The sequence below is a fragment of the Acanthochromis polyacanthus genome, chromosome 2 (assembly GCF_021347895.1).
Source record: "Acanthochromis polyacanthus isolate Apoly-LR-REF ecotype Palm Island chromosome 2, KAUST_Apoly_ChrSc, whole genome shotgun sequence".
In the NCBI taxonomy this organism is placed as follows: Eukaryota; Metazoa; Chordata; class Actinopteri; family Pomacentridae; genus Acanthochromis; species Acanthochromis polyacanthus.
Window position 1 is genome coordinate 44352022 of NC_067114.1, and position 60948 is coordinate 44412969.

A 60948-nucleotide genomic window follows, 5' to 3' on the forward strand; every position below is an offset into this window, starting at 1 on the left:
ATGCATTAGTTCACAGCTGCAAGGGATAATGAGACAATGGATTATTTAATTTGGTAAATTTTTAGAGCAACAATATCACAAATTTGGCAGTTGTAGCTTCTCGTGGGTTAATATTTGCAGACTGGAAAAATCACATTATGCATTATTTTCATTTTTTTTTAATTAAATGAATAATTCATTGATAAAAGCTTCAAAAAATCCCCCTCCTGTTAGCTGCAGCGGCTTGTTTTTCCAGAACATCCCACACGTCTGTGTCAGATTCTGAGCCATCCAGGTCCTGCTGATCCTGGGAGCTTCAATAAAAAAGCACCTGGTTTGGTTAAAAAAAAAAGTGGTAAAAATTGGCAATAAAGCAGCTGGACTTCACTTACTGGAGAAGTTCAGCTGCTTTGCTGAAGCTCCCAGGATCCCACAGACGCTCAATCTGAGTGAAATCTGGAGGCCGAGTCGATGCCTTGAACTCCTTTTCATGGTTCCTACATCGTTCCTGAACAGTTTCTGCAGCGTGGCAGCGAGCATTGTCCTGCTGAAGGAGGTCGCTGCCGTCGGGATGCAGTCGTGTCGGGGTGAACGTGGTCTGCAGCCATGTTCACTTTGTGTCACGTTAACATCCACATGAATGCAGGGCCTGAGGTTTCCCCGTTGCTCGGAGAATCCCGCTGCCTCTGCCTGCTTTGTTCCCTTCTTTTTCTACATCCTGCTGCCATCTCCTCCTCAGGTAAACAGCACAACGTCCAGCTTTCTCCTCGACGCAGAGGAAAATGTGCTCCATCTTCCGGCTGTGACCCTCGTGTGGGCAGACTGACCACGCTGTGGGTACGCCACGAGCTGCCGTGAACCGCGTGTTCTCATGACTGACTACAGCCGGAAAGGAGCTTCGGAGAAGTCTGTGCTGCTGTGGCTTCTCGGAAACAAATCACACGGACAAGACTTCCCTCCCAGCATGCATCAGTGAGCTCTGGGCGACCGTGACCCCACTAACCACTGTATACCAGGAAAACCACAAAAGACGAGCCATGTGGGAGATATTCTGATGGTCAGGAGCCACTGCAACCGAACAGTCATGTTTTAAACACTCTGTAACCATTCATATCATATTTGATACATGAGTTTCTGAGACCTCTATCTCATCAACATGAAAAATAGTTTCTGCATTGAAAGAATGCATATTTACTAATTAATTTGACGTTTATATTTCAGTTAATTTGTGTTAAAATGTATCAAATTTGACACTCCAGGTTTATAACATGCATTTATCATCACAACACACATTATTTTGATGACTTAATGAATGAAATGTCGTCTTCAAATGTATTTTGAGTATTTTTACAATAACTATTCTTCTGAAATCACTATAGCAATACTATATCGACCAATTTTTGGACTAGAGGAAGAAGCCAGAAAGAGAAATGACATGGAAAATGTCATCAGCAAGATGCTAGATGGCAACACAAGTGACATGGAGCAGTTAGCAGAAGATGAGGGTGGGGAGGAGACATGTTCATGCAGCTGGGATTAGTACAGATGTTCAGTGTGAGAACCTACAGAGAGACGGAGACAAAGCTCCCTGAAGTTTGTTGTTTTGCTCTTAATTTTAATGGTATTAATAATTATATAGTTTTTTTTGTTATGAAGTGTGTCAGCTCACTCGGTGCTGATTAGCAAACTGGAGCAAGTGGAGTTTTGCTTTAGATTGTTTTGAGCAGAAAGTTCCCAAAACCAACGAATGCATCAAATTTGATACAAAAAACACGTCGTAAACAAAATGATATGGCAAAATTTTTCTTTTGCATTTTGTTAAAAGGAGTAATAAACATCTCAGTTCCAAAAAAATTGAATTTTCTGGCTATTCTGAGATTTCTCAGGCTTTATAGAGTTAACAGGTTTGAATGCTGGGGCTGAATGTTAGGATCCACAGAGAGCATGTGTCGTGTTGGGAGGTGTACTGAGGGAAGCAGAAGAGGGTAATTTGTCACTGAGGTACACGGAAAAAGAGAGAAACTGCGGCAAAAGAAAAAAAGAAGAAGAAAAACAAAACTGTGGCTTTTGTCCATGACAAGACAGACAGAAACCTGGCGAGCGAGCGAGCGTTTGAACGGCGATACAGTTTGTTTACTGTGCTCACAAAATCACACGATCAATAGATATCCTCTGTAGGGATTATTCTAATCTATCTGAAAACACAAGCTGCACAGAAACACACCATCTCACCATCTTTTGCCACTTGCTTGACACAAATATTCATTTTTTTCATATCATAGTTGGTAAAACTGTTCTGCAATGACGAACATCAAGTTTTTACGTTGATTATAAGAACCAGATCATTTCGAGTGGACTGAAAAAAATTGCATTTTACATTACAAAATGATTTGAAAGCTTAAATAATTCCTTTTTTTACATTTGTGTTCATTTTATTTCAAATCAGAGTTTATAAAACTGTCCAGCAATGATGAATATCAAGCATTTATGTTGATTATGAGCAATAAAGTGAAAAAAATACTGATAGATTTTGCAGGAAGTGGATTGAAAACAATGAGATTTTACATTATAAATTATTAGAAATCATAAATTAACCTTTCATAGTGGAAAAAAAACTCAAAACTGTCATCTTTTGCCACTTACCTTACACAAATATTTATTTCATATCATCATAGATAGTAAAACTGTTTAGCAATGACAAAAATGAAGGTTTCAGGAAGGACCAAATCATTCGAGTGGAGCAAAGAAAAATTGCATTTTACATCATAAAATTAATTAGAAACCCTGAATAAATGTGTTTTTAACACAGGTATTTATTTAATTTCATATCAGAGTTTATAAAACTGCCCAGCAAAACGAATATCAAGCATTTATGTTGATTATGAGCAATAAAGTGAATAAAATACTGACAGATTTTGCAGGAAGTGGATTGAAAAAAATGGCATTTTACACTATAAATGATTTTAAATTAGAAATTAACCTTTTGTTGTGGGGGGGGGGGGGGGGGGGGGGGGGGAGAGAGCCCAAAATTGTCATATTTTTCAACTTGCTTTACACAAATATTCATTTTACTTCATATCATAGTTAGTAAAACTGATCAGTGATAATGAACATCAAGTGTTTAAATTGACTATAAGGACCAAATCATTTAAGTTTTGCAGAAAGTGGACTGAAAAAGTAGGATTTTATGATATAAAATGATTTGAAACCTTAAATAAATGAATTTTTAACACAGGTTGTCGTTTTATTTCAGGTCATAGTCAGCAAAACTGTTCAGCAATGATGAATATTGAGTTTTTTACATTGATTATGAGGACCAAATCATTCGAGTGGACTAAAAAATATAGTATTTTAAATTGTAAAAAAAAAAAATAGAAACCGTGAATGAATCATTTTTTTTACACAGGTGTTCATTTTATTTCATATCATAGTTAGTAAAACTACCAAGCAATGACAAACATCAAGTTTTAGGTTTATAATAAGGGCCAAATCATTCAAGTTTTGCAGGAAGTGGACGAAAAAGTAGTATTTTACCTTATAAAATGATTAGGAACCTTAAATAAATCAGTTTTTTAACACAGTTGTTCATCAGGGTTTATGAAACTGTCAGCAGTGATGACTATTAAGTACTTTTGTAACCAGATAATCATGTTTTTAACTGGTTTTTAACAGGTTTAAATGCTGGGGCTGAATGTTAGGATCCACAGCCAGCATGTGTTGTGTTGGGAGGTGTACTGAGGGAAGCAGAAGAGGGTAATTTGTCACTGAGGTACACGGAAAAAGAGAGAAATTGCACAAAAAAAAGAGGAGAATAAAAACAAAACTGTGGCTTTTGTCCATGACAACAAATGTTCCCTCTTCAGAGACAAACCTGGCGAGCGGCTGCAGTTTGTTTACTGTACTCGTACAATCACACTATCAATAGATATCCTTTGTAGGTATTATTCTAATCTATCCGAAAACACAAGCCGTACAGAAACACACCACGTCTGATGAATAGACCGCTGTCACGCCGACACAAAGAGCTCTCACACTCTGTAGGGTAAACGTGGGTTTTTAATGTGACGGCAGGACAATCCGCGCTGTCACACGACGCATAAAGCAGCCGAAAGGGGGAAATGTGTAAGATGAACACATTTTAACGTTTACAAGACGGCTACACAACGCAGAGGAGATTAAAAATAACACCTCGGGTCCGGGACCGCTCTTTAAAGACAGGTTTCAAAGTTAGAAAAGTAGCTGGAATGAAGAGAATGTGCAGCTCAGGTTAAAAATAGAAACCTAATTGTCCCAAGAGAAGGAAAAAAAATAAACTAAAATGGGACAAAAAAGCACCCACAGCAATAAAACAAACACTAAAGACAGCTTTATCCAGGAAGGACGCTAAACTTTAAAGTGACCTCCTGCAGAAAGATCTTTTTGTCTCCTCAATGTTGAAATATATTCAAATTATGCAGATTATCTTTGCTTCCAAAATTTAAAAAAGCAGCTGTTGTGCATTTTCTTGCCCAGTCTCCGGCATGTCGTGTGATTCATATTAATTTGGCAGGTGGACAGTTTCCTCTCCTCTGCGGCATTTCTTTATGTAATCTCTACAATCCTGGAGCTTACGTAAATGTAACTGCACCGTAATGCACAGTAGTCAACAGATATTTCTCCCCTCGAAGGAGAAAAATTACAGCGTTTACTGTTTGCTCCGACGCCTAAAACAATCTATTTACCTGTCAAGAACCCCGCGACTCTGCGCTGTCGAAAACAAAAGCAGAAACAGCGCATTGTTGTCAGTCCCTCAACAACTCTTACGCTCTTTCAGTGTTTTTTTTTTTTTTCCCCAGAACAATCCAGCAAATTGCTCGATGGAATTGGACGAATCTGCCAAAACAACACAGACAAACGTTTATTTCTTTACTCGGTCTGTGCACTGCGTCTATATGACTCAGCAGAAGACATTTAATGTGACTCAAATGCAGAGCGTTTTGGCCAAACTTTGCTCTAATAGTCAATAAAAGTGTCCGGCAGTGACAAATATGAAGCATTTATGTTGATTGTGAGCATCAAATCAAGTAAACAGAGACAGATTTTGCAAAGTGAACTGAAAAAGTGGCACCATAAATGATTTGAAAGCATAAATTAACCTTTTGTTGAGGAAAGAAGTTAAAAATTGACGTCTTTTGGCATTTGCTTATCACAGGTATTTATTTAGTTTCATATCATCGATAGTAAAACTGTCAGCAATGACAAATATTAAGTATTTCTGTCAATTATGAGCATAAAATGAAGTCAATACGGCCTCATTTTAAAGGAAGTGGATTGAAAACACTTATTTATGAGCAACACAGTGATGTCAGTAGGGGCTCATTTTGCAGGAAAAACTGGCATTTAACATTAGAAATGACTAAAATCCATAAATTCATCTTTGGTACCAGAAAAAAACTTCTAAATTATCCTCTTTTGCCACTTTCCTTTCACAAATTGGTCAGCAATGACGGACATCATGTTTTTAATTTGATAATACGAACCAAATCATTCGATTGGACTTTAAAAAAAAAGTGGCATTTTAAATGATAAAATGATTAGAAACCTTAAATAAATCATTTTAAACACAGGTATTCATTTTACTTCAAATCAGAGTTAGCGAAAGTGTCAGCAATGAGGAATATTAAGTATTTCTGTCAATTGTGAGCATAAAATGAAGTCATTACAATTACATTTGACAGGCAGTGGACCGAAAAAAAATGGCATTTTACGTTATAAAAATGATTAGAAACCTTAAATAATCCCTGAAATCTGAGGGGAAAACATTAAAAATTGCCATCTTTTGCCAAAATCAAGCAGAATAATGTAGATTGAAGTAGGACTGAGGTGTTAATCTCATAAGGATGTGTGAGAAAGTTATCAAACTATGTGAGTTAAACACAAGACGCTGCCATCTGCTTAACATTTCCATTAAAGAATAAACATAATTTAACCTGGATTACAATCCTCACCTAACCTTTAACAACTACTTTCACCAAACTTTGTTCAATATACGTTAGTAAAATTGCCCAGCAATGATGAATATGACGTATTTGTGTCAAAACTGAGCATTAAATCTGGTCAACACTAAAAGATTTTGCATGGACTGGACTGAAAAACTGGCATTTTCCATAATAAATGATTAGAAACTGGAAGTTAACCTTGAAAACTGGAAAAAAATGGACATCTCTTGCCAAAATCAAGCAAACTAATGTGGTTAAAAGTGGGACTCGTGTTAAAGTTGCCATTTGTTTTTACCATTTCCCTTAAAGAACCAACATATTTCTTATTTAACCTTGATTGCAACCCTCTCCTAACCTTCAATAAGTCCTTTTTAAAGCCATAATCACAACTGTTCCTTAATCCTAATGAAGTAATGTTTGTGTCTGAGCCTAAGCTAACCTCATTTGACAGGAAACACTCCTGCGGATTGTGCTGCAAAGCAAAACGTATTTTTCTCATTTTGTTTGCAGGTCAAACAGCCCAAGGACGGAGGCCCGAGTGTCCCAATTCCAAGCTTTTAAAAATGAACAAGCGAGCTACCATTTGTCTGGCCAATGAGCTGAGACTACTTTACCTTGGGTGGCCCAGACAGGTGCTCACGGTGCTTTTAGCCGCACTGAGGCATACAGAAAACCCTCCACTGGGATGAGGCTGCAATTTGTTGCAACATCACTTTAAAACTGAGCAAACAGCTACTTTGCCGATGCCGTCCATTTATTTTCTATCCTAACCAGACCTCCCACTTCTCCAGCAGCTCCCGTAGTCCTTCCAGGGTTAAACTGAGGCGCTTCCAAGCCGACCGAGAGACATAATCTCTGTAGATCTGCCCTGAGGTCTCCACTTTATGCAGGCATCATCAGAGAGGCTTCTTAGATTCCCAAACCACTTCAGCTGGCTCTCTTGGACGTGCAGCAGCAGCAGCAGTGATTCTACTCCAAAACCCTCCTAAAAGACTCAACTCTTATTCTTTCGCTCGCTGTTTACAGTTTGCAGCTATAAGTGGAGGTAGGACAAGGAGATTATTGTGATTTTAAACAATTAAATCAGGAATAATCCCAAATCCCACCTGTAAATCACCGGATGTACATATCCAATAATAAAAATGCTTACTTATGTTTCTACATCAGCTGAAAGGATCGATGGTGAGTCATTTCTTTTGTGGCTCCAGTGATGTTAAAATCATAATCTTCTTTAAAATCTCATCTTAAAACCCATTTTTGGAGGCTTGTTTTATGTAATTTTATATGATATTTGGATTACTATCAAATTCCAATTGATTTTGTAACTTTATTTTGTTTTATTTCTCATAAATTTCTCTTTTACCCTTTAATTCTTTAATTCCTTATGAAAGAATTTTATTTTTTCTATTACTATTAGCATTATTATTATTATTATTATTATTATCATCATTTTTGGCATTGTGTTTATGGTTTTAATGGTTTTGAATTTGTAATTTTACTATTTGATCTGTTGTGTTGATTTGTTTTGAAAACCTTTCACCATGTTTGACTATATTTCATCACCTCTGATTCTCTGGTGTTTCTGTCAACAAAGTACTGTAAGTAAATAGAAAATATAAACATTGTAGCAAAAATATATGAAAACGCATATAAGAGAACACTTGGATAAATATTTTTTTAAAGATACATATCTGGTACATGACAAAATATAAAAACAAACAGATGTTACACTTCTGAATATTGCACATGGCTGGAAATGTACAAAAAAGTAGTGTAAAAATTACATAAAAGGTGCAGTTGCATGTAAACATGTGCAAGCAACACATGTAGTTTCAGTAGACGAGACGAGACGAGACGAGACGAGATTGAGATGAAAAAGGTTAAGAAATGCAGTACAAAAACACAGATAATCCAAAATAAACATAAGCATTAGTTCTAGAAACAACAGTGTTGCACATATAAGTGGCATCGCACAGATTTTTGATGAACAAAAATAAAATAAAACAAAATAATTTCTAAAAAATAAAGAATAAAATAATAATAAATAGTGAAATAAGATAATGCATCGTGTTTTTAAAACTCCAAAACAATTATAATTCACAGAATGAAATAAATACAAGGTGCATGAAGTTGTAGGTGCAAAGATTTTGTGAGTGTATTAAATTAAATTGGGTTAATTGTATTTGTACTAAACTTTGGTTGACTTCCCTGTTTCTCTAAATTTGTGGTTGTCATGCTCTTTTACACATATTTATAGTTTCAGTGGTCTGCAAACACGTATTTTTCTTGTGTAATTTGTTTAAATGCACACATGTTTTATGCATTGTGAGCAGTTTTTCAGCAAATGTTGTAAAGGGAGAGGACTGGCAGTGGGATATTAGGGATGCAAATTGTGAATAATCATCAGGTTTATTGATCAGTTATCAATCAGGTGATGACACGATTCGAGCACAGTGGATTTTTGCTCTTTGCTATAACTCTATTTTAGTCAACAGACACATGAATTGGGCTCTAAAGTTGTCTCTGTTCCATCCCAGTGTGGTCCGAGGTCATTAACCACCACAGAAGTCTTTGTCATGGTGGCTCTTTAATAGGCTGATCAACTTTAACCTCAACCTGCTCTTTTATTTGCGTCCGCTGTCACACAGGTGTCATAAAGGGAGATCCTAATTTTAAGCAGGATGTTAGGGATGTGAATTTAGAATTATTTTCCTTGTACATGTTCACATTTTAGCCAACAAAGCCGATTCTGAAATCGACCAACAAATCGAAACACAACAGAAAGAAATAGCATCCGTATCACTGCAGACACCATTTTTGAAACTTCTCTACTTGTGACAACCACACAGAGCATTTCAACCAACATTCTCCCGCTAAAACCACGGTCTAAAACTCGGAGGGGCTCGTTTTGTTCTTCCCATTTGTCTGCGAACCTCCCAGTGGAGCTGGAGGTCGACGCTTGATCACATCACCCGCACAAATCAAAGGAAGAGTCCACTACACCGGTAACCCTCCACGTCTTAACGGAGCCAAGAAAGTCTGTCCACGAAAGTCATGAAGAGAACCGTTTGTCACTTTGATGATATAATATTTAATCAAAAAAGAGACTCCGACAGCTGAACAGAAACACATGCTGGGACACATCGGGACTGAAATACAGGCAAAGAGCAAAACAGTAATGAGGATTTCTACTGACCGTCATTTATCTGGGAGTGACAGGTTTGTTCAGCGTCAGTGACTCAACAGTTACTTTGCCAGAAGCTGATATTTCTGTCTTTTCCAATCTGTTCTGCCAGAAAGATAAAATAAAACTGCTTATCTCTGAGGGGATGCAGGCTGGTAAAGCTGCAGCTATTAGTGACTGCAGTCTTAGAAGTCACCTGATATTTGAGTTAAAGACCTCTTTTATGGCCAGAAATAAAGATGTATTATCTCTAAACAGGAACTCTTCTTTGTATTTTCTCTAAAATTCAGCTGCAGTTATTGTTTTTACAGCATCTTTGTGACTTGTATAAAGGAAATGTTTTAGTATGCAGACTGAAATCTTGCAATAATAAAGTTTCAGGAGCAGTAATGACATCTCGGAGGCGTTTAACAACATCAACTTAACTTTACAGATGCAAAAATAGCTTTCAAATACACAGCAAGAGAATAGCATTACTATTATTTATGTATTCATTTATTTTACATTCCCAAATCAGGGTTGTTCTACAAACTTAAAAGCCAATATTGGAACAAAAAACTCTCCATCTTTGACTGTTCAGAGATTCAAATGTGCAGCATCAAACCTTAAATTACCTTCAACTCGTCTCTTTTCAATCCGCCTTTAGCCTGATTTGTAAATCTATGAGGCTTTTTGCCTCCATTTCCTCTCTTTTCTCCTTTAGAAAGTCACCTGCTGAGCCGAATAAGGCAGAGGTGGAGTCTTTTACAAATCAATTTAACTATGCATGTTCCTCTGTAAATGCACATATGTTGTTTGCCGTGCCCGTTCAAGCAAAAGCCAGCTCCAATATTTGATTTTCAGGAAGCTACGGGCCTATTTTACATTATTACAAAAGAAAACATCACATGGGACTATTTCAAAAGGAAACGGGAGGGAGAGAAAATAAAAAAGATAGCGTTGCCGAGTAATATCTGGCTTCAAAGCTTTTTGAAGCTTGGAACATTGTTAAAACTTTGTTCCCTTAAAAATAAATTCCTTTTCAGTTTTTTGTTCCACTTACAAGCCTTATAGTCCTATTAGATTGCCTGCCTCTCTCTCATCTCATCCAACAAAAAAAAAGAATGGCTGATTGCTTTGGGGCAGCAAAGTCCCACAGAGTAGCTCAATTATTGACTTTGCTAATGCTAAGTCAACCTTTAGCGTACAAATCCTGCTCAGACTCTCGTCCTTGCGGTGGCCGAGGGCCCGCTGACGGCTCGCATTCAGCTCACAGTCCAGCAGACATTAATTCCTCTCAATCTTCACACTCAATTTAGTCTTGAATGTTCCTGCCAATATGGCTGAGCCTTGGAATTAGAAGTGGTAAATTATACAAATAACCCCTTAATAGCATGCCTTGGCCGAATGAAGTGAACCCGCCAACATGGCAGCGATTTGCAGCGCGGCAAGTGAAATTGAAGGGCAAGTCCAATCATGTACGTACATGTGCTCAGGCAGCCGACTACGGTGGGATAATGAGGATCGGTGGCCTGAACACCCGAGCATCCACACACTGTCTATTTGTTTGTCATTATTTTAGGCTCTTCACTCGCACAAAGCAACAAGCAGGAGGATTGTGTGCGAGAGAATTAACACCGAATGTGCCTGTGGCGGCAAAAATCAATTCTGCGCTTCTGTTTGACCCCCGAGACGGTGTCAGAGCACAAGTGAAGGCAGAAATATTTTTGTAAGAGAACAATACTCCTTCAAGGCGGATAAACTGTGGGTCGCAGTTAGACCAGAAGAGCATCTGAACACCAAAAAGGCCCTCGTGAATGAGGATTTTAAGCAGAAAAGGTAGGATTTATTCAGTTTTGCACTGTATTTCAGGTTCTGCAGCGACATGTTTCCAATATTTAAGATCTTTTGTTTGTTTTATCTCTGGTTTCCTGTTTTTTCTCCTCTTTACTTCACTCCGACTGGTCGATACAGACGTCTGCCCTCCCTGAGCCCATGGGCGTAACCACCATCTCAGAAGTGAGCGGGACAAATTTTTCAGAGCGATTTATCATTCTCTTACATTTAATTGCACCGTCCTTAGTGGCTAAAGAACCACATAATCCCTAACAGCCACAGTACAATACCAGGGGACCAACTAGGCTAGTTCTTTAAACTATAAAGTATAAAACTTTAAACTATAAAATCTAAAGTTTTAGTGGCCAAACTCTAGTTGAGTTGACAACAATGTCCCTTGAACATCTACTGGACGAGTAGCCAAAGGTGCCAAACACTGAACATGAAATGATCAGTACTGCCTGGTTTCTCCCTGCAATAGATATCTTATTTTCAGGAAGTTATAATCTCTCCTTACCTGTAAAGACCCTACATCCTTGTCCCTGCTGCTGGCCTCTGATCCATCTCCTCCCTGACTCTGCTCTTTCTGTTATGGCAATAAACATAAAAAATGTGGTAAGAAAAATTCTGAAATAGCATTAGGAAGAGTAAAAACTGCAGTAGAATTTAACCTCAAAATCACTTTAACCCATAGATACATATTTTTTTTCACCTCTGCAGACCCTGCATGGTCAACATTACTGCCGCCTCTGGTCCATCTCCTGCCTGACTCTGCTCTTTGTTATGGAAATAATCATTAAAAAAATCTGAAAATCAAAATTCTGAGATAGAATTAGAAAGAGAAGCAGTAAAAATAGTTGTAAATTTAACCACTTTTATGCCATAGATAGCCTATTCTTTTTTCTCCTCCCTGACTCTCCTCTTTTGGGACCAAAAGACTTAAATACATGGAGAGCAATTGTGAGCACATCTTCTGCCCAGAAATGAAAGAGGACTGGGTTTATTCCAAGAATAAACTAATTAGCAAGTAATATAACAGAGGCAACCACATTTGAATTATTGTTAACTAGCTTAACCCTTTAAGCTTCAGTCAATTCCAGCCGTTTTCAGTACAAAAAAATCGCTAATATTCTATTTTTAAATTTAAAAAAATTACAAAAAATACAGGGAATATTGGAAGCACATCGCGAGGTGCATTTCCTTGAAAACGACCGATCCGTGGATTTTACACCGACTTCAGGACATGTTTTGGACAAAATAGTTTACTGGCTTGTGTTGTCTGGATGTAAAAGGTTGGATTATGGCCGTTTTTTGTGGAATCTTTTTTTTGTGTGTAATAATAAACCCGGAAATGTGAGTCGCACTGTGTGCGTTGAAGCCGTGTATAGAGAACGGATGGATGAATATTTGTTTTTGTCGGACAAATGTGTTTTTCTCACCCGCTGTGGTAATCGCATCTGAAAGTGGTTTATACCGGCGGATTCATGAGAATCTAAGCTTTCCATCGGCGTATAGTGTTTGTATAATCAGGTTTGCAGCCGTCGGACATTCTTGAAATTCCTATGCAAATTAGTAGGTGTACCGCCGGCGGTACACCTACGACGCAGTGAAGCATAAAGGGTTAACATATTGATATATTGCCACGTTTTACCTTGTCATCATTTAGCTAACAAGTCTAACATTGTTTGCATCCAACAAGGTCACACAACTTACACGGTTTGTTTGGAAAGAACTGTGTAAAGTTTTTTGCTTCTTGCTAGCTCTGGCTGGTTTGCTAAACATTACTCCAGACGCACGTTCAGCACTGCTCAGCACAGCAGCACGTCTCCTGTAGAACACCTGCGTTAGCATCAGGCGTAAACTAACCGTGACGTCACCCGTTGGTTTCAACGGCGAGAAAATGAAGCGCGGATTTTGCTACTTCCTGGTCGCCGTTTTGGATTTTTTGGAGCCAGTGACGTAAAAAGTGTCATCAAACAGGCTGGACCGGAGAGCAGCTAGGGGCAGGATTGGCTGAGGACTCTCTTATCCCGCCCACATTTTACCGCAGAGGCTTCTGTTGCTGTCTATCAAGTATAGCCACGCCCCCTGGCTCCGCCAACTTTAACGATTTATTTAAAATTCAGTATTGATTTATTTTAAGATTGGCCACCTGATCTCTCATTTTGACCATGAAAACTAACGGGAAAAAATCCTGAGCTGTAGAAAATCAGTCTATCAAATTTTATTTTTTCCAAAAATGAATTGGGGTCTATGGAGCAAAAGCTTTTTGGAGCCAACCCTAGTGGACGGCGTGATATTGCAAGTTTTTGACACTTCCAGGTGGGCTTCAATTCTGGAGCCAGATGCTACGGCCATTATATATACAGTCTATGGTTAGCATGCGCTCATGGTGCATTCAAAGACGGCTGGGGAAAACACGTTACTGGATGCTAATAACGGGTTTAGCTGTTGTAACGGCTGAAAAAAGTGCGGGGGACAGAGGGGACAGATGTGGAAAGTGCGGGGGACATGTCCCATGCGTACCCCGCGTCCGTTACGCCCATGCCTGAGCCTGGTTCAGCTGAAGGTTTCTCTGAATTTGTTGGGTTTTCCATGTGTAATAGTTGCATGGTTTTAACCCTTAACTTTGAATTAAGTAGGTCATTTGGTCTTTAATTTAGTGGGTTCCTAGCCTAAATATTAAAGTTAGGTTAATAAGTTAAATAAATAAATATTAGAGATCATACTGTAAGGTCTTGAACTTAATATTCAAATTAATCAGCTGTATTTGTTTAGATTTTATAGAGTCTTAAACTTAATGTCTAATGGATGGATCAGGTAAATCTGTATTTAAGTGCATTTCAAAACTAAAAAGGAACTTTTGAATGAGGATTTTGAGCAGAAAAGCTCATATTTATTAAGATTTTCTTTGTATCTCAGGCTCTGCAGTTGCATGTTTCTGATCAGGTCCCACCAACAAATCCAGTATTTAAGATGTTTTTGTTTGTTTATTTCTGGTTTCCTGTTTTCTCTTCCCTTTACCTCACCCCAACTGGTCGATACAGACGTCTGCCCTCCATGAGCCTGGTTCTGCTGAAGGTTCTGCTTCAATATTTTGATTTGTTGGGATTTCCATGTAGAATTGAAGCAAAATCCTAACCTTAATTTTGAAATAATTTAGGTAATTTGGTATATAACATAGCAGGTTTCTAGTCTCAGTATTTAAGTTATGTAATATATATTTCATATAATATTGCAGGGTCATAACCTTAAGAGTTATTTAATATTTATAGGGTTTTAACCTCACTGTTGAATTTAGCTGGTTAAATTTGTATTTTAAATTATATAGGCTCTTCACTGTAATGTCTAAATTAGTCACTTAAATGAGCATTTTGTAAAACAATGTAGGGTCAATAAAATAACTGTGGATCATAGTTAGACCAGAAGTTGCAGCTGAACACCAAAAAGACCCGTAACAATCAGGATTTTGAGCATTTATTGTGCTCAGATGCAAATAAAAGGTGGTATTTATTCATTTCTCAGGAACTTTTTTCCCGTGCAGCCAACTCATGCAGAGCAGATTTACTGCATGAATAAAGATATATGTTGGGGGTTGATATCCGGTGTCATTCACCGCCAGCAAACACAAACCTCAGCACAGCAGCAACTGGGGAGTGACGATAACAAACTGCCCAGAGGGAATATTAAGCTCGGAGCCTGCAGCTGGATGCCGGGCCAAAGGTGGGGTTTATGAAATCCTTACAAGGAAGGCGACAAAAAGTTTTGAGCTGAACTTGGCCGGCAGCATCAACCTGTGGTCATCCCCCTCCTGGGCGCCCTGAAGCCACCGGGGGAAAACACCTCTCAGTAAAGTGAGGAGGAGGAATCTAAAGCCAGAAATCCACCTGATATGCAGCAGCGAGCTCAGACACAGCAGCTTTGCAGGAGATAATTATGAACTTATACATATTAAAATCAAAAGACCTCAGGCTTGGAGCACAAAATCTTCTTATGGAATACAGCGATAAGCAGCAGCAGCCCGCCAGAACACGGATATAAGGCTGACAATGAGCGCGTGTGAATAAAGCAGCAGCGGCAGAAGGTAGAACAGGACACAGCGGCTAAGATGTAATTAAGATACCAAGGTGTGGTATAGAAATGTATCATGTGAACCCATTTTAAATGAGTTTTTACACTGGTCACTGAATGTGAAGCATGTGGAGGAATTACAAATGTCTAATTTGTATGTATGAAAACCCTGGTTCAGTTTCACATGAAGTTAATATTAAAGGCGATAACAGTCTGTGTCCAAGACGACATTATGTCTGCAGCCCTGGAGCTAAAATATTACTCAGTCTGCACAAGTTTGCACCACAAAAAAGAGGAAGTCTTCCAAAAAACAAAGTCACTTCTGCACCAAACAGACTCTCAGTGGCTGGTATTTCAGCCAACTCATTCATATGCATCAGAATAGACTAAATATAAAGAACATCTCTCAATAAAACAAAGTGCAGGTCAACAGAAAGACAAACCACATCCTCCCAAATGAGCACTAAAATAAATGAACACCCTCCTGAAACAGATTCACTGACACCTGCCTGTTGCATAGATGCACATGATAAATTGGCAGGTGAGTGTAGGTCATTTATATTTAATTTCTAAGATAAATCAGCAGAATAAAAGCCTTCTGATGCACGACAGATAGCTATTCTAATTAAAATAAATACAACAAGTCTTGCAATTAGATGAAGTGTGAATATTTCACACAGGTGGCAAAAGAACACAATAAACCAACAGTTATGAAGCTCACAGCAGGCAAGTCTTGCAGGTTTACTAACAATTTTTTAAATAAATATTACAAACTATTTGCTTTTCTCGCTCTGCTCCTTTTTCATTAACTACTCAGCGTGCTTTATCTTCATGTGGTTGTCTTCATGTGAGTTGTTATTCAAGGTTTTTTTTTTATTTGTTTTACTTCTCCTCCTGTTAAAAGGAAGTTTTTTTCCTCTAAACTGTTGCCAATAAGCTACTTAAAGCAAATCTTTGGATTTATTTGGTTTTCTAAGTTCAACATAACCTTAATTTTTAATTAGTTTGGTAAACAATGAAGTAGGTTCCTAGCCTTAATGTATTGATCTATTGCAGAGTCTTAACCTTAATATTTAAAATAGTCTGTATTTTATATAATATTGTAGGGTCTTAACCTTAATCTTTCATATAATTTCATTTTGATATCTAAGATTTAAATGAGGAAAACTGAGATGGATGTGTGTATATATATACATGTACACACATTATTTTTTATTTTTTTACTGAGTCTTAGTTCAACTTGTCAGGTAAATTTCTAGAATACATAATCGTGTAGGGTCTCATCTTTAATATCTAAATTAGTTGGACAAATCAACACAATATATTTTGTTGTAGGATCTTAACTTTAATATTGAATTAGTTGGATAAATTTGTGTTTTATATAATAAATAATCGTAATTGTGACAATTCAATTAGTCATATAAATTAATATTTTATATAATCATTCAGTTTTGACATTGAAGTTAAGTAAGTCAGGTTTATTTTTTTATTTAGGGTCTAAACCCTCATGTTTAAATAATTTTTGTCAAAAAAAAATGATTGTAATAATACATGTCTTATAATTTCTCCACCTTAATATTCAACTTGTGAGGCAAAGTTGTAGAATAAATAAATGATCTTGTAGGGTCTCATCTTTAACATTTAGATTAGTCACATAAATTTGTACATTATATTTTGATGCAGGATTTTACCTTTAGTATTGCATTATTGGTCAGGTAAATGAGTATTTTACATAATATTACAGGGTTATGAACTTATAGTTATGTTTACTTAAACTTATTGTTAGTAAGCTCCATCTCATTTCTGTACCTAAACTCACTTTGATCAACGTAAACATTGTCTTGAATGTCCTATAAGACTGTTTCCAACAACATTAGAACTAGAATGAAGTCAAACTCACCTTGTTTCTGCTGATCTTAAATCCTCTGATGGACGTTAAACTGCTCGGAGCTTTAAAAGCCACATGAGGAACGTTTGGATCCGAAACATAAATAAAACTGTGAGGATGTCAATAAAGGAAGACAGTAAATCCATCCTGTGTGCAGGAAAACTGGAAAACTTGAGACTTAAGATGCTGAAAGTCCGCCATGGTGGAAAAGTTGCGATTGATTAACGATCCGATCAGCTGATTGGGTCACGTGTTCCTGGAGGTGCGTTTACTGACCATCTCTAAAATAATGATGTTGGATTTAAAGGCAGAAGTTAAATAATGACCCAGAAAGTTGTAGTTTCACAAAGAAAGTCTGGACTCAGACTGGCTTTGAAAGCTTTTATCATCTGGTGAAGACCTTAAAATAAAAAAATTAAAATAAAAAAAAACAACTCCAGAAAAAGTGAAACAAACCTGAATAATGTTTTTCTTGTCAAATAAGCATTTAATAAAACACATAAATATGAATGCAAAGATTAAATCTATGGAATGCAGTTTGATGAATACATCCATTTTTAAAATAAATATACATCTGAAATTAATTTTGCAAAGTGGAAATACATTCTGAAATAAATAAATGAACTGTGCAATAAATATATAAATGAACAGAATAATTAAATAAGCAGGTTTTTACTTTTCCAAAAGGACTTTCTTTTCTTAAAGGACTATTTTTATTTCCTCATGCCACATTTATTTCATGAGAATATTGAATCATTTATGCACTGACTGAGCTTATATAAAATTAAAGCTTTTATGTGAATTAATTTGTGAATGATTTTCAAACACTTTATTCCTCACATTCTTATGCACCAATTTTTACTTTGTCTGCGTCAATTTATGAAGCAAATAACTTTATGTAAAGGAAAACAATTTAAAATATGATGGAATATAAGACAGTAAGATGTATTTATTCTCCTGCACATCATCTTTTCTCTGTTGTTTTGATCCCTGCTGATACATGCTGGGTTCACTCCTCTGACCTCTTACATGCTTTTTGTTTGGAGAAGCAACTTCTTCAAATGTATGTTTTTCTTTATTTTTATTGCACATATTCTGAAAAAACAATAGTATGTGTCCCCTGTGACTCTCTCCTGAACTCTACAGCTATGACCTCCCAGAAAGACCTGTTGAAAATATTAATTATCATAATTATTATACAAGAAACTCAACAAGAAAATGCATGAAGAACACGACAGGACGCGTTCACCTCTTCACTGCTGACCTCTTGACTTTTACACAGCAGAAAAAGCACAAATGTTTTAATAATATCTGCAGAGAAGTTCCTGTTTTTTTCCACGTTGGTTCCAGACTCTTACTGTGAAGGATTACTGAGTCTTTTAATGGAGCAGAGGCATCATTAACACACCTTTTCCTTCTGTCCGAATGTCTGATATGAAGCAGATCGATGCACAAAACACAAAATATGACACAATAAAAGTGCCGTAAAACCAGAAGCTGCACGACTTCCTGACCTGATGCCTCTTTAAAAACTCCTAAAAACCGAGATCCTGTCCTTGTTTTGGTTTATCTGGTACTGTAGTGGACGACTCAAGAGACAGATTCATCTAAATAAGACTTTCATGCGTCAGTATTTGTAAAAGATGCTGCTGCAGGCCTTGTATATGTTAAGCATTCATCTAAACAGAAGGAAATAAATTAAAATTACTCTCCAGGCATTGATTAAACACCTAAAAACATTTTTTTTCCAATTAAAATGAGCCCTTATGACTTTAAATGGTTTGGATGAAGTTCTACACTGTTCAACACTCAGGTATCCTTTGTCTATAGCAGGACTGTCAAACTCACCCTAGTTCAGGTTCCACATTCAGCCCAGTTTGATCTCAAGGACCAATAAAATCAGAGCTTAATAACCTATAAATGACCACAACTCTAAATTTTTCCTCTGTTTTAGTGCAAAAATGTTCACGTTTGAGGACTTATCTTTTTACAAACACAGCGCTCGATTTGGACAGTCGCCGGGTCGCCATTTCCGACTAAAAACGTCGCAAATGGCGACCGTCCAAATCGACTGCTGGATCGAGCTGAACCACGTATCATGTTTTCTTCATGGAGGCAGCCACTTTGTATGATGTCATCAACCTCCTATCATTTCCGGCGCTCGCGGCGACCTGGTAAACGTCTAAATCGAGCGCTGAAACATCATGAACAATCTGAAATTTGTTCAGAAAAATAAATTCAATTCCGCAACATTCAGCCTCGGTTTATCATTTCCACATCACAACTTCCAGATCACAGAGTGTCGACAAAGGAACACAACATTTAGTCATCTGGAACTGATGATACAGTGTTTTAATTTATGATCAAAAAGACAAAAGTCAGACAAAAAAGACATTAAAAAAACAACTAAAACAAGACAAAATATTACAACAAGGAGATACAAAGCGGCAGAAGCGAGAAACAAAATGACAAGAAATGAGACAAACGACACGAAACAAAACAATAAAAGAGACAAAAGGCTTGACAAAAACAGTCACAAAGGGACAAAACAATAGACAAATGACACAAACGAGACAAAAAATGACAAAAGCGAGAAAGAAAATGGCAAAAATGAGACAAACCACATCAAACAAGACAAAAAAGAGACAAAAATTGACAAAAAAGTTGCAAAACGACAAAAAATTGGCAAATGACAAAAATGAGACAAAATATTACAAAAGCGAGAAATAAAACGACTAAAAATAGATTAACAACACAAAACAACAAAAATGATGCACAATTGTAAAAGTGTAAAATTCCTCTATGTATCAGTTTTCTAAAACCATTTTTTCATAAGGAAATGCTTGTTAAAACTTTTTAAAATCTGCACTGGAAAGACCTACATATAAAATCCATTGATTTTTACACCGCATTGATTTTTTAATATTTTTTTTTTTACATTTTGAATTTGTTCTTTTTTTGGAGTGATGATAAACAGACACATCTCCTGTTCATGGTGGGTATGCAAATAAGTGAAATGAACCATTTTCAAGCCAAGTAGAAGAAGTTTCATACCAAAAAAAAACATTTTAAACAATTCTATTTTCATTTCTTTCACCATCAAATGGGTCAGTTTGACCCACAACATGAATGAAGGAGAGGTGAAGCTTGCATTCACCCACATGGATCTCATATAGAAAGTCATAACCCACGGGAACACATGCGGAATACATGTGACTCCAGTTAAAGTCCAGTGAAGCTCACTTCCTACTGTGTTCCCATCATGCATCTCTCTCCGTCCTGCAGCAGGCTCCAGGTCTGGTGTGTTTTCCTTCCACCTGAGTTGTGTCTGGTGTTTTTTTCAGTGGTCAAAGTGTCACTCTGGTGACTGATAAGAAGTTCAGGGTTCAAAGCAAGCTTAACCTTATCAGCTCCAGGACATGCTGTACTGTGACCCTCCGCTCTAACCTCTGACTTCCTGCAAAAAGACGCTCATCTCCTCTTTCTTCTTCTTTTCCTTTCAGCTTTTCCCTCCAGGGGTCGCCACAGTGAATAGGATTGATTAGCCTACTTAATTTGGCTTCGGATGCCCTTCCTGCAAGCCTCAGGCACAAGGAGGACCCTGGCTTGTGGCCCTTGAGGCGGCATTCTGCAAAAAGACAGTTGTTTTTTTTTTCATTCAGCACACTGATAATAAAGTTGTTTTTATTTCCACGGGCTCTACGTGCACTTCAGTGGGTTTCTCACATAAACGTCATGGAAGCGTTCCAAAACTGCATTTTTACCAGATAAAAATCTCACCTCACATTTGTTCCACTTAAGTTGGCTTTGGAAAACACAAACTGTTTTTATTTATTCTTTTTAACACGAACCAAAAACTACAAGGATCAATATCACCCTTTAGAAATGACCTTTTCATTTAGCCACTGCAGAAACCAATATGGTGCCAATGATGTGCTTTAAGTTTGTGAAATAAAAACTGAGGGTTATTTTGCAGAATACAGGCAGTAAAATGACTGGGACACTTGGCCCTAACATAGACAGACAGATTGAAGTCGGCTTGGTTAAACCTGGAGAAAGAACTACAGAAACTTGATCTCTTTGGTCATACTGGCTATATGTGGAGAAATAAAGGGAAAAGACATCCCCATAGTGAAGCACGGTTGTGACAGCATCATGCAGTGGGAGGGCTTTCGTTCATGTGTGATATTTCCACGCATTAAATTCCACATGGGATAAAACATTTGTACATTTAATGCACATGTCACCAGACATGAAATTCATGTGATTTTTCTCTAAAGGATATTACAGTTTGTGGGTTTCATGCTTTAACAACTGCTTGTTTAAAGTAAATTACTGAGGGAAAAAAAACACACTTATAAACGTATATATCATAAACCTGTTACAAATAACAACTAAAACACAAACCTGTTTACTGTTAATTGATTTGAAGTAACAGATACAGACTGTAAACCTAATTAGTGTCTGTATATGTGATCAACACATCTTTGCTTCCTTTAGAATATACAGAGAAGTTTCTGTCTCCTCTAGCTCTGCTCAAACTCTGTGAAACTACAAATACTAGTTCAAACTGAAAAGAGATGCAGGAGAAGGAGAATAATACCGGAAACTCCACAATGAAAGCTGCATTTATGATGTAAAAAAAAAAAAAGCTCTAGAAGTCTCAACTCGGGTTTCTGAGACTGTCATCATTACACTGTAGTTTCAAGGTAGAAGCATTGAGTTGTTTTTCTCACTATAACTGCTTTGGAATAATAATAATAGGATGCAAAAATGTCCCTTTACAGAAAAATAAAGGTATTCCAAATATATTAAAGTGTCTTTTTCTCTGGTTATGATGGAAAACATAATAAAATCCATTGAATTTGGAGATTTTTTAAGCCTAAATAATCTATTTTCCAGCAGCAGTTTCCATTTCAAAACTGAAAGAAATCTCACAGCTAGAGTTAAATTAATGCAATATCTGAGTTTGTACATGATTAATCATCTCTTTAGATACACAAAATACAGTTAGAGGGAAATCATTAATCAAAAACAAGAACTTCCGGTAGCCTCATCCTGGAAACTCCAGCGGGACGGAAAGTTAAAACAAAGAAACTGGCAGCTTTGTATGTGAATACAATGTAGCATCAAAACATGTTCTTTTTCTTAGTGTATTTCCTTTGAAGTAATAGTAATATAATGTAAAATGTCTCTATACAGAAAAATCAGGGTGTATCAAATGTATTAAACTGCCTTTTTTCTTTGAAAGACAGAATAAAATCCACGTAATTTTAGGATTTTTTAAGCCTAAATAATCTATTTTCCAGCAGTAAATCCACTACATCACAGTGACAAATCTCACAGCTAGAGTTAAACTAATCTAATATCAGAGTTTGTACATGATTAATCATCTCTCTGGATACACAAAATACAGTAAGAGGAAAATCATTAATCAAAAACAAGAGCTTCCGGTAGCCTCATCATGGAAACTCCAGCGGGACAGTAAGTTTCAAAAACCCAGCAGCTTTTACAGTAAAACATGTTGTATGTAAATGCAATGCAGCATCAAAACATGTTGCTTTTCTCAATGTAATTCCTTTGAAATAACAATAATAGAATGCAAAAATGTCCCTATTCAGAAAAATAAGGGTATATCAACTATATTAAACTGCAGTTTGATCAAAAACGAGAGCTCTCAGTAGCCAAATCTTGGAAATTCCAGCAGGACAGAAAGTTAAAAAATGAAAAAGAAGAAAAACCATCAGCTTTAAAAGTAAAACATGATGTATGTAAATGGAGAAAAACTGCAAAACATGTTGTTTTCTCAGAGTATTTCCTTTAAAATAATAATAGCATAATGCAAAAATGTCTCTTTACAAAGATAAGGGTATATCAAGTGTCTTTGTCTCTGGCAATGATATGAAAGACAGACTAAAATCCATTTCATTTTCTGTTTCTTTCAGCTCAGATAACTTCCACTCTATTTTCCAGCAGCAGTGGCAGAAAAACGCAAGTTAAACTTGAACCAAAACAATATCTGAGTGTGTCCGTGATCAATCATCCCTCCGACTGCACAGACTACAGCTCGTCGTGTTTACAAAATGTCCCGTTTGAAACTGTGCATTAATTCCACTCAGCTCTGCAGTAAGAGGAAAATCCCTGATCAAAAAAACCCCCAAAAACACCAGAGCTTAGCACTTTTCTTCTTCCAGTAGCCTAATCTTGGAAATTCCAGCGGGACGGAAAAAGTTCAAAAAAGGCGGCAGCTTGCAGTGTAGGTTAGTGTGCTTCCAGCTGCGCTTGGTGGACGAGATTTAGGCTAGCAGGACGTCTCAGGACACTGAGCAGAAATATGTCAGAAAAGCTTTGATAAACTCAGTGTGTGCAGGAAGAACGACCCGAATCTGAGAGAAATGTGAGCAGAGTTTGCATGTGGAGGCCTGCACGCTGCTATGAGGGTTTCCGCCCTCCAGGGGCAGGTCAGGGGCTCGAAATTGCCTATAGATGTCGGTGTAAGTGCGGCTGTCTGTCTGCGTTAGCCTCCTAACAGACTGGTGGCTTATTCTGAGACAGACTCCAAGCAAATCCAGAGATGGATGTTCAGCAGTGGTGACAGATACCAGAAAAGAAAAACAAGACTGCATCTCTCAGGGTGACTTCAGAACGTCTCTTCAAACATCCAGGCTTCTACTTTGGGGTACATCTCAACCAAAACTCTGCTAAGTTTGAAAATATTAAGTCAAAAAAAGCAGGTTAATACAATTCCAATTAGCTTTTTAATGAATGATTAAACAAGGCAGGAAAACAGACTCCAGAGAGAGAAAGAGTTGTTTTCCTGCATGCAAAAAAAAAAAAAAACTCCCCAAAAGTGTTAAAAGAAAGCAGATATTTACATAACAAACCAAAAATTAAACCGGCTCCAGATGGCATACAGTAATCTGCGCTTGAATCCATTTATACGCCAGACATCTGCAGTTTTTCAAAAAAAACAACAAAAAAAAACACTTCCTCTGTCGTTTTCGAGAAAGTGCAGCTTAATGCATCCAAACAACTGCTTGCACATTTATTCATTCTGTAATAGCTGCTTTGTATTTGTTTGTTTTTGCCTCTCCAACTGAAAAGAATCGCTTTTCTGAGAGAAATGGAGCAAAAACTATCTTCATAATAATAATCATAGTGGGAATAATTTGGTTGCAGGAAGAAAAGAAATCCAAGCAAAGGGTGGATGTCATTTTTATTCCAAGGCTAACCAAGGAGGGCTCTGTCTAATAGCTGGAGGATGAATGTGTTGTGTGTTGTTTCCTTATAATTCACGGCCATCGTGTGGATGAATTAATGGCTGAATCATACCAGGAGCAGTCAGTGGTAATTTAAAGATTGCAGGTGTTAACGTGCAGCTAAGCTGGACCTGCTGCATGTGTGATGGAGTTGGTGCTATTTGGCTTCAGAAAAAGTGTATCAATAGTGCCACCACATGGAAGGAAAGGCCTGAAAAATCCCAATGACTTACTGCAAGTCAACATTTCCACCTTAAAGCACATCTATTATTAGATGCAGAGTTGTCCCTATGAGATGATTTTTAATGTGAGAAGAAAAAAACACCAAATGAATGTTAGAATATGAGCTTTATGTTTTGGGTTTATCATCTTTGCAACAGGAAATATGAGCACAGACAGGAAGAAATACAATTATTTGCATAAAACATCAATTTCACAATTTTAAAAGGAATGCTTTGCAGTAAATCACAGTAACAAAGCAAAATCACAGCTAAAATGTGCCAAACAGTGGATTTGCTGCCAGCCCCTTCTGACCGGCTCTCTGAATCCAATCCTCCACCACAGTTCTGAGTGCCTTGACTCATCCAATCGCCAGTGATGGCAGCTTCACCAAAAATATCACCACCCACAGAGGTCCAATGTCAGCACAGTCTGCATCCACACCGCCGTAGACATCTGCTGGGGTTTCCAAAGACCGGTTCCGGAGAAGCCAAATGGGTCAAACGAGTGGTGTGAGGACCGCAGCTCATCTGGTGCTCCTCCTCAGGCTCTCCACGGTCTGCAGGAAGGAGCGCAGGGCCTGGTCCTCCTCCAAGGTGGAGCAGTCCTCCTCCTCCTCCTCGATGATGCCACACTGCACGCAGCGGAGGCGGGGCTCGCGCTGGCCGGCCCTGCAGACGCACGCCGTGGCCAGAGGCTGGGGGAACTCCTCCATCACCAAAGGCAGCAGATGGGCAGGGAGCGTGTCCATGCTGGTCGCCATGGAGAAGCCCAACGTGAGGATGGGGAGCAGGAAGGAGGACGTTTGGGGCTCGAAACTCTTGGTGTGTGATGCCAGAGGAGATCAGTCAGGGGAGAGCTGTTTAACACGAGATCCTCCTTTTTCTCAATATCTGAGTGTGTTTGTGAGCGACGCCGTGCAGTCTGAGTGCTGCTGAGCTCCTCTCCTTCCTTATATACGTCCCCGCAACCCACTCGCCTCTTCCTTTGGGCATCCCTCCGCACACACGGCTCCTCTTCCCCTCCTACATCCTCGGCGATGACACATTTCCGCAGCTTCCATACCAGTGCACCGGAATAATCTCCCAGAAACTGTTGGCATGGGAACCGGACGGTGATGGGTTTTTTTGGGAGGGAAGAGGCAGAACAGAGCGAAAGCAACACATTCGTGTGTGGACTGTGAAAATGATTAATAACGGCGAGAAAGTTGCTCAAGCTCGACATAAAATACAACATTTTTACTCCACAGTGAAGTATCGACGCACAATACTGTTCAGAAGTTTGAAATGAATCAGAAATCCAGTCTAGATATTGTTAATGTGGTAAATGACTGTTCTAGCTGGAAACAGCTGATTTGTGAAGGAATATCTCCATAGGGGTACAGAGGAACATTTCCAGCAACCATCACTCCTGTGTTCTAATGCTACATTGTGTTAGCTAATGGTGCTGAAAGGCTCATTGATGATTAGAAAACCCTTGTACAGTTATGTTAGCACATGAATAAAAGTGGGACTTTTCGTGGAAAACATGAAATTGTCTGGGGGACCCCAAACTTTTCAATGGTAGTGTGTACAGGGGGTCCTTGACTTACGTTGGAGTTCCGTTCCTACGGCCCAATGTAAGTCGATTTTCGCCACAAGTTGGAACTCCATCAGAAGAGCCTGACTAATGCTTGGGAGCCATAATGAAGGGCAGAAAGTTAGTGAATGTAGCGCACAACCAGTGAATGTAACCAAAGTGCAGTGTGACGACGTGTTTGTCCACTCTACTTTTGTACAATTTCATCTGGTGTTCAGTCATGGCTCTGGGTTGATTATTCTGCTGCTACCGCTGTTCCTGGGCCGCCTCCACTGGCAGCTCTTTTCTTTTTTTTGCAGACGCACCGTGACGTAACACGTCCGTGCACACGGTCAGAGGTGTTTGAAAGATGGAAAACAGGAAGAGCAAAAGTGGCGCGAAGAAGGCAAGAATTAAAAAGAGGAAAGCTCTGGAAACAGACGCAGCCGAATGTGCAGAAATTGGAAACTTTTTCACTAAAGCTCGCGGTTTGAAACGACAAATGAGGCCGAGGAAACGGATACGGACTTTGTTGAACTTTGCAAACCACCGTTCAAGTTAATTATCAAATCAATTAGTCGTGTGTCATCGTGGCGTAAAACGTAACGTTATATAATTTAAATAATCGTATGATGCGACCACATAACTGGGAACCTTTGTCCTGTAGCCCCTCAGAGTCAGAAGAAAGATCCAGAACCAAGCAGCAGCCAAGAGCCACAAGTCCAGAGTGGGAGGTAGGATTGTTCAATGAGTGAATATTATTAGAATGAATCTAATGAGGAGTCTGGTGTAGACCTGCTCTATATGAGAAGATGATTCAGCTCTACATTAATGAAACTGACCTGACGGCTTTGTAAAAAGGGGAGATTTGTGCTGAGAATTTTGACCATTTTAAAAATGTGATTTAGTGTCAGAGGCAGAGCCAGTAGTGATGAGGGGATTACTGCTGTCAGTATGAAGGAACAGGTGAGCTGTTGGAACAGAGTGAACAAGCAAACATTAGTTCCAATACTTTCTATGCCCAAATGATTGTAGTGACCCATTTTAGTTTTTATCATTAAAGGATAGTAAATTCACAAAGACCACAACTGAAAGGGAACAGGATGAGATAAAAACATTTACTCTGATTACTGATGTTGTCCAGTTTTAATAAAGTTCATGCTGCTTTTATAAAATGATGAAAGTGAATAAAATGTATTTCTGTGATCTGTGTTTGATTTCTGTCTTTTCTCCTGTCATCCAGATGTTCAGAGGGAGCTGATGCCACATCTGATCCAGCCGATAGAAGGTCTTGAAGTTCTCTGACTGAAGATGGTCCTCTGACTGGATTTAAGGTTCAGATGCTCAGGAACAAACTCCACCAATGAGCCAACAGGGAAGCTTTAGGATTATTAAATGTTGCTATGAAGCAGGAAGATTAAACTCTCCACAATGATCCAAAATAAGTTGGACTTCTACATGACAGCTTTAATTATTCTTTATCTACTTCCTGAAAAGTTTGGTCAATAAAAAAGACAAAAACTAATATTTTCAGCTGAATAAAGACAGACTTTGTGATTTTTCTGCTCACATGTTGTGTTGTTGTAAACTTACTCTTTCAACCCCCTGGAAACCAGTGTTTGTCCTGTTTTTGCTCCTCGGTGACCCTAGACAGCCGGTTGTAATGTTTTTTGAGCAACACACCATACTATGACGTTTTTACAGTGAAGGTTCTACTATGGAACCAGTTTGACATGTTCAGGCGTTCTATGTGTAAAAACTCAGAGATTTCAGGTATCAGAAGGTGGTTTTCAACTTTATTCGTTAACTTTCTGCTTCAACTTTCAACTAAATTTCCTTCACTAAGCCAGCCCTCTGGACTTCCAGTAAGCTGTGTTCCTATTGGCTGTCCAGGTGGCTGCTTGGTGTAATCAGGAACACCTGAGCAGCTCAGTGTCTTCCTGCTTTATGTCTGCAGTCAAACATTTCCTCTGCTTCTCTTCACTGAACCGGGTTTGGTTCCGTTGCAGCTTCCAGCAATAAAATCACGTTTAATGTGTTTCTTGGTGTGTTTTAGGGCTTTGTACTGGATAGTTGTCTTGGTAAATGTGGTTCTTTAGCCACAGTTAGCACATGGTGCTAATGTGTGCAGCAGGGCCGGATTGGGAGTCAAATTCGGCCCGGGACTTTTTGGAGCAGACCAGCCCACCTGTGCAATCGCACAGGTGGGCTGCGAGTCTTATATACTAATTATAATTATTCTTTATTCATGAGGATTAGATATCTGTGAACACTAATTTGCTTGATATTTGATATTGCAAAAAAAGACATTGAGATGTTGTAAGGAATAATGTTGGAGATTAGCCCTTTAAGTGATGTTCTCATATTTGTGAAATTTGAGTTGTGATGGAACCGTTTCCTTGCAGAGGAAAAAGAGATGATCATGTTATTAGAAAGTGCAACACATTTTATCTTATTTTTTAAATTTAATTTTTTTTCTTCTTTTATTTCATTTTTAAGGTTAGGATATCCTTGAACCCTTATTTGAACAGAATATAGATTCTGATATTGTAAAGAATAATGTTGGAGATGTGCAGTCATGTTGAAATAGATCCTCATTGTGAAGCAACCCTTACTTGCACTGAATTGGAAATATTTTAGAAAAACACACTGAGTTACAAGACATGGCTAGAATTATATGATTTTAATAGTAATAGATTGTGATCTAAAGTGGGCCGGTCTGAGGCATGAAAGTCCAGGGCTGACAATGAGTCCCACTCCGGCCCTGGAAGGCCATATCAAAAGACAGGTTAAGGTCAGGGACAGGTTTGGGTTAGGGTTAAGGATTTCTATTCATGTGCACAGGCCTACTGATCTGGTTGGTGGATCGGTGAAAGGTGTGGGAGTGAATAAGGAGTTGGTTGTGGCTTTCAGTTATCATTGAGTCCTGAGGGTGTGGGGGTTCCCAGTTTTGTGGTCCAGATTTTTTCTGCTCTTTTTCTCTGTCCACAGGTCCAGCAGTCGTCGGCTTCCAACCCAGAGATGATGAGGTGACTGGAGGATGTTGCTGGAAGTGAGTAACCAGGTGAGTCTGTTTTCTACCTTCCCCAGTGGTGTTAAAGTCAGGTTTGTATGCTGAATTGTGTTTTCGCCCATCGAAAGATAGCGTTAGGGATGTGACTTTTTTGAGGCTAGCATGAATTTTAGCCATGATCAGTTCATTTTTGGTCATCCAGAGTGGGGTTTGTCCATGACACTGGCCGTTTCTTTAAACTTTTTTTTACCACCTTCACTACTGTGGAAAAGCCAAGTGCATTAAATTAATCTGCTATCTTTCAATATGTCCATCTTTCATGTCCACTGAGAAGTATCAGTTCAACTCTTTCTTCTTTCAACAAAGCCATATTTAATCTGTGGAGGCAAAAAAAACCTTACAAGATTTCCTCTGCATCCAGCCTTTAGGGTCACCCTGTATTCCTGATTTCCAATGAACTTAGTTGAAAATAAGCTCATATTTGCCCTCCAAAAATCAGTCACATGATTCAAAAGTGGCAAGAAAGGTGAAACTGAGCGTAAGACATCAGAACAAACAGATGGCCGGATCACGTTATTTGAAAAGCACATTTAATGACGGCCAGAAGGACGAGTGCAATGAAACTTCCTAGAGTCGGTACAACAGAATGACACGCCAACAACAAACTGCCCCTGAGAGGAGCTCGAAGTTTAGAACCTAAGCCAATCCCTCGACGCTACACTTTAGTCAAACGTCAACTACAAACTTCTCCAACATATGAAAACTTAAAGCTGATTTCTGACACACACAAAGTCCAAAAAAATGTCATTTTTCAGGAAGAGCGTCACAGAAAATGAGATCAGAGATTTCACATTTGTCTAGTTTTGTCTCATCTTTACATTTGGTTTAACAGTTAGTAAATCCAAAAAAAGCAGAAGTGAAAAAAATTCATGAAGGAAACACCGTCAAGCTGATTTGTAAGAAATCACTTTTAGCATGTAAACAAAAGACACATTTTAATATTCTACCACAACTTCTCCCTCTGTGCTGGTTATTCATCTGCAAACAACAACAAAAAAAGAAATGTAGTTTGGGTAAGCGGTCCCTTAATCAACACATGACTACTGATGAGAAAGCAGTAGCTCCGCAATTAGAAAAAGAAAAAAAGACAAAAAAAAAAAAGAGCTCTTGAATGATTTTGAAGAAAGACAGGTAAGTGTTTAGGAAAAAAAACCAAGTCAGATATTAATATCTCAATAGCAACCATTGACAAAATCCCACTTCTGCCTCATGAATCTTGATATTTCATTGTTTAAGTGCTTCCAGAAACAGTAAGTAGCACCTCCAGTGTTTCATTAAACAGCTTTAAGCTCATCCACACAGGAGGCTCAACACATGTCCAAATCCTCTCCCCGTCTCCTGCAGGCTTAAATTTTGATTTGCAGACAGATGGTTAGTTTTGGGAGTTACTTTCCATATTTCCCATTTTTTCAGTTTTTTTTTTTTTAAAGCTGTTTACTAAATAAGAAGCCTCATTTGGTCCAATATTAACTGTTTTGGGTTTGAATACATGCAATGTTTCCAGATGCTGCCTCACATCATCTAGGGAGGGGGTGAAAGGGAGACGATAAGCCCAGAAAGTGTCACGTCGAGCCGTCTAACCCTGCTTCTGCTTCTTGAGGTAGCGAGCGCGCTGGGACAGACCCATCCCCATCACGTAGCTGCTGAGGATCTTGGCTGGGAGCAGCGCTGTAGTCACCCAACCCTACGGAGGGAAATTACATGGTCAGCTGGTGGCATTTACAAATAACAGATTAGCATTCATTATTAATTTCCCAACCCACAGGAGCAACAACTGCGGCAGGCACGCTTCTGCAAAAGGGAAAATCCAAGTGACTGTGCCGTTTTAACACCTCCAATCAGGCCTGAGCTGCACAGGTCCAATAAAACTTTTTCTTTTTAAAACAGTCCCTCATCAATGCCATCAAAAGCGACAAAGACAATCCCATAGTTCTTTATAGTGGGCTGTAAAATATGCTCTGTCTCTCTGGGCTCCATGGATAAATTCAGCTAATCTATTTTTTATATATGGTGCATTAGTGGGCAGTTCAAATTACAGTAATAAAATCTTTTCTGCTTTAGCTATAAAGCCTCAGCTTTAACTTAACAGCCTCCCAGATGAAACTTCAGAGTTTGTAATCGTCTTTTTTTTTTTTTTAAACTAAAGGAGCAGCTTCATGTGAACATATTTTGTTTTTTGGGGGGCTTTTGTTGGCTTGTAGAGGATAGTAGAGGGGCAAACAGGAAAGTAGGGCAAAGAATGGGGGGGACAACTGCAGCAAAGGGCCATGAGCTGGAACTGACCACTGCACCGGGGACTATAGGCCTGTTTATGGGTCACCCACTCAACCAGTTGAGTTATCTGGATAGAAGCAGGAGTCCAGTCCACCCATCCATCCTCTATACACTGCTTTATCCTCACTAGGGTCATGGGGGGTGCTGCAGTCTATCCCAGCTGACTCGGTGAAGGCAGGGGACGCCCTGGACAGGTCAGAAGTCTAGTCCACTTTATGCAAATGAGCTGCGGCCCACTAAAGTTAAACAAACTGGATCTCAGCTGGAAATGCACCACAACTGGACCAGCATGCAACATGCAGTCATGTGACAATGTTGTGGCCCGCTAGTGACCCCCCTCCATGCGTGTGATTTTCAGATGTGGCGCGTTCACATGCGAGTAAATCGCATATAATGGACCTGCAGCTTTATAGTGCTGGATGACGACGTATTTGCCTGCTCTGCTCCGCTCACCAACTAGTTCCACGTCACCAGTTCCGACCAAACGCTGTAGATCGAGGAAGTCGTAAACTGAGGACTCCCTGTATATGATTACATCCAATGTAGCTGCAATAACTTGAATCCAGGCTACGGTTGAGGATGATAAACACTAAAAACAGCACTTTTTACTGCGGTTAGAAACTCAGAGACAAATTGATTAAGGTTTTGTTGGGTCAGACCGGTTAAATAAATAAAAAACACAAATCTGTTTAACTTCACCGCCTCGTTTTTATGTCGCCTGACATTTTCGTCGCAGACCAACGACAGGATCCGACGTAATTAACTTAAAACACATCTGCATTTGATTGAATTTAAACCCGCATGCATATTCAAAGGGGGACGTTTTATCAGCTGCTTGACCCCCTCATCCGTCTAGCTTCATGTCTTTTAGCGTCATTACTGAGCAGCTGGAGTGAATCTGACAGAGCATGCAGCAGATTGCAGCTCGGCAGCCGTCAAAATTAGACACCGCTTCTGAATTGCGGCTTATTACAGTGAAAAGCGCGTCGCCGTGCCACACAACCCGAGTGAGAGGGATTATCAGATAATCACGGCAACACTACTTGTCTGCCGCTTGTGGTTTTAGTGAAATACAGCGACAGATCTGTGCTGAATTTATGTTATCTGCACAAAAAAATGTCGAAAAAAAAAACCTGTGGACTGCAGAGCATTAACAAAAGCCTCTGATTTATTGACCACCTGTACGCGGTAATGGACGACGCCGTTATTTAGATGCATATCAATATATATTCAGGTCACATAGTTTGCCAGAGACGGCGTGTAGTAGCGGGTGAGGAGGGGGGAGGAAGACAAAATGACTGCCACGCTCGGTGACCTCTGCGAAAATGAAGACACCTCCTGAAAAATCGGAAACTAGATTTGTGTTTCCCATCTCATTTCTGATGCCCCCGTCTTCTGCTGAGTAATTACAGCGTTAGGATGCAGACAATACTGAAAGGTAGCGGAGCGTCCCACTCCATTATTTCTGAGGATGTTTACCTTCTGACAGATGCTTTAGCAACTGTTGACACAACATTAATTCAGCGAATGGAGATGAGCCGGTAGGAGGATGGTGGGGGTATTTTTGCCCTTTTTTTTTCTGATAAAGTGAAACTGCAGCCCCGGTCCTGTTGCCATGACACACCCAGCACTGTCACGATCATCAGATTTTAGCTCATGATCATTTGTCACACAAATAATCACAAGCAGGTGATTATGTAATCACCGTGGCAGGCCTACACCCACCACGACTCGCTTGTTTTTCAGTGTTATTCTGCAGCGGATCCATTACAGCGTCCTGTTAAAGTGCTTTTATGCGCTCCAGCTGTGCTTCCTCGCGTCTTTTACCGACATCCACGCTGCCAAACAGTGAAAAAGGTGCATTTCCATTGTTCTGTGCCGATTACATAAAACGGACGACAATATGCGGAGGAAGGATTTGGCCTGCAGTGGGATTTTAGGCTCCAACTCGCTGAAGCACTCTCAGCAGATCTTGAGTCACCGCTAGTGGTCAGTTTAGTGGAGATACAAATGGAAAAACACGGCGGACGTCCTCAGTTTGGGTTTCCGTGGCTCACAGAATGGGCACTTACAGCCGGCAATAAACTAAAAGTACAGAGATATATTGCATTTTTGTACTCCAAAGAGAAACGGTGCTTGTTATTTTTTGTGGTTTTGTGGCTCTTCAGCAGCCTGGAATGTGTTTTATCTCGTTCTACAGAGGCTAAATGTAAATTCAAATGAAGCTCAAAGCTGAATGAGCGACAAATTGGGAAAGATTGCATTGCGTTTACTTACTTCAGACTCCTTGTTTCTTGCTCTCATTTTTGCACACCCTAGTCTGAGGCACTGGAAGGAAACTTGACAAATCCCTTCAACTATGGGAAACAACAACCACCTCCGATCTGGACCTCTGTTTCTGACTAGTCACTTCACAAAACAGTCTGAATTCTTTTAAATGTCAACAGTTTCTGGTTTCTTCGACAGAAAACTAAATATTTTTGGTCAAAACAACACATTTCTCATCTAGGACTTGGGGAAACACCGATCTAATCTACATTTTAACCATTTTCTCCATCTTAGAGACCAAACAACTGATTGATTCAACCAGAAAACAATCATCTGCTGCAGCTCAGTTCACCTCTAGGTGGAATTTTAATGGGATTAGCTTGTGGTGCGACACAATTTTTAGCACAATTTCAAGCAAAACTACTTTTAAATCTACATTTTTGGCCCAACAACAAAGACTTATTATTGATCTTGACCATGCAATGAGGCGGCTCTATTGGAATTTTGTGTCGAATTTGCAATTTTAATGAAGGGGGCACCACCACTACATCCTGGGCTTTACACTGCCCAAAATGACAGTATTTGTTTAAACAAATCAACAAACAAGCCAGAAGTGTTTCCTCCTCTAGCACAATGATGAGGAGCAGTCAGATTCCATTCTCTAACGCTATGAAACGCTAAAACATCCAAGTTAACGGTTTCAACTGATTTTTTTAAAGAAATAATTTACTGTAATTTTACACATTTTTTCTCATTTTGTGAAACAATATAAAGAAAAAATATCAGTAAAATTAACTACTATTAGTTTTAACTAAAATAGCTAGTTTTTTTAACAAAAACAATAGTTAGTAAAATCACAAAAAATGGCATTATTTACACATTATTTACACAAATCAGTTTAATAGCAGTGTCTTGACTTACAATGTTTAACTGCAAGATTACTGTGTGTTACATGCATTTAAATCAACAGAAAATTATGCTTTCATGTACATTTGGTATCATTTGAAGGAAACTTATGCGTATTAAAGTTTTAAAGATGCTGTTATTTTACAGATTTTCCTCGGTTAACTGCAGATAATATGTAGTAAAATAACAGAAAAAATATGAATATACATGCTGATTGCAAACAAAAGAGGACAAAAATGGAAAATTATTCTCCACATCAAAAACGTTCTTTTGCAGAGTGTGATTGTAAAATTGCACCATTACACTGCAGTTAAAAATACTATTTTACAGACATTTTACAGAGTTTTTGCAGCTTTTTATTTATTTTACAGTATTCCGCCATTTTTTAAATGACTTTTTCTGGCACCACTGCTGCCAGACTGTCGGTTTTTTGACAGAATTGGTTTTCTTTACAGCGCAGACTTACCATTATAGCATGAGGCAGATAGCCGTTGGTCTGAGTCTGCAGCCCCACGGTGTTTAGCTCGGCGGCTACGTAGCGCTCTGGAGTGGGCTTGTCCAGAGTGGCTCGTCGGATTTTACTCAGCTTTGTGGCAACAAAAAACGGCAAAACGCTCTGGAAAAGAGAAGGAAACAGTGTCGGCACAACACTCAGAGATTTATTCGACCCTTAAACCTCAAGTCCTACAAAAGTTTGCATAGCATCCAACACGTGGGCTTGATTTACCTGGATGATGATCCCTTTGCTCTTGTATTCAGCTTGCAGCCCTCGAGAAAAAAAGTCCACAAATGCCTAAAGAAAGCAAAGGCAGGTCATTAAAAGTAAACCTACGATTCCGTACAGAAAAAGGGGGCGACGCCACACACCGACAAACCCATTAAAACCCACAGAATAAAAAACAAACAGTCAATATTGTGCAAAACCCCAGCAGTGTCCTTATCAGCGTTAATGGCAGCTGTAATAAAGCCAGATTATCATTAAACCGGGGCCATAAAATAAAGAGTCAGCATAGATTGATTTTAATTGCACATTTAAACTTGCACTGCGGAAACTGGGATTTAGGAGACAGACGTGGCCCAGTACTAAGACACCAGCAAATTAATCAGCTGAAACTGTGAACAGCAGGTTGGTTTCTTTTTAAGCTAGCACACACATGAGGCTGTTAGAAAACATTATGACGCCACATGCTCCTATAAACATTTTTAATTGGTGCTCTACCTCAGGACACGAGTTAGTCACCGGCTTATTTATACTCCACAATTAAAGCCGCAAAATTCTGAAGAAAGGATAATCGCTCCGTTTATTTCTACATCTGAATCAGGGGTGTCAAACATGCGGCCCACGGGCCAAAACCGGCCCTCCAGAGGGTCCAGTGTGGCTCGAGTTTGTAAAGTGTAAAAATCAGAGAGAAGACATTAACCGCAATCAGTAAATAAGTAAAACTATAAATTTAAAATAATTTCTAGACCATGACAAGTTCTGATTAAAAAGTTAAATACTTTTTTCTTTTGTCATTTTGTCTCATTTTGTCAGACTTCTGTCGTTTGTTTCATGTTTTTGTTGTTTTGTTTCCTATTTGTCTCTTATGTTTTTTTGTCTTATTTTTGTCATTTTGTGTTTTGCTTTATTCATTGTTTTGTATTGTTTTGTTTCATATTTGTCATTTTTTGTCTCGTGTTTGTCGTTTTGTTTCACATTTTTGTCTCATTTTATAACATTTTGTCTTGTTTTTTTGTCAGACTTCTGTCGTTTGTCTCATGTTTTTGTCGTTTCGTTTCTCATTTGTCGTTTTGTGCTTCCTTTTTGCCTTGCTTATGTTTGTTGTCTTATTTTTCTCATTTTGCGTTTTGCTTTATTCATTGTTTTGTTCGTTTTGTTTCATATTTGTCATTTTTTGTCTTGTTTTGTTTCATGTTTTTGTAATTTTGTCTCATTTGTGTGATTTTTGTGTCGTTTATCCATTTCTTTGTCGCTTTGTAACTTTTTTGTCAACTTATCTGCTTTGCCGTTTGTCTCATTTTGTTACTTGCTTTTGCCATTTTGTGTTTCATTTTTGTAATATTTTGTCTTGGTTTTTTTGTCTGATTTCTGTCGTATGGGTCATGTTTTAGTCATTTTGTTTCTCGTTTTTGTCCTTTTGTGTTTCCTTTTAATCTCGTTTTAGTTTTGTGTCTTTTTGTCATTTTGTGTTTCACTTAATTTATTGTTTTGTGTGTCGTTTCATCTTTTTGCTTCACGCTTTTGTCATTTTTTGTCTCCTCTGTCGTTTTTTGCGTTTTTGTAATTTTTTGTCTCGTTTTTGTCATTTGTTTGATTTTTTGTGTCGTTTGTCCATTTCCTTCTCGCTTTGTAACTTTGTCAACTTTTTCGCTCTTTTTTGCTTTGTTTCATGTCGTTTGTCTCATTTTTGTCATTTTGTTACCCGCTTTTGTTGTTTTGTCTCACTTCTGTCATTTTGTGTCTCACTTCTGTAATATTTTGTCTTGTTTTTGCTGTTTTTTTAAAGTAAAATATTATATCCTTTACCACATAGCTGTGACTAAATGTTATGTTCCTTTGTAGACACTCTGATCTGGAAGTTGTAATATATAAATGATAAACTGAGGCATAAAAGCAGGAAACACTCAATGGAAGGTCTTGAACCATGTGGAGGCTTTACCTTGGAGGCAGAATAGACGGTGAGGAGGGGAACGGGGTACATCCCACTGGCTGAGGAGATGTTCAGGATGGCCCCCTTCTTCCTGGAAACGGGAAAATAAGTACAAAAAAACGCTCTTATACACCAAAAAAGAAGCTGAAATTATGGGAGAAAAGAGGGGGGATGTGCAACAAACAGCCTGAAATCAATCCTTGGATGATAAAAGACGATGTGTACTTGCTCGCTGAGCCAAATCTGCTCTCGTTGTACATCAAAGTGGAGCTGGTAGATACTGATAAGATCAAAGATACAGTAACATCAAGACCTAAATGTTTACAATCCCATGATATTCTCTGCTCTGGCCTGTGGTGCCTTCACACAGCGTTTTATCTCAAGAAGATGGATGCTATTTTGAGAAAAAGTCAGTTTTATTATCGCGTCATCATCTCTCCTGGAATATTTCAGCCACGTTAGTCGCCACAACAACCTGCATACGAGTCTGTAACCCACCAGCCTCTAACAACAACACATTAACATCAGAGTTCACAGTCCCACAGGGCTCAACTACAAACACAGCTCAACAACGGCAGGATTTCTTTGCGTTAAGTGGCTCGACTAAACCTAAACTCCAATCGGAGATGATGGGTGGTTGTCAGCTTTCTTTGTAACCAGGTTTTCTTCATTAGATTCTGTGTGAGCTCCAAGAAAAAAAGCCCTTTGAGACCTCATTTGACTTTTCTTCTGCACAAAATGGACCGATGACATGTCGCCTCTTTGAGCCAAGAGCAGTAGGTTGTTATCATGGCAATCTGTGCAGAATTTAGGGAAATATTACAGTAAAAAGTGATGCTACTGCATATAAGGCAGGAAAGCAATGCTGCTCATTTTAATATATCTAGTGACTCTCAATATGCAGCTGCTTGTTTCTAATGCAAGAGCTGCAAAATAAAGCTTCGAAAATCTATTTTCTACATTTAAACATGATGCTAAAGCAGCGTATTCAGGTCTGATAGTGTTCCATATTAAGGACACGTGGAAATCGCTTCAGTTTTGTTGCGATACATACTAACAGAATAATCAATATTCTAATCTGTGTTCCATCAGCTGCAGTACCAGCAGAGTAAAAAGGGCCAAACGTATTTATGCACTTCTGGATCGCTAAATAAATGCATGCAGCGATGCCGTGCATACACTTAGTGCTGCTATAACTGCACAGTAGAGAATCTGTATCACTCATACAGACTATCGGGTAAAGAATTTGTGAAACAGTGCTGATTTAAATCCCAAACTCAAAACAGAAGCTCGTCCACAGCAGGTTGGCTGTGCATCATCAGATGATCCCACAGGTTAGAAGAAGAGCCACCTTTGTGACATAAATAATAAAATCTGACTTTAAGCTCAGCATAGCTCGTTAACACGTTAATCTTACTTTGTAGAACACCTCTCGGGACACATTCAGCGATGAAAATTTAACAAATATGTAAACAAAGTAGGGGCTGCTCAGTGGTGTAGTGGTTAGCACTTTTGCTTTGCAGCAAGAAGATCCCCGGTTCAAATCCCGGGGTGGGCCTGGGATCTTTCTGCATGGAGTTTGCATGTTCTCCCTGAGCATGCGTGGGTTTTTCTCCGGGTACTCCGGCTTCCTCCCACAGTCCAAAAATATGCTGAGGTTAATTGGTTACTCTAAATTGTCCGTAGGTGTGAATGCGAGTGTGATTGTGTGTCTGTATATGTAGCCCTGTGACAGACTGGTGACCTGTCCAGGGTGTCCCCTGCCTTCACCCGAGTCAGCTGGGATAGACTCCCGCGACCCTAGTGAGGACAAAGCGGTGTATAGAGGATGGATGGATGTAAACAAAGTCCCACAAGAACAAGACACAAAGTCTAAATTTGTGTTCATTTAAGTCAAGCCAAAACAGCATTATTTAAAAAGTACATTGTCCAAATCAAACTACAAGTTTAAAAAAATGCTGTACGGTCTTAAACAGTATTTAAATTTTGAGTTTCAAGATTTGCCATTTGTGCACAAACAGACAGTGTCTAGGCACAAAGGAATTCTAAAAGAAAAAAATAAAACACCAATCAAACTAGGAAGCACAAAAATTTCCAAAACAAAGCACTCTACAAGAGTAATAAAAGATAAAATACAAAAATATGATTAATAAATCTGATGCTACAAGGAATTAGCAATGTGCTAACAACTGTCCAGGAATACGTAGCGGTTTAAGTTTAAATTTCCCTAATTAACACGAATATTAGGGACAACTTGTGTAGTGGAGGAAATCATTTACTTGTGTTGATTTATCATGTTTCAATTCTATGTTTAATCATTCATAGTTTTCATACTATTTTACTCATTAGCACAACCACTAAAAGCAGTAATAGTCATAAAGGTAGCCATCTTCAGTTTCTAATGCGTCTGAGCTGTTATGTGTGCCTTAGAGAATTTAAACCTGAACGTTCCAACAGGAGCAAAACAATACCACAGAACACTGTACATTTGATTCAGTTCAGACACAACTACTGCGTGAATCAATAAGACGTAAAGAATGAGGGAGGACTGCATCCATCACCGTTACATCTTACTGTTCAACGCTTTAAAAACATCTTCAGACGAAGTGCAAACAAAGAGGTGTTCAATTTACATCCTCAATTCTAATCAGATCTACATCTGGAACATCATAAATCACGTGAAATGAAATGAGCTACGTTTCCGTCTCATTCAGTTCACAGATCTTTCATCTTCAATCACACCTCTGCATCTTCCAGCTTTAATACGCGGCGGAAACATACGACATCTTATCCGGACACGAGGTGATCTGCTGCTCTCAGACAAATTATTCCCCGACATATTCACATTTATAATCCGTCTTCAACAAACTTAGACAACTGTAGCTTTTGTACGTTTGACCAAACTGGGATTAGAACTTCAATCCACCAGCAACGATCTCAAAAATCTTGCAATACATGAAAAATTTCAGACGTCCGTTCACCTTGAATGAAATTAAATATTTCTCTGGCAAACCAGCTGCTTGGTAAACTCGACAGCCCGTTCCATAAGCGCCACTGCCAAAACAGAAGCATATTAATGAAGCTATGTGATGAATTTTAGGTGCTGCTCCCAAAAAAAGAGCGTTTACGCACAAAACACGACTCCCAGCGTTCTTCAGAGCATTGATAAGTATGTGCGGAGTTGTTTTATTCCAGTTCGTGGCATATTAATGAGCCTCTTATAGGTACATTATTATTAGGTACATTCTTATAGGTCCCTACAAATATTCTGCTGTTAATCATCAGTCGTGTGTTAACACATCAGCTTACCTCTCCACCATTCGAGGTAAAACAAGACGTGTCATCTGGAAAAAAAAAAAGAAAAAGTGTCAGAGACAGAAGGTGACAAGTGAGCAATGCAGACGGATAAAAAAGGCAACTGTTGGTGGATCGTGTGTGGAGTTTCTGAACGTGCACGCGTGTGGGTGGCGTGTGCGGAGGTGGTGACGGAGGCGAGACAGAGAGAGAGAGGAAATAACGATGATAGCGGAGGGAGCCCTTTAAAGAAATATTGAATAACATAAATTAAGTGGTAAGAGAGTGGGTGGACTTTAGCTGCTGCTCAGGGAACTGCTGAACACGGGGAACGGCGGCGGAGGTGACTTACGACGCTTTATGTCACTGTCGGGTGGGTGTAGGTGAGGAGTGTTTGTCTGTGGGACTATCCTCAGCTCGCTTAGACGTTCAAATCGACTCGGATGAAGTTAATTAAACAAAATCGGTCCAGAAACCTCAGCGTGACACGTCTTAGTCCATAATGTGTCCTGGGACTGAGCCACCATTTAGTCAAAGCCGTTGTCAATATCTCTACAAATGCACTTTCTCTCTCTCAGTGTACAAAAAAGACAAATAAAAGTACGTTTAAAGAACACAAATACAAATGATACGACAAAGTTTGGGGGTGTGTGCAAATGTAATGCCTAAACTTCCTGTTACCAATAGGTGGCGCTATGATTATGATTACATTTTTGATGTCTTCAGGCTGTTACTAGTGTCTAGCAGATGAAGTTTGGGGCAGATTGGACCGTGTGCAGCTGAGATATAAACACTTCAGTAGTCATGTCGAGACATCGAAATTCATCGCGCTGCCACAGACACGCTAGCCTAGCCGCGACAGACCCATGTTCTGAAGGCACAAGGGTCTAGGGCCGCTCGACAGGGAGGGAGCCGGGCTAAAAGGTTGTCTTTCAAATCACTCTGCAGCAATTGGGTAGGTATACAACCAATCAGTGCAACGAATAGGCTGACGTAGTTCCTAGAGCGCCGGATTGTGGCTAAGTCCCATTAGCTTCCCAACCAGCGGAGCCAACTGGTATATTAAGGATTTGCCATATCCCGTCGGCATAAGTCCAAATACGTCTTTCTTCTCAACGAAACACTTCAGTGCCGTCCTTTGTTTATCTTTCAAGTTGAATTTTAGCTTCAAATCTTTAAGGGCTGTGGCCAATGCCGAGTCAAAAGATAACTGTTTATTGTTTCCGGTTGTTTCTGTCAGAATCGTCGCGCCTCTGTCGTCACTTAGTTACGCCCGCCTTCTGACTCTACACTTCATGGTGATTGGTCCGGCCAATTTTAGGAGAATCCAGCCTCGAGCCTTATGGAGGGTAACTAGACCCACCCTGGCAGAGAATTAAATTTGTTGCCGTGGGTTGTCTAGCGCGGCTAGGCTACAGACACGCCATTTTCTGTACGAATCATCATCAAAATCTTTAGGCTTATGTCACCACATTTCAGGTGAATATGGGCTAACAGCAGCACATCAAAGAGCAAAAACATGAAATTTCTTGCTGCCAGTAGGTGTCACAGTGACTGTATTTCATCATATGGATGTGATCAGGGCAGGACTCTGATCAAATATGTAAAGTCTGAGGCAGACCGAAGCATTTACACAGCAGTTAATGTTTCACAGGCTGCGACCACCACGCACTTTAACTGTTGCAGAATATTTTAATAAATGTTATCACTAAGGCCTGCTTTATGTACTGGAAAAATTTGAGATGAACTGGAGTTAGCCCCTAGGAGGAGTTCGCTCTTGGAAATGACAGCCAAAATCTGACAGTCAACGGAACATGGCAGACTTCCTGTTGGGTTTAGGATATGGTCACCACTGACGTTTTTGTGCGTCCTGACATGCTGCATATGCATGTAGGTGAAACGCAGTACCCATAGTAATGTGCAGGGGGCACTATGGAGCCATTTTGACAGAAAATATCAAATTTTTCGCCAGTTCTAGTGTGTGTGAATTTTCATTAGATTTTAAACATTTTTAGGCCCTCAAAAATGCCCTTGTTCTGTCCAGAGATGAATGATAATTCCTTGCACTATTTGGTGATCGGACCCTAAATATAAATACGGTGCAAATTGTACAGAACCTGCTGCAGCATATTTGGAGAGACTAAAACAACTTTTTAGCAAATATGACCATTTTAAAGACTCTTTAAGATCATCTCTGCCAGGCGATCGTACAACAACAACCTCAAACACCTTAACAACACCTCCAGTTTGGCATTGTGTACTCATTTGTACTCTTTAAAGGACAACAGGTAGAAAATGAAGTCCTCAGCAGATCTTTCCTCACGGATTTTAATTACTGCTCAATGTGGCTCCGCTAAGTATCACCTTGAAAGTGGAAAAAATTCATGCAATCAAGATGTATGTTTCTAATTCACACTGGCGTTTGAAGAAGTTACATTTTTTCTCATTAAATTAAAGCAGCAACACTCACCTGGCACACTGACGTTATGTTGACGTTGACCATGGTGTCGATGAACTGCAACAAGAAGAACAGAAGCGTCACTACAGCTTTTGCCTTTGTGCATCTACTTGAATGATAGGGGCGTAATAGTACATGTTTATGTATTGAATGAATACAGCTGATTGACATGTGAAATTCAGTTTGAAACTCTGGGTTTCCATCTTGTCGTTTTAGCGAACACAGACCAACCGGAGCTTTGGGGTGGGTGGGTGGGGGGCGAATATTCGGATACCAAAATTAATATCCGGACAGTGCCATAGCGAAAGAATATTCGGATATTCGGGATATCCGGGTCCAGCCCTAAAATTTACGCAGCCTTTTGTTAACAAAGGGATAACAAACACCCTCAGTGTTTTTATAGCAGAGGATTTGCAGCTATTGGTGGAGAATGCGGGCATGAAACAGAACGTAATTGAGGTTCGTGACAAAGTTCTCTCTCATCCACATTTTATCCAGCAAGTCATAGCTACCCTTCATAAGAAATACAAGATACATCTCCCCACAGCTGACCCAACATCTGCATTTGCACTCTCAGGAACAGGTGGACATTTTGGGAGTTGTAATTGCATTGCAGTGTGAAACTCAAAGCTGAAAATGTGAATACAGCACAGAACTGGTAATCATCTAAATGCTGCATCTTAATGGATTGTTACTTTCTTATTTTATATGCATTCAAGGGCATATTTATCTTGCTTTACTTCTTTATTTGTAAGTTGCTGCAGCACAGATATTTTTAGGAAAGACCGTTATAATCTGATTTATAAAGAAAAAAAAAGCAGTTTCATTTTTTTGCATTTCTTGTTTTCACTGCGCCGAAAACATACCAAACTGATCTCAAAACAGAGGAATGTACCATACTTTTTGTGTACCATTACACACTAATTCCTGAGAAATTAAGATAATTTTCACCATTTTTGAATATAAAGGGCAGGTACTCTTGTTAATTTGTTCAGTCAGGATAATAGAAATTATATTCACAAAGGCCAAAAGGTTTAATTCACCCTAAAGCAACAGTTTAGAGGATAAGGAGGAGAAAGCAGACACGTCCTCTCATGAATGAAAAATTAAACTCCCACTTTAGACAGATATCGCCGCTAAATAGACTCTACGACTTACAAAGCTGAATGACTTCATGAATTATACTTTCAGGGTCCTTTTCTTCTATTCAACAGTTTTAAGAGGCAGAAAAGTGATCTAAGTGCAGAGCGGTCCACTTCTATTGATCGACTCTGTAGTGGAGCAGCATTGATCCAACCTGGACGGCTGTCGAACGTAAGTGAACTGAACTAATACATTAAACAGCAGAGAGGAATTTAGACGCTGGTGGATGTCAGAATGGCGAACAGGAGCGGAATAAAATGTGGCACCAAGTGCTGCGCGTGGAGCGGAATGTGTGATCGTTGCCCAGCTCATTTTGTACAGCCTTGTAAAATACAAACCTGCTATTCTTTATTTAAATGTTATGCACAGAAATCATGAAAGTTTGAACTCACCGTGTCCAGATTGGGAACGCTGAGGAAGAATTCAGGGTAAGAATAGGATATTCCAACATTGTTGACTGTTAAAAGAGAGGAATAACAGCACTGTCAAATTCAAAATGCAATATAATGTTGAAAAAACAGCTCATTTAAAGATTAAACTCAACATGAAAAAACGCAGAGTGTCATTCCTTTATTCGGTCTTAGGAGGGCAGCAAAGGGCTAATAAATTAACCTTTAGGAATACATGAAAAACTTGATCAAATTTATCACAGTGGATTATGCAGCAGCTCCTGCAGCCTGTGGGCCTTTATTCAGATTGATTTTGCCGTCTCATGTGACCAACTATTAAGTTTTATGAAAAACGAGGTGGCCTGAGCACCTGCTGCAGTCTTACCCAACACTCCGATCTCCAGTCCTGCGAGTCCATCTTCTATCTTGGAGTAGATATCACCGGCGCTGAAGTCTGCCGCGATTGTCTTGGTCTCGACGCCACATTTACTGACTGAGGACGCAAACATGCATTTTAATTACGCATTCACGAGAAAGAATGAAAACAAACACTACCCATTTATAGAAAGCACTCATGAATGACAATATTAACATAAAATTGTCACTTGGAGAGGGAAAGGGGAGGAAAAATGATTAAACGCTGAAATAATCATCAATGAGGATATCCCTCCCTTAAGAGGAGGCTTTCATTTAATTGGACAGATTCACTTTCTGCTCCAGCAGGAGGCTTTACTGCCTCATAACTGAAAGCATAAGAGTCCTGCTGAATCTCGAGTCAATAAAGGACCACTTGTGCAAAACTCATAACTCAGCGCGATACCATTCAGTCGCTGGACTATCATACCGTCCGATACGGAGACGACGTTTCAGGCTGAGGATAAACGAGGCCGTATCGCTGCACGGGTCATTTACACTCAGCCGCAGTCCGGCAGCTGTCATATTTAACACATGAACTGTATTAGTCTTGTGCCTTTGGAGCCCTGACAGTGCTGATTTCCCTCGACTCCGAGATGGTGGATTAGTTAGACTGATGGATTAAGCAGAGCAATATTCAGCTACATCCTGTAATTCATGGTGATGTCGGAAATAACATACGGGGATAAAACAAGCACGCATGTGTCTCACCGATCGACTTGGACACGTCATCCAGCTTCTCCTGAGAGCGGCTGATCAGCACGATGGAAAAGCCTCGGCGGGCGAGCTGCGACAAACGGAAAACACAAACAAAGGCAGCACAGCGATGTCAGCAATTAGTTTGGAAATTATCAACCTGTTACTCCTCTAAACTCTTACTGAAATAAATATTTCACCGCTGAGCCCCAAAACATGCCGACAGGTTTGAAATTCATTATTATAGGGGTTTTTTAAATTTATTATAGGCCTATCGCACCTTTGACTGCAAAATGTACAAATTTGTTCCCTCGTGTTTTGAACATGTCTGAATGGCAAAAAAATGAACTGAAAAGCATGTTATGTATGAAAAGAGAAATTAAATGATCTAAAATCGCCAAAATTATACAATTTATCAGACCCAGAAAATGCAAAAACTGAGAAAATTGATGGATTTTTCAGTTTTACAATTACCATTGAACTAAACATGTCTGAGCTGCAGAAAAAAATCATCAAATACAAGTTATAAATGGTCAAAATCCATCAAAATCACTTCATTCTCATTTTTTAAAAATGCCAAAAAATAAACCCTTTGCAATAGTGGGTTAGGCAGATCTACTATTTTTGGAGTCAGTTTGTAGATAACAGAGCGGAAATAACATTAACCCCTTAAGCTTCAGTGTACATTTCCGGGTTTATTATTACACAAAAAAAAAAGATTCCACAAAAAACGGCCATAATCCAACCTTTTACATCCAGACGACACAAGCCAGTAAACTATTTTATCCAAAACATGTCCTGAAGTCGGTATAAAATCCACGAATCGGTCGTTTTCAAGGAAATGCACCTCGCGATGCCCGTCCAATATTCCCCGTATTTTTCGTAATTTTTTTTATTTAAAAATAGAATATTAGCGATTTTTTGTACTGAAAACGGCTGGAATTGACCGAAGCTTAAAGGGTTAAATAAACGTTGTGAAATATGGAAACATTCACAAAAGTGTGCTTGAATTTTAGGTTTAAGTCTGTAGTTTTAAAGAATGGTTTTGAAATCACAGTTTTGTCACAAACTGTGAATCTACAAACTTCCATATCTGTTTTGTAAGTTTCAATCTGTATGTCCACGTCTGAAATTGGTACCAACAACACAACTGGCTAGACGACTTATGCCAGTCATCTAGTAGTCGGTTTTCTTCTTGCAGAACCTAAAAAACACCAACAAGTCAACAAAATACAGAAACAGGAACATGACTTTGTCTAGCGTAAGCAATAAAACATTTTTTTGGGTAGATTCTAGCCAGCTGGCTGATATTATTGGCCATCGATCTTAATACACAAACTTGGGGAGCACAATTCACAGGCAGAAACTGAAATATGAGCCTCAAAGAAAGAAAAATAACCCGTAAGTAATGACCTGAATGCTGAAATGCTCCAAACCAAAATTATAGGTATAAATCAAATGTAGGATTACGGCGACAAAACTCTATTTTCTAGCACACCTTTATGACATTTGCAGGATAATCTTACCTCCTCTGCATACGCTTTGCCGATCCCATCTGTGGCTCCCGTCACAACTACAGAGAAGAAAAGAAAGGACAGAGAGAAGCTGAACTGGCGGGAAGAAAGTATATACCGTCCTAAACGAAATGTGAAATCTGAGGCTGTAATGAGACACAAAGTATGGATTCCTTCTGTTATTCTCAACAGAGCTCGATTGGCCAGTGAATTAAAGGTGAGGAAAGGAAATTTCACAGCCCCTGTACGCTTTTATATTTATAGTTTAGGACGATGAGAATCGATCCACACAGCAGGAAGGTGAATCATTACAGATACAAATGATGTGAAAATGCATCACTGACAAAGTAAATACATGAACAGATCATATTAATATCTGTGGTCAAACTAATGCCTGCGACTTTGACCTCAGACAAAAGGCTCTTTCGTACTGAATATTGAGGATTTACTAACTGAAAACTGCAGATTTTAGAGTTTGGATGCAGGATGTTGCTTCCATTTAGCCACAAGAGCATCCCTGAGGTCAAACGCTGGTGTTGAGTGATGAGGGTTGCCTGGCTTATGTTGTTAATCCTTACCAGGCCATGTTTCTGGAGAAGTACATATACTAAAACCACCTAATCCATAAAAATATTGATCAAGTCTTGCGAGGTCGGATTGTCGTAGACGTTCGCCATTGTGAATTTCGGCCGTGTTATTACGGTACACGGCCCCAATAAAAGCTTTGTAATTGCGGCTTCGTTATACAGCTTTATCGTTTGAAATAAGCAAATTTGGGGCCAACGTTTATATCTTACCATTGGTTGACTTAAACATACGGGTGTGTGCATATTTTATGTTAATTAGCGAGCCGAGAATGTTCGGTTTCGGCTGTGTGTACGAGTAAGCGTGAACCGAGTATACTTGGTCCCGGCTTTTTAAGGGTTAAGATCAGGGTTTGGTACCCGTCAGTCGATTTCTCAAGTGGGAAAACCATTTCTAAATAGATGTGGCTTTGTGCACGAGGTCACTGACGCGCCGAAACGCTTTCTGAAACTACCGACACATACAGTCAAAAGGTGCTAACTGGAACTGAAAGTGGTCCTCTGCAATGACGACACAGAGGAACCAGTTTTATTTCCATAAAGAATTTAAAGAAGTTCTTAGCAAAGGGTTCTATAAATAGTTGCTTCTTAAACGGTTCTTTAAAGAACCCTGAAATGTGAATTAAAAAAAAATCATAAAATTATACCATAATTGGCGCTCGAAAGAACTTAGGGAATAAATAAAAAGGTTGTTTAAGGAAAAATCTTAAGATAGTTCTGGGGACTCATCTCATGTTCGTGGTTAACGGTTAAACATTTAGTTGCTGCTTCTGAGAGAACGGATACTAAACGGTAAGGTCGAAGACAAAGGACATGCATGTCAGAAAATGTACTGTACGTTAGCTGTAGTACCTGATTCTGCCTTTAGGTGGAGACTCCTATTGTTTAATGAGCTGGTAGATCGCATATTATTTGTGTTTAATACTGTAAAGACCAGATAAAGTGGTCAATTAGACTACAGGCAGTTCATGTTGGCTAGCAAAGAACATTTTTAGGGCGTTTAGCTAGCAACGGGCACCATGACAAAGACTTCTGTGACGCTTAATCACGATCAACAAGAACTGACAGCATGAAAATGAGCTGAAACCTTTTTAAATAATGCTTGTTACTAGAAATACCTTTTCCAACATGAGGAATAATATGAACTGTTTAATGTGTGTTATCATTGCAAAATGATTAGTTCGGAAAGCTGCACAAAGTTTGCATCCCCAATTTTAAAAAATAGGTTGTTCAATCAGTAAGTTTCAATTCTGAATCGTTGGCCAGACGGAACAGCATATTAAAAGAAGTCAGTCTGTGATTAATAATGAAAACAATCATTTGCAGCTCTAATTTTACGCCATTAGCTGCCACCAAATCTAATAACTGCAAAGTCCTTCAATTAATGACGGCACTTTGCAGATCCAGAGAGCCTTCTTAAGAACCATTTAGGAACAATTTTTTTTCTGAGAGTAGGTGTAATCACGCTACTCAGCAGCAAGTAATTTAGTAAGGTTCTTCTACAAAGCTTTTATCCAGCAGGAAGGTTTATCGGAGCTTAAGTCTTTCCAATATTATGAAAACTCCCAGACCTTAATTACACAAAACTATGAGGACAGAAGTTCACATGGACAGTTACATCATGAGGTAAAAAAGGAGTGGCCACATGTTGTTTTTATCTGTATCTAGCCTCAAAGTCGTGACCGTGAGCCCATTCTAGCTGACTATCCTGCTCAGGTGTCAAAGCACGCCTTCAAAATAAAAGCCCGCTGCTACCTTAAATGTTCTGTCTGTCTGACCTGCAAGAGTTTGATAGAAATATTTCAGCAGAAGAAAATGCTAAAATGAGAGGACGGGGGTGTTTTTCCTCTTTCCACTGTGGATTCATGAGTAAAGATTTTTTTTCCTCCTTTGTGTAAAATCAAGATGAATATGAAACACCCGGGGTAAACTAGACTGCCAAAGCTGTGCAGGAAACCTGAGATGAGCAGACAAAGAGTGCCACCTACAGGAACTTTATCACCACAGAGAATCTCACAGTGAAGATGTCAAGACTGTTTGACTGGCGAGTGAGTAAAAACCTAAAGATGATGGCCAAAAAAGCTTTGGCACAATAAAATTAATTAACTCTAAAGGTTAAAGAGCCGAAGGTGGATGAGGAGCAGCTGAGGTGACCGAGGAGGACAAAGCGAGGAGGGAAAAGCGAGTTCCTCTCCGTCATCGGTGGCAGTCGAGCGAGCAGATGCCCTGGAACTGCCTGGCACAAACAGCAGCAGGGGCCTATTTTTAGCAATCCCCATCTTTCAGAAGGAACTATTCATCACACCTCTGGCTAAATATAACAAAAAGTGGACGGGGAGCGGGATGGAAAGTCGCAAGCATTACAGTTTCCCCCTGAATGAACTGTAAGGCCTGTTTAAAGAGCAACACCTTGTACAAAATTACACATTTTGTGCTTTCAGAAACTTATTTTTCTGGTTTTACACTGCCCTTGTTTTGCATTGTGGTTGACTTGTAAGAGCAAAGTGCACTCAGGTTGGGAATACTGGTGCGTCGGTGAGGTCAAACCACATCCGTCTGGTCGGCTGCACCGAGCAGCTCGGCCTCCAGGGTTTGCTAGGGGGCTTTTAGACACTTAGCTCATTAAATACTACATGCATGGTGAACCGACATAAATGCAAACTCCGTTCACTGCAAACTTTTCTGTCCAAGACGAGGCACAGTCGCCAAAAATACAAACATTTAGGATAAAAATTGTAGTTTGACGATTTTGATTGTTTGTATTCTGCAGCCTGGCTCGATAACACTAAAGTTTAATCTGGGGCTGAAACGATTCCTCGAATTTGCATGAGTCTGCTCGACAAAAACTAGAGTTAACAGGTATAAAGGTGGTTTTCAACTTTCTGCTTCAAACTCGTCCCACAAACAGCAGCGTTTAACGAACATTTGACCGTTTTCCGCACAAAATGAGCCATTTTTGTGTCTTTTTGCATCATTTTTGTGCCGTTTTAGCATCATTCTGTATCTTTTCGTGTATTTTTTTTTTTTAGATATTTAGGCATTTGTGTCTTTTAATGTTATTTTAGCATTCTTTTGTGTCATTTCTCTGTCTAAGTTATTTTAGCATCTTTTTCCGTTTGTTGTTTTTGTGTTAAATTTGGGATCATCTTCTGTCATTTGTCTGCCTTTTTTTGCTATTTAGGCATCATTTTGTCATTTTTGCTTTACTTCAGCATCCTTTTGGGTCTTTTTGTGTCATTTCTTTGATATTTAAGCATCCTTTTGTGTCATTGTTGTGTTATTTAGACATTGTTGTCATTTTTGTGTCGAGTGTGGCATCATTTTTTGTCATTTTTGTGTGAACAGGTTGTTTCAATGAAGAGCAAATAGGAACACAAAATTTGCGATGGTAAAAAGCTGTACAGTTCACCTCAGATGTCTGCCCGTGTTCCGCATGTACAGTTATTTCTGATGCACAGCTTTTGACGCTGTAACCCGCATGCCAAGCGCCGAATCCGATTACTCGCCAGAATACTCGATTACTAGAATAAATGATAGCTGCAGCCCTGGTTTAATTTTTTATTTGTTTTGTCCTTTGCTGGAATGTGTAATTAAAGACGATCCATCAGTGGTGGATACCTGAGGCAAACTTTTGCCACATCTTTTGCAGGGCGATCAATTACTTAAATCAGACAATGCAGCTTGTAGCATCTTTTAAAAATGCACTTTTCACACAGAATTTCAAACCTTATTAGATGCAATAACAGCAAATGCGTAATGCCGTAAGAAATGATGTTCCAGCTCTGGAAAATGATTCACATTGTCAGCGGAGGGGATGTTATTTTTTTAAAATGTGCAGAAAAGTAAAGTTCACACCTGACTGTTGCTTTTATTCATGAAACGCTGCTTGTGCCGCCGCCGCAGTGTCTAATACAAATATCCCCACAGAGATAATGAAGTTTATTTTGGGCAAATATTTTGTTATCTTGACACTGCGATTCATTGCCTCTCCGGCTCGTCCATCTATCTGCCCTTCGCCGTGCCCGGCTCCCCCCTTTGTGTGATTTTCTTGAGTGCAGATGATGCCGAGATGCCAGGCGTCCTCCAGGGCTGCAGCAGAGCCAAACAGAAGGGAGTGGAGGAGGAGGAGGAGGAAAAAAAGAGAGGAGAGAAAATGACAAACATGGGGGATCCTGGGGGCAACTAAAAATAGCAGAGAGGAGAGGAGGGGAGAGTCTGCAGGCACAATGATGAGCGAAATATAGGCTGGGTTATTTTTAGTTGTTTTAAGAATGAACTGTTTTGCAGTCGGAACAGAGGGAGAGAGAAAAAAAAAAAGGGAAAAGATTTTACAGCTGAGTGCATGTTCCCTTCACTCAAATAAAACAGGGTCTATTTTAGGAAGTGCTGCCTCCTGCAAATCTGGGTTAGACCGGCGAGGTGTTCTGATGATGCTGCTACTATGAGCCGCCATTTGGGTTTTATGGCCAACATCATTTAATTGCTGAACACGTTTGCTTTTTCACTTAACGTCTGCACCTACAAGTGGACATAATGGCATTTTACCAATAAATCTGCCACGTTAAATCCCTTTCTCATCACGGCACATAAGTAGAGGTCGATTACAGCGTCTGATATTTAGGAGTTTTCTCATCATAGCCATCTTTATTTATTACTTGTTGCATTGATTCATGATAAAAGTAAAGGAGTTTAAGCATCTACAAAACTAAAAATTTAAAATTTTGTGTTGGAGGTGCACATCAGCTCCAAATATTGATCATTAATAATTGGTAAAAGCCTCCTAAATAACATCAGAATGAGCAAAAATACTGACCCGTGTTGCACAATTGAAATGATTAATCAATTAATCAGTTGGTCAGTCATCAGAGAATCAATCAGCAAATGTCTAGATACACGACTGAATCGTTATAAAGTAAAATTGCCCCCAAAAAGTGCACATTTTCACCCTTTTTCTGTATCACAATAAACTGAATATTGCTGGAATATTTTGGACTGTTGTTTAGACAACACAGGACATTTAGAATTTTGCAAAATTTTATTAGTAATGTTTGTCTCAGATGAGTAAGCAGTGGACTGAAGGATGGATGTTTCACCGTTTTCTGTAATTTCTTGCAGAATTCTTTGCACAGATCAACAAATTTAAAAAAAAACAATCATTAGATCCATCCTTAGCATAAAGCGACACTGCAACAAGAACCACTTCAATAATAAAAATAGTGCAGAATTACACTCGCCGAGCACTTAAAGGTGGGGTGGGCAGCTTTTGTTTTGGCATCACTGGACAAAAATGACATGCGAAGCTTTGTCAGATTGTAACAAGACAAGATGATACATATTTTATTGATTTAAAAGCGGAGAAACTGAGGGATAGAGATTTAATTCAACTGATCTGAGGGGAAATTGGACTCCTGTACTTTCTCCAGGCCCCATTTTCAGGTTTTACAAACTTGAAAACCTACAAACGAAGACCACATGGCTGAAATCTTGCAGAACGAGGGCCGCATATTTTCAAATTCTGGCCGTCAGGCGTCTACTGTAGGGCTGCACCTAACGACGCGTCGACGGAGCACGATACGTCCTCAAAAGCGGAAGTGAGCTCGCAATGCAACAGAAATTCCCTTCCAACCGGAGCGCGGAACACAGACGGACGTCGGCGCTGCATCGTGCATGTATTATGTATGCACGATGCAGCGCGGACGTCCGTGTTTAGATACAGCTGTATAGTAAACAGTGACATCCATGTTTACGATAGAATGCGGACATCCGCGCTGCAGCGTTCATACATAATACATGCACAATGCCGTGCCGACATTCGTCCGTGTTCTGCGCTCCGGTCGGAAGGGAATTTCTGTTGCATTGCGCGCTCACTTCCGCTTTTGATGACGTATCGTGCTCAGACGACTCGTCGTTAGGTGCAGCCCTAGTCTACTGCCTACTTCAGTTTTAATTAGGAACACCAATCAGCAGTGCGATGCTTAAACTCCTGCAGCTACAGGTCAAAAGCTTCAATTAATCACATAAAACACCAGAACTGGAGGCAAAATGTGACTTTTTGAGACTCTGAAGGCCACATAAATGTGAGCGACAGTCCACCAACAGTAGGATGAAACTGACACGTCTCACGGTGGTCTTTATTTTGAGGAATATGCAACTAAAGAGACGTCTGTGGCAAACTTTTTGGGCAGCCTGATCAATGACTTAAACCAATAAACTCAGCTTGCTGCATTTTAAAAATGCACTTCAGACCGTTTTTAGGAAGAATTTAAAAGCTTTATAGATGACACTAACACAGCCTACTCTAGATTTAGTTCCAGTCAAGACTGCAATGCATGAAATCCTGCAGCTACACGGCAAAAGCTTCAGTTAATAATCACAACAGACATTTAAAAAATGGGGGGAAAATGTGATTTCAGCGTCATAAATGTTGGTGCCACATGGGCTGCTGAACATTTGGTAAACGACAGTCCAGAGAAGTCAGACTGGTTGGAGCTGACAGAAGCGCTACGGTAACTCGATCACCTCTTTACAACAGAAAAACGTCTCAGAATATCCAACCTTGAAGCACCTGGACTACAACAGAACACCACATCGGCTTCGGCTCCTGTCAGCCAAGAACTAAAATCCGAGGTTGGAGCTGGGCACCGGCCGACCAAAACAGTTAAAGACTAGAAGTACTGAGGAACGTCACAGATGGCGAGGTCACAGTTTGGCATCAGGAGCACAAATCTGGACCCGACCTGCCTTATGTCGGCTGCTGCTGCTGGTGTAATGGTGTGAGGAATGTTGTCTTGGCTCACTTCGGGCCCCTTAATACCAATTAATCATGCTTCCAACATCGCGGCCAGTTCCATGTGCATCCCTTTATGGCCACGTCCTTACAGAGGCTTCCAGCAGGATAACACTGGGCCACGTCACGAAGCAAAAAGTCATCTCAAAGCGGTTTCATGAGCACGATAAGGAGTTGCTCTCCTCCTGCTGCCTCGTCGGTCATCGAATCTGCTACAGAACACCTCTGGGACGTGGTTGGACGAGCAATAAACGGAACAGAATCTAGAGGGAAGGTAATACTACATTGTTCTCGATAAACTGAGGGCTTATTAATGGAAAGGTGGGCATTATTTTCCTATAAAACCCATTTTTAATAACCCAGCTACATTATTATTGCAATAAAGCAGAGATGGTAATAAGTGAGCGTTTGTCTTAAATATCAACACACAATTTGATTTGGATGCTACACAAAGGGACTATTTTCAACATCTGGTAGAATCCAGAAGACTCAACAAAGTGTTAGTCCATTATTCTTGATTAACTATTAAAGACAGAATGGGCATCAGAAGGTCAAGAAATTGTAATATGACACAGTATTTTCCTTAAAAACAACCTATTGTTGATTAACTCCTACATCATGGGCATCAGAAGGTCAAGAAAAATTGGTATTTTCCTTAAAAACATTCAATTTCTAATCAGCAGCTACACTATTACTGCAATATAACAAAGCAGACATGTCAACAAATGAGCGTTTGTCTCAAATACCAACACACAATTTGCCTCTCTGCAACACAACCCTGCCTCTTTCTCCTCCTCCCAAACACGTAGCAGTGAAATATGGCCGTTGAACCAGAACGTTGAGGATCCCACGTCTCATGTGAACCTCGTTTATGAATGGCTTCTGCTCCGGTTATGTAATCAGGCCATCCGCTCAATCAAGTCCACTTCAGCCAGACAAAGTTTGTGAATGAAAGTAGCAGGCGAAGCCGCTCACGGGGCTCCTTCGCCTCATTGCATATTCTGAATCATTTTGCATGTGTGATCCAAAAATAACACACACACAAAAAGACAAAAGCCCTCCCCGGTACGTTTCCATTTTTAGCCGAGCACAAAAAGATCAAACGCGACTCGAGCTTCACATCCTCAAAACATTCGGCTTCCTCCTGCAGACTGAAACAGACGGCTCAGAATCTACAATCACCTTCAAATCAACTTGTTTTAGTGGCAAATGTCGACTGATAAAATGAAACAGACCAAGTAGTGACGTAAATATGAACGTAAAAGACAATAAGGAGAGTGCAAATGAATACAAATGCATGAAAAAAGGCCCCAAAAATTTGTTCTTTTTTTGCTTTCTATTCGAGACTTCCACTCATCGTGTTTGATGCAGTGCAAAATAACCTTATCTGTGCACACCTTTCTGGCTTTCTCTTAGACTGTCACAGCGGTTCAGCTCTTCTGAATCAGTGATTATTCAGAAAGCCCCAAATACATGCGCTTTAACAGCCTTTACGATGTGAACTTTAAACGGCGGCAGACCCGCCAGCGTTATTAAAACAATCCCAGCAGTCCGTTCAAATTTCAAGGTTCATCCAGGGAGCAGGCCGGACAGATGGACAGCGTTCAATCCCCTCCAGCCGTAATCCAATCAGCAGAATTACTACAGTCAGCAGCCCATGACAAAAGGTCGACTGTTCCTTGTCCGTTCTTTATTTCTTATAAAAAGCACCACAGACAGACTGACACTGTAGGTTTGTTTGGTTGCAAAGAGGCTCTAGTGTGGAACAAGAACGTGTTGTGAAGCAATATGGGAGGACTGGAAACTGTGTGACACATTAAACCATCAGATTAAACCAGCTCTGGAGCTGGGACTGCCTAACACAGCCTACCTGAAGCTAAGACAGCAGCTGAACTATGAATTCTCGCTCTAAAATAAAGGTGTCAAACACGCAGTACATGGGACGACTTTCTAAAGGAAAATACTATGTTGTTCATTGTTCTTTTGTCATTGTGTGTCTCATTTTCGAAATATTTTCTTGTTTTTGTCCATTTTTGTTTTTTTGTCCACTTTTTTGTCATTTTGTTCCTTTTTTGTCATTTTTTTGTCTTGTCTGTGTGTCCATTCTTTGCCGCTTTGTAACTTTTTTGTTTGTTTCATGTTTTTTGTCAGTTTGTGTCTCATTTCTGTAATATTTTGTCTTGTTTTTGTTGTTTTTCTGTCTGACTTTTTGTTGCTTGTCTCCCGTTTGTTCTTTTGTTTCTCACTTTTGTCAGTTTTTGTCGCATTTGTGTCATTAGTCCATTTTTTGTCCCTTTGTAACTTTTTGTCAAATTTTTTTGTCTCTGTTTTGTTTTGTTTCATGTCGTTCGTCTCATTGTTGTCATTCCGTTTCTCGCTTTTGTCATTTTGTGTCTCGTTTTTGTCATTTGGTCTAATTTTCTAATATTTTGTCTTTTTTTTCTTGCTTTTTGGTCTTTTTTATCTGACTTTTGTCGATTTGATCATAAAGAAATATACCATATTGTTCAGTTCCAGGTGACTAAATGTTGTGTTCCTTTGCAGACACTCTGATCTGGAAGTTGTAATGTGGAAATGATAAACTGAGGCTCAATGTTGTTGAAATTGAATTATTTTTCTCAAAAAATTTCAGGTTGTTCATGATATTTTGTGTAAAGATAATTCCTGAAACGTGAACATTTTTGCATTAAAGAAAAAAGGGAGTGGAGTTATTGTTATTTATAGGTTATTATGCTGTGGTTTTACTGGTCCTTGAGATCAAATTGGGCTGAATGTGGAACCTGGACTAAGATAAGTTTGACACTCCTGCTCTGAAAGTTCAGTTTTTGAGGAGAGTCTTTAAAATGTGTGAATTCAAGTGAAAGGTGGCGTTCTACTTGACTATATAATATCAAAATCTGCTCCTAATTGTTGTGTATTTACATATTTAAGTAGTTCTGGAAACCATAATCATCTAATTATGCACGATTATAATCATGTTTTCAAATTGAAGGTGTATCTGATGTGGAATTATGCAATTAAACGGTTAAAGTGAATGTACTCCTACAAAATAAACTACATGAATACTGCAAAAAGCATACTGGGAGCATTTTCACTGTTATATATTAAAAGCAGTGGGTGTTTCCTGACTGCAGTTTGCTTTCAGTGCTCTGTTATCTGCAGCTGATAATCACAAACAGTGAAGTTCCCTGACCCTGTCCCGTGGGACTACAGATGGAAATTAGCCTGAAGGCTATAATCTGGCATGTTTACTTTCATGTTTTTTTTTTTCATGTCTGTTCATTAACATGCATTGTCCCAATCAAATAAATAAAGAAAAAAAAAAAGTAAGATTTGTTGCCACAAACGACCATGAAATCTGAAGGTTTAAAGATACATTTAAAGTCATTTAACACCGTTTGCTGTTGCAACAGATTATTCAACATTACGACACGATGCCATCGCTACATTTAGATAAAATCAAGGTTGCTCTGAGGCGAGTCGTCGCACACATGACCCAGCAGTGACGTCAGAGGTGGTCAGAGACGCTGCAGATTATAACTTTCAGCCAGAAGAGGTCAGTGAACAGAGCTTTAAAAGACTGGGAGGCAGTTGTTTTTTCACAGCAGCACAAGAAAATGTCATTATGAGAATAAAAATAACCAAAAAAAAGATAAACTGTAAAAAAATAATAGTAATAAAGTTTGAGGAAATTAATTGAATCTGTATTTTTCTTCTATTAATGTGAATCACTGCACTGTAAAACAACAAAAACTTCCCAAAAGCCAATAGTGTGTCCAAAAAAAGTCCTTAAATTGTCTGTTTTATCCACATAACCTCCCCAAAACCCAAAGCATGTCATGTACTACCTTATATAATACAAAAGAGGAGCAAATCTTCACATCTGAGAAGCTCAAAAAAAAGGAAACAGGCATTTTTACTAATCAGTTAATCTCCTAATCGTTATATTGATTACAATCTTGGGGTCACCTGCAAACTGGAATACAAAACTAAAACTTTAAATCTGGACTTTTAAAAAAAAAAAATAAAGAAAAATTTTAGGACAATTTGGGTTTTTAATTTTATCTTATTTTACTTCAAACTGTTCTCATTTTAATCAATTTTAATGATAATCAACCGAAATACTGAATTTTTTTTTATTACTATTTGACAAACTTAGCCTTTTAATATTTTTATTTCAAAAGTTTATTACTAGTATGCCCTCAACTTTTATTTTCCTACTTTGTACATCAATGCGCTCTGTAATTAAATTAAAAATGAGTGAAGGAAAGAACAAATAACCACTAAAACATGACTGGCAGATTTAGATTTGATTTAAAAATCCAGTTTTACTCGCTGTGCACCACAATAAAGAACTAAAACTGCATTCTTTTTTTATTCTTAGGACAATTCAGGCTTTAAACATAATCCTATTTAACCCCAAACTGCTCTCAATTGACAAAATTAATGTGACTTTAAAATGTAAATGCTCTAATGATAATGCATTTTATAATTTTACTGACTTTTCCTGTTACTTCTTGGTTTGGATAGAGCTTTTCTTTTCGTACTCTGCACCTCAATGTACTCTGAGTTTGAATGAATTCATGAATAAATCACAACTAAAACATGACTGAGAATTATATATTTGATTATTTTTCATGTGATTTCTGTTGTTTACAGACATAAACTATTATTTTCTTCTTTATTTTAGTATAAAAAATGTGACTACAGAAACAATGGCTGCATGGATACAACCACAGGACGGAGACATTTCCTCTGTTTTATCAGAATTAGGACGCTTTGTTTAAATATTCAAAACGCACATTATTATTAATATTAAGAAGCGACTCCTACTACCATTTTTTGTCACTTGATATTGAAGTTACACATGGTGCTATATGTTTATCTTGGACTTTATCAGTGCAATATCTTCTGTTTAGCTTGTAGCTTTGTTTTGGAGCTTTAAAACATAAAATATGCATATGAGAGGCAGCAGTGTCTCACCTGCCCACTGGCCCAGCCTGGTGGGGGACACCAGCCGCCCGTTGCCCAGCACCCACACCCTGATCCCGGACAGCAGCCTGCACACGGAGCACACAGACAGCCAGGCCGCGGTCAGAGCTCCGAGGCAGAGCAGCGGCGTCTGCACGGCCCGGAACACGGCTTCTCCGCTGGACGACATGGCTCCGGGCTCTCCTGAGGCTGCTCTCTGTAGTTCTTCTGGCGGCTGGACTTCGGGTCCGAGTGTCGACGAGCTGACAGCGGCTCAAAGTGCAAAAACACGCGTCAGGAACAATCCGGGATGTCGCTGCTGTTTTAGACACTTCCGCATCCGCGTTTGGCCAGCTGTGATTGGTCCGTTTTCTTCTTCACGTTGCGCTTTTAGTGACAAACTGGATCTCTTCTGCCACCTACTGTTGGTGACTGCTTATGGCTCTACCACGATCTGCCATCAATCCAGCGTTCTGTTACGATAAAAATATATCTAATACTGCTTTTTCTGAGTTGTTAAATTGTTTTAAAAAGTAAAATATATAGTATTATATTACTCAGTAGTTCAATTTAATCTTGTGAGTATTTAAAATAATTTAAAGATTAATTTCTCTGCTTGTATGACCTTGTGTATTTACAAATCAGTTCATGTTTGCTCCTTTAAATCTAAATTAATCTTATATATTTATATCTATTCCACAATATAAGCAGTTTTAAAATGTTTAAATTGTACTTCTCGTTTTCTATTTATTTGTTTTGCCTTCATCAGTTCAAATAGCTTGCATATATATTTTTGCAAATGCCCACACTAACATTTTTATTCTGTATTATGTCCTGTATATTCTAAACGTTCTCTCATGTTTTTATTTACTTTTTGCTGCCTGGTTCTTTGGTATGATGTCATCTCTCTAATTCTGTAATTCTCTATTTGTTTTTTTACTTTAAATTTTAACTCTCAATCTTGTTCTTTAATTTTCAGACTGCCTAGTTCCATTGTTTAGCCAATTATTCATTCATTTATTGTCATCTTTACTATTTATTTTAACTGACTGCTCTGACTTGTCTCCTATAGCTTGTTCGATTGTCTCTGTGTTTGCATGTTTTAACTGTCAAAGCACTTTGTGAATGCTGTTCTTAAGGCTGCTATATAAATAAAGTTATTATTATTTTTCTACATCTCTAACAGTCCACACTGAGGATTGAAATTTTCTACATTTACTGTGTGTTGTCTTTATTTTTTCTAATAGCTGTAATATCTTCTCCGCTCCAGGTGTCCACTGATTTGACATGATTTGGGACTAAGTCCTGTCAACTACAGATTATATTTTCTGTGAATTACTGTAATTTAAGGATGCTTCATTTAAATTTTTCTCCATATTTTAGGATTTTTCTCGACACTCTCTGAGTGCACGTCGTTCCACCTTGAAAACACATCTCTAAATCTGCAGGGTGTGTTTAGGATTCACTTTTTGCATTAAGGTGTGTAAGATGTTTACACATATATGTGCACAAATGCCAACAAATTAAGGAAAAAAACAACAATATAGAGTGTTTTAATTAGGCGTTAGGCAACCTT

General features: G+C 39.0%; 1 protein-coding gene across 1 annotated transcript; it reads right to left on the reverse strand.

Annotated features, from left to right (window-relative positions):
• Window positions 1-29531: 29531 nt before the first annotated feature.
• hsd17b12b (hydroxysteroid (17-beta) dehydrogenase 12b) lies at window positions 29532-59738 on the reverse strand. Its single transcript, XM_022206111.2, has 11 exons — window positions 59385-59738; window positions 47043-47089; window positions 45532-45607; window positions 44792-44899; window positions 44410-44474; window positions 42887-42931; window positions 40432-40466; window positions 37132-37213; window positions 35199-35264; window positions 34938-35087; window positions 29532-30707 (listed from the first exon to the last, which is right to left on the reverse strand). The coding sequence occupies exons 1-11, from the start codon at window positions 59560-59562 to the stop codon at window positions 30600-30602; spliced, it is 960 nt and encodes a 319-aa protein (XP_022061803.1). The 5' UTR covers window positions 59563-59738; the 3' UTR covers window positions 29532-30599.
• Window positions 59739-60948: the final 1210 nt, after the last annotated feature.

Bases quoted from the DNA above. Each gene is read 5' to 3' on its own strand.
- hsd17b12b (XM_022206111.2), bottom strand. From the start codon at position 59,562: ATGTCGTCCAGCGGAGAAGCCGTGTTCCGGGCCGTGCAGACGCCGCTG. The intron at 35,088-35,198 runs GTAAATCAAGCC...TCTCTTTTCCAG, and splicing joins GCAAAGGGATCATCATCCAG to AGCGTTTTGCCGTTTTTTGT. The intron at 30,708-34,937 runs GTAAGTCTGCGC...TTCCCTCCGTAG, and splicing joins ATCTGCCTCATGCTATAATG to GGTTGGGTGACTACAGCGCT.